The 72,089-nt window shown below is 37.1% G+C and overlaps 4 protein-coding genes, 6 non-coding genes and 1 pseudogene across 10 annotated transcripts; 8 read left to right on the plus strand and 3 right to left on the minus strand.

Moving 5' to 3' along the window:
- The first annotated feature begins 15,171 nt into the window (after window positions 1-15,171).
- On the plus strand, window positions 15,172-18,291 carry LOC113296751 (B-cell receptor-associated protein 31-like). The gene is made up of 2 exons (XM_026545078.1): window positions 15,172-15,686; window positions 17,673-18,291. Exons 1-2 carry the CDS (start codon window positions 15,398-15,400, stop codon window positions 18,029-18,031), a joined length of 648 nt encoding a protein of 215 aa, XP_026400863.1. The 5' UTR covers window positions 15,172-15,397; the 3' UTR covers window positions 18,032-18,291.
- Window positions 18,292-20,362: 2,071 nt separating this feature from the next.
- Window positions 20,363-22,692, plus strand: LOC113300611 (mitochondrial inner membrane protease subunit 1-like). Its single transcript, XM_026549818.1, has 5 exons — window positions 20,363-20,647; window positions 21,034-21,201; window positions 21,285-21,509; window positions 21,759-21,869; window positions 22,333-22,692. Exons 2-5 carry the CDS (start codon window positions 21,067-21,069, stop codon window positions 22,375-22,377), a joined length of 516 nt encoding a protein of 171 aa, XP_026405603.1. The 5' UTR covers window positions 20,363-20,647; window positions 21,034-21,066; the 3' UTR covers window positions 22,378-22,692.
- An 835-nt stretch (window positions 22,693-23,527) lies between these two features.
- Window positions 23,528-23,652, plus strand: LOC113300676. Its single transcript, XR_003335883.1, has one exon. It is a non-coding gene; the product is annotated as a U5 spliceosomal RNA (small nuclear RNA).
- Window positions 23,653-24,209: 557 nt separating this feature from the next.
- LOC113300665 lies at window positions 24,210-24,352 on the plus strand (annotated as a pseudogene).
- A 472-nt stretch (window positions 24,353-24,824) lies between these two features.
- Window positions 24,825-25,019, plus strand: LOC113300941. The gene has a single exon (XR_003336026.1). It is a non-coding gene; the product is annotated as a U2 spliceosomal RNA (small nuclear RNA).
- Window positions 25,020-26,490: 1,471 nt separating this feature from the next.
- LOC113294402 lies at window positions 26,491-27,677 on the minus strand. The gene is made up of 4 exons (XM_026542799.1): window positions 27,568-27,677; window positions 27,121-27,379; window positions 26,856-26,999; window positions 26,491-26,730 (listed from the first exon to the last, which is right to left on the minus strand). Exons 1-4 carry the CDS (start codon window positions 27,675-27,677, stop codon window positions 26,491-26,493), a joined length of 753 nt encoding a protein of 250 aa, XP_026398584.1.
- Window positions 27,678-31,016: 3,339 nt separating this feature from the next.
- On the plus strand, window positions 31,017-31,215 carry LOC113300889. The gene has a single exon (XR_003335994.1). It is a non-coding gene; the product is annotated as a U2 spliceosomal RNA (small nuclear RNA).
- Window positions 31,216-32,368: 1,153 nt separating this feature from the next.
- Window positions 32,369-32,439, minus strand: TRNAG-GCC. Its single transcript has one exon. It is a non-coding gene; the product is annotated as a tRNA-Gly (tRNA).
- A 796-nt stretch (window positions 32,440-33,235) lies between these two features.
- LOC113300657 lies at window positions 33,236-33,392 on the plus strand. Its single transcript, XR_003335870.1, has one exon. It is a non-coding gene; the product is annotated as a U4 spliceosomal RNA (small nuclear RNA).
- Window positions 33,393-34,886: 1,494 nt separating this feature from the next.
- LOC113294403 (serine/threonine-protein kinase EDR1-like) lies at window positions 34,887-37,332 on the minus strand. The gene is made up of 12 exons (XM_026542800.1): window positions 37,328-37,332; window positions 36,914-37,254; window positions 36,770-36,810; window positions 36,417-36,491; window positions 36,127-36,227; window positions 35,941-36,025; window positions 35,740-35,838; window positions 35,590-35,658; window positions 35,473-35,522; window positions 35,306-35,387; window positions 35,128-35,222; window positions 34,887-34,962 (listed from the first exon to the last, which is right to left on the minus strand). Exons 1-12 carry the CDS (start codon window positions 37,330-37,332, stop codon window positions 34,887-34,889), a joined length of 1,119 nt encoding a protein of 372 aa, XP_026398585.1.
- Window positions 37,333-37,963: 631 nt separating this feature from the next.
- On the plus strand, window positions 37,964-38,119 carry LOC113300663. Its single transcript, XR_003335872.1, has one exon. It is a non-coding gene; the product is annotated as a U4 spliceosomal RNA (small nuclear RNA).
- Window positions 38,120-72,089: the final 33,970 nt, after the last annotated feature.

Consider the following 72,089-nt stretch of genomic DNA (forward strand, 5'->3'; position numbering starts at 1 on the left):
CCCACTCTTTCGCGTCTTCAAAGGGTACAAGTTGATCCACGAAGACGTGGTAACCACAATTCCCATCACCATGAACATCATCCGTGACCTTGATATAATCACGAATAAAGTCGGGGAAGAAAAGAAGGTAATATTTATAGAGAATGTAATAGTTACGGATATATCGACCATTCTCATCTCTAGGTGGTGGTTTAGGCACTCCTTTTACACGAATTGTCTCTTTCTCCTTCTCACCACTTGACGGGATTTTTTCAACCATCAGACTCTTTGCATTGTTCCTTGTGAAAATGCGGGGGTATAACAACCACACCCAACAATTCATTTGGCAATGAGAGGACTTACTCCAATATACTTTCTAGAGAAGTAACTATACGGTCAGACTCAATCTAGAGAAAAGTATATACAAGAGTTTAATATCTCTATCTCTCAATTCAATATGTAATTATCAAATACAATTTTGCGCGCCCTATTGAATATAAGAGTAGTAACTTGGACGGTACCGAAGACCAATTTTCAAGGATCAATCAATTTCAATCAACAACCAAAGGTTGGATTTCCTAATTGATCGATACAACGCACAACCTGTGATATTTCAATTATATAACAAAACATAATGCGAAAAAGAAATAACACAGACACCGGAATTTTGTTAACGAGGAAAACCGCAAATGCAGAAAAACCTCGGGACCTAGTCTAACTTTGAACACCACACTGTATTAAGCCGTTACAGACACTAGCTTACTATCAATGAACTTCAGATTGGACTGTAGTTGAACCCTAATAAATCTCACACTGATTCAAGGTACATTTTCGTTCCTTACGTCTCTGATCCCAGAAGGATACTACGCACTTGATTTCCTTAGTTGATCTCACCCACAACCAAGAGTTGTTACGACCCAAAGTCGAAGACTTGATAAACAAATCTGTTTCACACAGAAAAGTCTATTGGAATAGATAAATCTGTCTCCCACAAAAATACCTATGAGTTTTTTGTTCCGTCTATTGATAAATCAAGGTTAACATGAACCAATTGATAAACCGGTCTTATATTCCCGAAGAACAGCCTAGTATTGTCAATCACCTGACAATAATCTTAATCGACTAGCAAAACAAGATATTGTGGAATCACAAACGATGAGACGAAGGTGTTTGTGATTACTTTTTATCTTGCCTATCGGAGATATTAATCTCGAGTCAATTATTTCAATTGTACTCAACACGATAGAAACAACAAGATCAGATTACACAACTACAGAGAAAATAGTTGGGTCTGGCTTCACAATCCCAATGAAGTCTTCAAGTCGTTAACCTACAGGGTCTCCAGAGAAACCTAAGGTTAAAGGAGAATCGACTCTAGTTATGCAACTAGTAACACACAGAAATGTGGGGATTAAGTTTCCCAGTTGCTAGAGTTCTCCTTTATATAGTTTTCAAATCAGGATTTACAATCCAAGTTACCTTGGTAACAAAGCATTCAATATTCACCGTCAGATGAAAAACCTGATTCAACCAAGCTAATATCTTTCATCTGTTAGATCGAACTTAGCTTGTTACACACAAATGAAATGTACCCTCATTTAGGTTTATGTAACTGTACCTAAACGTGTACACCATGTCGGTTCAATAATAGTTAACGAAGTTATCCATATGATTACTCTCATATCAACCTTGTTCATCTTAACCATAACTAGTTCAAATGACTCAAATGAAACTAGTTAAAGAGTTGTTCAATTGCTATATTCTCATAGATGTATACAAAAACAAAATCGAAGCAAAATCGGTTTGATTCACTCGAATCAATTCATGAACATTATAGACACGGTTTGCAAAGATTGCATTCCTTATTATATAAATGTTTAAGTTCATGAACATAACCGATGTTAGAACTTTAACCTTCAAGTATGCAAACGGGTAGCATACTTGAAATACCCGGACCAAAATTGGGTTTCGCCATTACGCAAACGGGCACGTGAACTTCCAATTCCAGCAGAAATATTCGGACATGAACCTTACGCCAATACGCGAACGGGTACGCATACTTAGGTTCCCGGATTTCTCAAGCCAACAGGTACGCGTACAGGTACGCATACTATGGTTCCCGGACATGGGTTACATATGTGCAACATTACACAACATGACATATCCAATAATGGTTAAGTAGTCTAAACTCTTATTACAATCATTGAAACTTTCTTAGAGGATGACAATTTCCATTTTCACACACTATTAGCATCAAAGCAATTTTCAAGTTATTGAAATAATCATAACGAAACATTCCAAGTTTACATCAAATGATTGTATCACACAAACCATGTAAGATGTTGCTCGGAAATTTTCACATGATTATCTTTTGACTTGCGTCAAGAATATACGATGAACTTGGTCGAAGCGAAAGCTTGCCAACATATATTCCGAGAAATATGTAAGCGAGTTAAACTCAGCTCGAAATCTCAAATGTGTATAATAAAAATCTATATCGTAACACGACTTATGTCTCAATATAGGAGATAAAGTAGAAATAGACTTTCCAAGTGATAGATGAGTTTCAGTCTCCACATAACTTTTGTTGATGAAGTTCCACAAGCTCTCCTTAGTAGTTCTTCGTCTTCAAATGATGAATGCCGTGAAGTCTAAGGCTCAACTACACAATCTATGTCCTAGTCCGAGACATCTATAATTAGGCTAGAAATCAAGACTTATAGTTTTGATCACTAACATTGACAACACATGCTTGAGATAGCAACGCATGCGAGTTCGACCGAGCAGTACTTTAACAATCTCCCCCTTTGTCAATTTTAATGACAAAACTATCAATACATATGGATTACAAAATAAATAAAACTTTGTAGCTTCTCATCCAAATGCTTGATCTCCTTGGCATCTTCAACACGACTCGAAATCTTCGTCACTTCCAAGTACTCCATGATTCTAAACGTGTTCAACTCATCATCATAATTGTTGAAGATCCGTAGCGATAACAACGAGAAAACAAATGCTCTCAATCATTGTTATACAGTGTCACAGTATCATTACACAACATCAAATTTCAATTGTATCACAACTTTGACAACAATACCATGGTGATATGTATCACTCCCCCTTAGTCAATGCTTCATCTCGACATGAAAACCACTCCCCTTACATAATGACCTGTAAACCATATGTAATTGTAGTGTGAAATTACACATTAGTTCTCCCCTTTTTGTCAATATAAATTGGCAAAGGTACGAAAACTAGTGGGATCCTCATGAAATTTTCACAGAGATACTTCATGACCAAAAGAGAATAATATACCAACTTATTTAGATGCAATCATATAGTCGAAGCTAAATGCATTCATCAAGGAGTTTATAAAGATACAAGAGAGCCCCTACAATATTCCACAGCCGCACTCCCCATAAAGATTTGGCAATTAAGTACAACTTCAAAAAGAACTCTCCCCCATAAAATATCATTCCCGAAAGAACAACACGAGCGACCTTACTTTTACGAGAAAAAAAGGATTTTTTTGGACATAATCAAATCACATGAGAACATGAATTTATATCCAAAAATCACAATTGAATTAGTCACAAAAATGATCAATTCAATTGGCCATGCTCAACATAAGAGAACTTATGGAGCAACACAGTATATGCACAAAATTGTGGATCAGGGAAAGACAAATACTGCGGAATAAACAAAGATTCATTCTATTTTTCATCACTAATTGCACAATGACATATAATAGATTTAATCTTTGTAAACAAAAGTTTATCCTTTCTTCCATCAAAGTAATGACATAAAAGGCTTTAACTTTTGTATTCAAAAATTCATTTTATCCTTTATCAATACTTTCATACTGACATAATAGAGATAACCTTTGAACAAGTATGGGATAGTCAAGGTTCACGGACGTAAACAACATATCCCATAACAATTCCCAATATATGAAACCATAAATATTAATACTGCAAAAATCATCTTCCAAATAACTTAGAATTTAAATAAATAAATCTAAAAACATTGAAGATGAAAACGTTGGACATAGATATGTGTACTCACAATAATGGATATTCTAAATCCTTGTTATCCTTCTTAAAAACACAAGAATAAAATTCTCATAAGAAGTTTCCTAGACATTGAGACCTCTGAAGAATTCTTTATCGTCCCCGAACTCCTTGTCGTCAACAACCATGGGAACATACGGTTCGTGAAGAAAGGAGTCAATTCCAACAAACCTTCCAGGCTGATGATGTCGAACTAGGGCCTTCTGAATTTCAAGAGTTCTCATAACAAAAGCCTTTATTTGTTGAATCTCCTTCCTTGTTTCCTTCAACTCTTCAAGAGCACCAGAAAACTTATGAGAGTTTGAAGGAATAACTCTTGGCTTCCTCACATTCCTTCTTTTTCTTTTCAAAGTTGGAGGTAATAGAGATATTTCTTTTTCCTTCATGATTGGTGGCTTAACAATCATATTAACATCTTTTCCATCAGAAGACATGATGCTTGGAGTATCCATACACGTACGGGTTTGTGAGAGGAATTCACAATTTAAACTCAAAAAGCAGTCTTAAGATAAAAAGAGTATCAGAGAAGGAAAAAAGGAATGTAGGGTTACGAAACTTTTAAACACAGGTTCGTGCATACACAACTCACAACCCTAAGAAGAGTAGAATTGTCGATAATAATCCTCTTTTATTGATTGACCAGGGAAGTCCTTTCCAATATCAATTAGATATGGAAGAATTTCAAAAATTGCAAAACACGGCAAAGCTAAGAAAAAAAACACAAAAAAAAATCTCTTTTCCTAAAGCCTGAGGTGTGCACAATCTTGTCTCTTTTGATCAGGCACATGAGACAAGATGCACCAAACAACACAATCAAGTTGTGCTGCGGTGAACAACAATCTGTCCACCATAACCTTTTTGAAAGGAATTCATTGAACCCTGTCTCTCAAAATGTTTAGACCATACTTTCTTCTCTAGTGGTCTTGTATTATTCTTGGAAACTAACTTCTTCGAAGAAGATAAAATCTTACATGCCTACGTGGTTTCTTGAACAAGTTTGAGCTTGTTTGCTAATCGATTCGCTCTTCGTTAAAGTTTGTTGACATACCTCATTTCGTGTTTTTACTTGAAACACTTTGAAAGTTCATGACCTTTGAGTGAACAATACGATCATGTCAACCTGAAATATAATTCAGACGCCCGAGATGTGCAAGCTGCTAGACACATAGTGGAACCTGAAAAATTAGACAAAGAGTTTCCAATGGAAAGGTCAATTATTTCTTCTAGATTGGTTGAGTTTTCTTCTGAAAGAATATCAAGATTGATGTATGTATTGCTACAATTATCAATATCAATATTTTCACTAAAAAGCGCAACACTTGATTTTTCGTCTTCATTAGAATCATAGTGATCAGACATTTCATCAAGAGTTGCAGCAAGACCTTTGTTCCCAGTGTATTTTCTGCGGTTCAGACACTCATTTTCAAAATGACCAAAACCTTTACACTTAAAGCACTGAGGCATATCCTCGTCATCAGTCTCGTCAATATCCTTGTTTTTAGGAGGAACACGATTGTGAGGTATACTTGATGACCTAGGTTTATCTTTGGAGAACTGTTTACTTCTCTTCAATAGAAGATCTCTAAACTGTCTTGTGATCAAAGAGACTGACTTGTCAAGATCTTCATCTGATGAATCAGCCTCAGAAAGATCATCATCAGAGATGCAACACTTTTATTTTTGTCAAGTAATTTAGTGTTCTTTTGTGCTTTGAAAGCAACATCCTTTCCAGATTTGGATGTATGCTCATGATCAAAGATATTTAACTTCCCAACCAGTGTATTTCTGGAGAGAGCGTCAAGGTTATTTCCCTCAACGATGGCATGCTTCTTAGAATCGTATCTAGATGGCAGCGATCTGGGAATTTTCATCACAGTGTCCTTTTCAGGAATAGTCTTACCCAATGCAAAAGATGCATTAATAATTTCAGACACTTTGTGATTAAACTCATCAAATGAATCTTCATCTGCCATACGAAGGTTTTCCCAATCAGAATTAAGGTTTTGAAGCCTGGCTTCCTTTTCACTGGTATTCCCTTCAAATACAGTTTCTAAGATATCCCAAGCATCTTTAGACCGAGTGCACGTAGTCACATGGTGCTGAATATCTGGGGTAATGGCATGAATGATGGCATTAAAATCGTCGGAATTTTGCTTTGCAGCAAGAATCTCAGCAGGGTCATATGCACCAATATCCTTTGGAACGGTCACATCTCCTACTGCAACAACGGAAGCATCATAGCCATTAACTACATAAACCCATGATTGAAAATCACGCGCTTGAAGAAAGGCATGCATAGCAATTTTTCACCATAAGTAATTTGAGCCATCGAAGACTGGTGGTACATTTATAGAGATAACACTTCTGTCCATATCAGATCGCTACAAACACAGACTTATAAGGTCTTTAATGTGTTTGCCTGCTCCGATACCGATTGAAAATGCGGGGGTATAACAACCACACCCAACAATTCATTTGGAAATCTGAGAGGACTTACTCCAATATACTTTCTAGAGAATCAACTAGACAGTCAGACTCAATCTAGATAAAAGTATATACAAGAGTTTAATATCTCTATCTCTCAACTCAATATGCAATCAGCAAATAGAAATTTGCGAGCCCGATTGAATATAAGAGTAGTAACTTGAACGGTACCAAAGACCAATGTTCAAGGATCAATCAATTTCAATCAACGACCAAAGGTTTTATTTCCTGGTTGATCGATACAACGCACAACCTATGATATTTCAATTATATAACAAAACATAATGCGGAAAAGAAATAACACAGACACCAGAATTTTGTTAACGAGGAAAACCGCAAATGCAGAAAAACCACGGGACCTAGTCCAACTTTGAACACCACATTGTACTAAGCCACTATAGACACTAGCTTACTATCAATGAACTTCAGATTGGACTGTAGTTGAACCCTAATAAATCTCACATTGATTCAAGGTACATTTGCGTTCCTTACGTCTCTGATCCCAGAAGGATACTACGCACTTGATTCCCTTAGCGGATATCACCCACAACCAAGAGTTGCTACGGACCAAAGTCGAAGACTTGATAAACAAATCTGTCTCATACAGAAAAGTCTATTGGAATAGATAAATTTGTCCCCCACAGAAATATCTATGAATTTTTTGTTTCGTCTTTTGATAAATCAAAGTGAATAGGAACCAATTGATAAACCAGTCTTATATTCCCGAAGAACAACCTAGTATTATCAATCACCTAACAATAATCTTAATCGACTAGCGAAACAAGATATTGTGGAATCACAAACGATGAGACGAAGGTGTTTGTGATTACTTTTTATCTTGCCTATCGGAGATTTAATCTCGAGTCAATTATTTCATTTGTCCTCAACACGATAGAAACATCAAGATCAGATCACACAACTACAGAGAAAATAGTTGGGTCTGACTTCACAATCCCAATGAAGTCTTCAAGTCATTAACCCTATAAGGTCTCGAGAGAAACCTAAGGTTAAAGGAGAATCGACTCTAATTATGCAACTAGTAACACAAATAAGTGTGGGGATTAGGTTTCCCAGTTACTAGAGTTCTCCTTTATATAGTTTTCAAATCAGGGTTTGCAATCCAAGTTACCTTGGTAACAAAGCATTTAATATTCACCGTTAGATGAAAAACCTGATTCAACCAAGATAATATCTTTCAACCGTTAGATCGAACTTAGCTTGTTACACACAAATGAAATGTACCCTCATTTAGATTTATGTAACTGTACCTAAACGTGTACACCATGTCGGTTCAATAATAGTTAACGAAGTTAACCATATGATTACTCTCATATCAACCTTGTTCATCTTAACCATAACTAGTTCAAATGACTCAAATGAAACTAGTTAAAGAGTTGTTCAATTGCTATATTCTCATAGAAGTATACAAGAACACAATTGAAGCAAAATCGTTTTGATTCACTCGAATCAATTCATTAACATTATAGCCACGGTTTGCAAAGATTGCATTCCTTATTATATAAATATTTTAAGTTCATGAACATAACCGATGTTAGAACTTTAACCTTCAAGTATGCAAACGGGTATGCATACTTGAAATACCCTGACCAAAATTGGGTTTCACCACTACGCAAACGGGTACGCGAACTTCCAATTCCAGAAGAAATATTCGAACATGAACCTTACGCCAGTACGCGAACGTGTACGCATACTTAGGTTCCCGGATTTCTCAAGCCAACGGGCATGCGTACGGGTACGCATACTATGGTTCCCTGACATGGATTACATATGTGCAAGAGTACACAACATGACATATCCAATAATGGTTAACTGTTCTAAACTATTATTACAATCATTGAAACTTTCTTAGAGGATGAAAATAACCATTTTCACACACCATTAGCATCAAAGAAATTTTCAAGTTATTGAAATAATCATAACGAAACATTAATTTCAAGTTTACATCAAATAATTGTATCACACAAACCATGTAAGATGTTGCTCGAAAATTTCACATGATAATCTTTTGACTTGCGCCAAAAATATAAGATGAACTTGGTCGAAGCGAAAGATTGCCAATACATATTCTGAGAAATATGTAAGCGAGTTAAACTCAAATCGAAATCTCAAATGTGTATAATAGAAAACTATATCGTAACATGACTTATGTCTCAATATAGGAGATGGAGTAGAAATAGACTTTCCAAGTGATAGATGAGTTTCAGTCTCCACATACCTTTTGTTGATGAAGTTCCACAAGCTCTCCTTAGTGGTTCTTCGTCTTCAAATGATGAACGCCCGTGAAGTGTAAGGCTCAACTACACAATCTATGTCCTAGTCTGAGACATCTATAATTATGCTAGAAATCAAGACTTATAGTTTTGATCACTAACATTGACAAACATGCTTGAGATAGCAACGCATGCGAGTTCGACCGAGCAGTCCTCTAACACTTTGATAATCGTTTAACACAAACTTTACCAACAAGTCTTTTTATTGAACTATCTTGGGAGGAAACCTCGAAACCGACATAGTAACCTTTACCTTTAACATCAAGTCCTTTAACAACAACTTTGATTATTTGTGGTTGTTTGGAGCGAAATACCGGACCTTTTCCTTTAACATCAATATTGCTTGTTGCACTTTCTTGAGTAGGAAGCTCGATAAATTTTTCTTGTATATTTCGACGGTTGGTTCTCTTTTATCCGCTTGACCTATTTTTGGTTTGTTCTACCTTGAACATCCTCTTCCATCTCATCCCCCGCTTCATATTCCTTTCTCAACCATTCATAACTCGAAGGATTTCTTTTCTTTGATCTTCCGCCAATTCCATTATTTCTTGTGTACCTCTTTTTTTTCGTAGGAGGCCTCCCAGTGGTTCCTTGATATCATACCTAGTTTGTGGATATACGAAATTACTCAAGTTACTCAACCATATTTGCCTTTGGCCCCGGCTTAGTGTAGCATATTTCTCGGCTAGCGCTTTTCCAATCTCGGTATCGGCAAACGTTCCTCCAAAATCTTGATTAACTATTGTTTCATGGAATGATATTTGTTTCCAAAAGGGATCAACATCTTGAATCGGGATCACTTTGTCTTGTTATGTGGCTATAACATGCCGACATGGGAGTCCTAAACTTGTCATGTTTGGACAAACACACTCTTTTTCATAATCCCCCAATTCAAAATGTTGTACTTCATACATTATCTTATCAATTGTGCGGTGCGAAACTTTAAATGTAATTCCCCTTAGCCATGAAATTTCTAACCATTTGTCGTGTTTTTTACTTCGATTTTTTTCAAAAGACTCTGTAAATCTATCGTGATCACGATGGAAGTACGCATCCATGGCTTCGAATACCGTAACTAACCCACCATTAGAACTATGAAGTTTCTTCTTCAACCGATTGTGAGATGATTCCGCCGTACTTGTAGCTTGGTTGTCAAAGTGCCTATATTGGTTAGTGAACGCCGCTAGAAACTTCTCTTTGTGCGGATCCAACTAATTATCCAACAAATACTTCACAACACTTGGATAACTTCTTTTCCAATGAGCCACTAACATATGAGCTATATCCTCATATTCATCCACGGTGATAGAATCTGTCAAGGCCCGTTTTAGTTCCGCCAACTTGTCATCCTTCTTAAATTTCTATTTGGCTTCCTTTTGTTGATCAATTGGTAGTCTCTTTATTCTCTCCATTTCGCTTTTTTTTGGTTGGACGGACAATGTGCAATTGTGCATGCACTTAGTTTCAATACTTTTTCACAAGTGAAACGTGCAAAAAAGGTGATGAGCTTCCGGGAAAACCCTCTTTATTGCATTCAACAAAGCTTGTTCCTTGTCGGTGATAATCACCTTTGGAGTATATCCCTCTACATATAATAACTTCACTTGTTTTAGTGCCCACACATAGCTCTCTTCGATCTCATTTTTCAAGAAGCAAAAACCAACACTAAAAGAAACATTGGTAGAAGTTTGCCCGATAATGTTCAACAACGACATCTCAAACTTGTTGGTTTTGTATGTGCAATCCATTAGAAGCACTTGATGAGAGCATCGTGCCAACTTTACAAACTCAGGATGAGCCAATAAAAGATGTTTTATTTGTCCTTTTTCATCTTCATCATGAAAAATCGAGTAATTATGCTTCTCCCCCAAATGCCTTAATTGTTGCATTTCGTTCATTTGTTCCCATTTCTTATTCTTCAATTTTGTTCTTGTGTTGTAGATGTTATCCAAAGTAGAAGCATTTTGTGGGTTTTTTTGCTTTAAGTGAGCGAGGATATCAATTGGCTTCATACGATTTTGGGTCATTGACTCTACGATCATCTCTTCTTCAGTAAGGCATCCAACATAAGGGAATGTTAGCAAACTCTTCGGTATAAGGTGGTTATGACTACCGCATACAACTTTCTCCAAAAACCACTTTTTTACCGCGTTCCTTCTAAATTGAAGCTTGAAGGGGCATCGGGTATTCTTAGTGAAAGTAGTATTCTTCCTCTTTGTCTTTGCTTCATGCACGATACCTTTTTTTGCATGACTTTTATGTTCTCCACTACACTCGCAAACCATTTGAAAGTTGTTGTCATTAGTGGAACCATTACAAACTATGATACACATAATCAACTTGCCTTGTTCTCTAGACCACTGCTTTCATCATCTTTCTCCTCCCACGTCTCCTCGGTTAAATCGTGAAAGCGATAATCTTCAGTGAGAACTTCATTTGCTAAAGGTTGTTCATCCATTAGGGGAGGTACATCCACGACCTGGACAAAAATATACCCACATTAGTGTAAATGAGGCAAAAAAATAACAAAATATATAGAATTACGATTTGTAATAAAAGCGGCGGGACCATAATTATGTTACGGTCAAAGATTATAACCATATAAGAACTGTAAAGAACCTATGGTTGGTCTCTATTTTCAACATACCAGCAGTAAATATATGAAACAACTTGTAATTACACATTTCCAATCGTAGCAATCATTTGGAAACATACAAAGTCATTTACGGTTCAAAACTAAAATCATAAATGAACAGTAAATAAAGTTACGGTTTTTATCAATTTTCAGCTTACCAACCGTAAATAGTGCAGTAAATACCACCATGCACATGATGAGTTACGGTTGGTAACAACTGAACGACATAAACAACCGTAACTAAGTTACGGTTCGTCTCGAGTATTTCGTTACCAACCGTAACTGGTTTTATGATTGGATTTCCCCCAAATTTAACCAGTTACGGTTGGTAGTTCATCTTTTACGAACCGTAACTGGTATTTACGGTTGGTTACGTGCAAAATTCCAACCGTAATTAGCTCTGAAAATGTAAAAATTTTGAACTTTTTACGTACTTTAGATAATTTTGGGCAACAAAAAGCTAATGGGAACTGATTTAAAAGTATACCTGGTCATTTTCAGGTTCTGGTTCTTCACTTTCTTGGTTAATTTCTTAAATTGATTGAGATTGACCTTCACTTTGGGTTAAAATATCTCTACCAACTAACAAATACTCCATATCAGGATCTCCATCAAGAGGTATGTAGTATTTGTTTTCTCTATCATATAGAGATTCACCCATCTCAAATTTGTCACTGGAATCACTCATTTTGGTTGAGTGAATCAAAATCTAGGGTTTCACAAATATCACAAAAGTTTTTCTTTTCTTCTCCTCTAAACTTTTTTTTTTAAACTCTAAAATATGATTTTGTTTTGATTTAGAGTAAATATAAGTGAAACTTAATCATGAACACTAAACTAGATTATCAACACTAAACTAGATTATCAATACTAAACTATGTAAGGGTTAATTAGTCATTATCAATTTTTTTTTGATAAGGGGCACTTGAAATCACCATGTAATGACCCTTTTTTGTCCTATTAGGTTCAACCCCTCTAATAATTCCTTCAGTCCCTATAACAAATTATTATTTTTTGCCTCATAAATAAAGAGGAAGGTACCCTATAACATTACATTTTAAAGTTTCTAAACAGGATAGGAACATGATTCGACCATGATGCATTTTCATTAGAGTACTGAAAAAATGACAAATATTATTGAAACATGGTTGATTCAAACAAAAAATGAAAACGTAAAATAACTGAAAATATATATTCACTCTTACGAAGCTTGTACCTGTTATGAAGATTATATGGTTCATGAGTAGGAGGAGTGACCTTAACTTCGTACTATGTATACTTCACTTAAGGTAGTAAATTTGAGCCAGCAGTTGTTTTTGTAATGACTTTCTCTAATGAGTGTATCCATAATTCAAGTTACCTATGAATGGGTTACCACCCACCATCTGTAATCTCTTTCTCCTGTCCCCGATGTTACAATTTTCTTCCTATAATTTAATATAGCCAGTTTACTGTGCATCCAAATTAGGCTGTTACACTAAATCTTCTGCATGCATGAGCCAAACCAACATCTGTTTGACTTAGAATCTGATAGATCTTGAAACTGTATTACGTGAGAGTGGTAAAATTTAAGTAGCATCAGTTTTTGATACGCTTGACCTTGGATTAGGTTACGATTTATTTTTGATTGGTCGGTAGGAATTAGGATGCTGACGGATTTTGAATTCAAGTTGTAGATATCAACATCTAATGATTTTACTACTCTACTAGAAAAACATCCGCATTGGTTTACGAACTTGAAATAGCCGATTAGCTAAACTTGACCGTTGATAATGTGTTCAAAACTGTTGCAAATATTTCTCTAATAGAGTGGTAAATTTGTTGGGTGTTGATATTCATGATATGAGTTCAAAGTTGAATGAGAAAAAAAATAATACATGTTCTTCAACCTCTTCGTGATTTTCTTCTTCGTATGTATTACTGGCGACTAGAGAGCGTTGCAATATATGAATTAGATGAGTTGTAATGTGTTTTTGTACAAGAAATTAATGTATATTAATAAGGGGTACTGGGTTGTTAATTAATTGAGAGGGTTTAGATTGGTACATACTAGGTTGATCTTGATACAATCAGGGACAAGGATCTTATTTTAGAGATCTATATGTATTGATTGTACAATGAATTTATATACAAGTTCGCAAACAAGAAAGTTGGTTGTGTACTAAGTATTATCTCCCTTTCAACGAATGTTGTTTTTTTATTCTTCTTTGCATGACTTGATAGGTGAAAGGCTCTAGTATTTTTCCGACAACAAAAGATCCAGTGGGATTTATTCCATTGCTCCCATAACTTATGACTTGTATCTTCCAGGTTGTCAAATTCAGTCTTTAATTGTTTTTCTACGTCACTTATATCTTGCAAGTGCACCACTTCTAAATCTCTAATAGTTTTATTCGGGAGACTTCCATAACTTTATAATGTTTAGACTCTTTCTTACCCCATTTCATAAAGTTATTTCATCATATCTTTAAGCCTAGTGATCAGTAGTAGCCCATCTCTCCTCAGCCATCTTCATGAATATAGAATGCTCAAGCCATACCAGTTCAAGAATTAAGGTGTCATCATGCTTGTACGACGACTTTAATAGCGTCCGCCTTATTAATTTGAACACAAGATATGATATGAAGTGCGAAAATAACTTATCTATTTCTAAACTAGGTAGTAGATGGTGAAGTAGTTTTTCCAGACTATACTACAGATTGAATGTCATTTGACAACGAAAATTACCAAAACGACATATTATCTATTGTTTGAGTTTCTGGTCGAGATGTCATTTCAGTAAATAGAAAACTATGTATCGTACAAAAACATACAACATACAACTTGTCACACAATGTTCTCTTCCAAGCACTATTTCAACTGAAATAACATTCAAAGGAGAATAAAAAAAGTAGAATTGTCTCTACTCCGACAACAATAATAAGGAGCCACTCTTTTTCATATGTCTTGCTTTTAGTATACCCACCGATGTACCTCATAGTCATATTCGAGAGTGTACATTTATTTGTGTCCAAAATGGTTGATTTTACAACATCCAGTTCAAGTAAATTAGTTATTGATGGTTAACAACGATCTGATCTAGCATTGCCATTGCTTGGAATCAAGGTTAGCCTAATAAGTTGCTTTTTTTTTAAATCAATTGACTCACTGAATCATCGTATCTGAATTTTATTAGTTATATCTAGCTCAAATGATTAGATACAGGTTGACTTGTATACATGATATGCACAACATATCATGTATACAACTGTATATACGACTCTTTATTTTAATAGGGAAGTACAATGATCTCTAGATCACCTCTAACTCTTTTAAATTGGAGTTGGTTTGGTAATTATGGGATTCAAACCCCTATCTCCACTCCACAGTGGGAGGGAACATGAAAAGCGTCAGACCACTTGATGGTTCTCGACTACCTATAAGATTCAAATAACCTCAAATCAGATGCATGAATGTAGAAAACAAACGATCCGACATCCTATCCGAACCGAGTCAGACGCCGAATCATATTCAAATCTAGAGTCAAATCCAAACAAATAAGACATTTTCATTTTGGTTTCCACCCGCCAAACAAACCCTGGGATTTAGCTCTTCAAAGCACTCTATACTGCTATACCCTACAAAATGTTTGCTTTGAGGGTGTGTTAACAAACATTACTTTACCAAATAACCCCATAATTATCTCACTTAATAATAATTTCTTCACACATTCTTCTCCTTCACTGACACCACTTTATTAATCCCTATACACACACATTTTCATTTTCTTAGCTTTTGGGGTTTTGAGTTCCAGAACCCATTTTTCCTTTCTCGATCATCTCTCTGTAGCTCCATGAAAGGCAGAAGCTTTGAGCTTCAAATCAGGAGGAAAATCTCTCTTTAGATAGAAATTTTAGAAAGAGAGACAAGGATAAAGGGATAGAAATAGAGATAGAGAGATGTATCAGTTATTAATCATGGTTTTGATTGTTGAAGGAATCATGGCATTTCTTCTAGTAGTAAAGATCGGACCATTCAGAGATTTAGTAATGAAAGTGATAGACCAGTTAAAGACTGGTAAAGGACCAGAAATCACTGTTAAGACTATTGTAGGAGTTATGTCTTTGATACTTGCTTCTAGTGTTTACAACTTTCTTTGGATCCAAAACAAAAATGTCAAGCATGGTACTCTCACACCAATGGATCAAGTTCTTGTTAGAACCCACCTTCTTGACTCCTCATTGATTGGTACTGTACCCTCTATCTCAATCTCTCTTTTTGAAATTTCTGTATTTGATGTTTGTTTGTATGTTAACACTAGTGTAGATTCAACTATAAAGGTTTGATATTTATCAATTTGATGTACGATCTAGGGTTGTAGATTTGTTTCTGGATGTGTTCTTCTTAAAAATGGGAAATTTTGGAATTTTATAAAAGCTTTATTTCATGTTGATTTAGAAATTAGGGTTTTGGGAGAAAAATGATGAGTAATTAGGAAATGTACAGGACATTTAGACTACAGCATAAGTCTGAAAGATATGCGCTTTCTATCATCTAGAGGTAGAATGCGGGTCAGACAATTAGTTTGGACTCTTTGGACTAGGTAAGTTAATGGGAGATGATCGACGTATCAAAGTATGGATTTCGAAAGTGTTGTTTCTAATGTCCGTGGTATATGGTAATCCAGATGAGATTAATCTTTAGAAGGTAACAAATTTGTATGCTTTTGATGTAGAAACTGTGTGAAGGTTCGGTAACTTCAGTTAAGTGATTTCTAATTTGGAATTGGAATGTTGTGGCTTTAGTGTAACCTAGCTCAGGAAAACAAATTAGATGACGGATTTACTCAAAACCCGAATAAATAAATAGCGTACGATGGCGGTGTTCCATAGACCCAATTAGTCTCTGATTGAGTTCTATGGGCCAGGTCAATTTAGATGCTACTCTATGGATGAATTGATGCTTAATGGCAGTTTAGCTGGTTGAATTGTTTATTCATTATCATACAGTTAGCCCCTTCAGCAAATCCTCTTATTACAAAGTTGAAGCAATGGGCAAGAAAGATTTACAATCTAATAATCATATATAATTAGAAATCAGAATACTGCAACAGCACAACTTAAACCAATCACAGGGATTTGGGTGTCTTTCTCTTGGTTAGTGTTAGTGAACTGAAACTTGCGACAATGTTACACCTAAGGTGTGAAAGTCATCGCTAGACACTTAATGCTGGTTTTCATGTTACAACATTGATACTAAATGGCAGTCTAGGATATGGGCATTCTTTATTTGTCCAAAGTTATTGTTAAGCAGGAAACAAAGCCAAATGATTGTCTTTATCCTCGATAACTCACTTAGTTCTTTCACAACCGATCCTTAACATCTAAAATGATCTTTCTACCACAAGGGAAATTAAAGTCAGCAGTACGGTGACAATCAAAAAGGTTACTGGTTCGTGAGTGATATCACGACTAAATGAATATATTTATATTACGTGAGAGTGGTTAAGTAGCATCAGTTTTCGGTAGGTTTGATCTTGGATTAGGTTACCATTTATTTTTGATTGGTCGGTAGGAATTAGGATGCCTACGAATTTTGAATTCAAGTTGTAGATATCAACATCTAATGATTTTACTGCTCTACTAGAAAAGCATCCGCATTGGTTTACAAACTTGAAGAAGCCAATTAGCTAAACTCGTTCATTGATAATGTGTTCAAAACTGTTGCAGATGTTTCTCTAATAGAGTGGTAAAGTTGTTGGGTTTTGATATTCATGATCTGAGTTCAAAGTTCGTCAGCACTCTAGTTCCTACAGACCGATCAAAAAGTAATTGGCCTGTCAAGTTTAAATGAGTTTGAAGTGTTCCCTTTCAGCTGGTAGTCTTGTTTTCACCAGCTTGCAGCATTACACTTTAGGCTAATTCAGCTGTATACTTTAATCTCAAAGTTTCATATCAAAGCTGCTAATTGGCATAGAGATTGAATTGCTTCTTCTATGTCAGTTTAGTTTCTTTGGTAGACATAATTAGAATCTGTTTACAGCTCATGTATGTATGAAACGTGAAACTTCTAAACCAGTTTACAAGGTAGCGGCATGAAATAGATATGTTTCAGTGATTTCCATGCATGTCGTCAGTTGCATAAGGTTTCTTTTCGCAGTATTTCTTATGTATTATGCAAAACAGTCATTGATTCATCTCTTTATGGGTTTTCATTTTCTTCACTACGCTGCAGCATTCTCCCTTTTCCTCTGGTTCATTATTTACCGGTTGCACCACTATCTTACGAAAATGTGTGGTCTAAAGACTAAAGCCCAGTTTTGCAAAGAGGAAGTGGAAAAGCTTCAACTGAAAATCAAAGAGAAGGAAGAAAAAGCTTCAAAGGAAAGAAGACTGTTAAATGAAGAAGTCTCCAAACTGAAAGAGAATTTGAAAAAGATGAAATTAGAATCTGAAGAAAAGGATAAACGGGTACTTGCAGCAGAATCTGATGTTGCCGCCCTTCAGAAGCAATCCAACGACCTGCTGCTCGAATATGACCGCCTTCTAGAGGACAATCAAATTCTTCAAAGCCAGAATCTTGGATACAGGTAGAAGTCATATCTGTGTGGGCAGGAATTACTTTTTGCTGTTGTTAAGCAAGCAAATCTCGTTGATATCATCCAAAACTGATCATAGGTTCCACCAATCTTCAGCGGCATTTTAAGCATATCAAAGAAGATTACATTTAACTGAATTCCTGTTAAATTTTTTGTAACCTATCTCTTAACTTAGAAAGCTTTGTCAATGATGTTCTTTTTTTGAAAATCATCTGCTTCTTGTTGTTGTTGTTGTAGTATAAAATTTTATTGAAAGAAAAAGGGAAAGAAACAACTTGGACCCAAAAGTAGAATAAAAGTTAAAGAGTAACAATCAAGATCAATATGAGAAAAGACTTCATTTTGAACACACCTCAGTACTTTCTGAAGGTTAAGTCGTCCTGGACGGAGATTGGCTTCAGCAGCCAAAGCTTTTGGTGCTGTATCTGTATCTGGAAGAATCGACGTTACGCCATGAAATATGTGCCTGGATTTACCACCAAATATCAGTACATCCCCTGATTCCAAGACTACTTTATTTGCTGTTTCAACATCCCCATGCTTTCCATACAGGAACTCTGCTAAATCACCAATTGAGATAGACAACAGGCAAACCTATATCAAGGCTTTCTTTAGTTTCATCTTTGTTCTATTTCAGGTGGGAAAAAAGAAGAATAAGAAGCAAAGAGAGACTCATGAGACATTTGAATAGCTAGTTATAAAGACAAAAAACAATGTAGTGAAGAACCAAAATAGTCATCTGGCAACAAGAGGAAAGTATAATGCAGTGCTAGATTGCAAACACACAATAGAAAAATGCTCACCAAAAGAGGTAGTTAGGCAAAAGAAAAACTTAAGGGGTCTTGCTAAGCAAATCAGTAAAAGAAATGGCACACTAGGCCAAAGCTGTTTCCATTTTCTCTTCTTTATTTTAACAAAACGACCACTTCTCCATCTACATTATCATAAAAGCCTCCAATTGTTGGTGAAGCTAGATACAAAATGGTCCCAAATCTGAATTCAGAAACTGCAAGAGAGCAGCATATGATCAACACTTGCGGCAAAAAATAAAAGTGATGTTGCATCCTCTCCTGTTCAGGTTATCCACTGCAGAAATTGCATTTTGAACTGCCAACCAAGCAAAAAATATGTACCTTGGGGGTATATGTTTTACCCATATGCTTTTGTTAGGTAAGTTACACACATAATGCTGTTGGTTTATTATCCATATCCACAAGTAGATCTCCCTTACCAGAGATTTTGATCCCAGTTTTCAAAGTAGTGTGTCCTCTGGTTGTTGCTTAAGTTGTATCTTCCATCTTCCGTTGTCAATTGGCTTCCCCACTCTTGCCATTTTCCTTGCAGCAGCATCGAAGGCTAGCTAGCTGCTGAAAAATATAGAATGGAGTCTCACCAAACCAACTGCCAAACCAGAACCTGACAGACTTTCCATTATGCATGCACCTTAGCTGAGCAATTCCCTTCAACGACCCATCTATATTTTTCAAATCGTACCTAGTTTCGGGGAAACTCTGATAGTCTTAACGTTCATTGCATCATTTTCTTCTTATTCGAAGTCTGGGAAACGGGACTTTTGGGTGTCTTTGTCATAGCTAGTGCTAGTGAACTGAAACTTGCCTCAATATTACACCTAAGGTGTTAGACACCAAATGATACTAAATGGCAGTCTAGGATATGGGCATTCTTTAGATGCGCTAATCCACAATGTTACTCCTCAGCTCCTGAAATGCAAGATCAGCCAATCCAACCATATTAACTACAAGCTGAAACACAGCCAAGGAATATCGAATAAGCGAATCCAACGACATTGGCGTTGTTGATTTAAAAGAGTTTTAGGTAGTTCAATTTCGGTAAGCAGAAAGCTCAAAGTTGAACAAAGAATTTGAGATTTAGTCACAAACACAGGTTCTTCAATTTCTATTTTCATTATTTTGATTACTGTTGGATGATCTTTATACCGACAACATTTTGATGTAAACCAAGAATTGACTGTAGGTGTTGAATCACAATACTAACAGAAGAGTCATGTAGAAACAAAATCTCCCTTCTCCTTCTTCTTTCAAATCCATGTAAGAAAAATCAGAAGAAGCCCATGCTAATTTAAGAATTACTATTAGGATTCCATAATTCCTAAAACAGACAGAGAAAGGTTTGAAAGTTTAGTGTGTTTTTATTTAGCTCACAAACTTTAGTCCCACATCATGTAGGTTTCTAATTTGGCTCTGGTTTATATGCCGCAAGACCGCACTTGTCACTGACGTGCTGAGCATACAGGATCTGTAATTTAACCACGTAGTTCGCTCCTTGCAGGAATGCCGAGCGACCGGCCAGGCGGAATACGGCCCCCTGCCCAACATTTTTGCCTTGCCGCCGTGTGCCCAAATTTTTTTTTCTTTTTTTTTTTGCCTTCCTTCTCTTCTCTGAAGCTTAATGCCTCAATTTTTCGGGTGCGATTTGTTTATTCCACATCGAGATTACCGCAGGGTGGCCGGGAACTCAATGCCTTGAAGCTCAAGTGATTTTGTTTTCTTATATTTCTTTTTTTGTTTTGGCCAAAAGCATAAGTGAAGCTGGTCTGTGATCTGAAGCTGGTCTGTGGTCAGTAAAACAGGTAATCAATGTTTTTTTTTTAATTTTTTACGGTTATATAATCAATTTTATCCTTGATCTGTTTACATTCAATGTCAAAATTAGTGGCTTGTTTATGGCTGGCACTTTCATTATTGGAGTCTGTTCTCTGAAGGGTTATTCTGTTAAAACTACTTGTCCGTATTAGTTTACTTTAGGTATTTGAGTCTAATGTTTATGCTGGTAACCAAAGATTTGTGTTGTATGTGATTATTTGGATGCATAGATTATGCTATGGAAGTGTTCGACGAAATGTCGATGTGAATTTCTTAATTTTGTACATATAGAGAGAATGCACTGGTTGAGTCAGTTGCAAATTTGCTGTTCGAAATTTTTTGTTTAAGTGTGTTTAAATTCTAAACTGAATAGGCTGGAGAAGCGCAGAAAAAGCAATTTAAAGAGATGAATGGATTGAAGAATCTGTTGAAAGGAAAGGGCGTTGAAATTGCAAAAGAAGCATTTGATCGAACAATTTTAGTTGGGAAATTTCTTTGCTTTCTTCATGTTACTAACAACTACATCTGCAGTCCTACTCTTGTAAGCAATTGATCCCAGTGTTCTACTTCCTGGATTTGTAAATTGAGGGACAATTGTGTTTGAATGTTTGTTCTCTTTTCTAGGTGTTTGGTCCTAGTATGCTCCCGACTTTAAGTATAACAGGTGATTTGGTTTTGACGGAGAAGATATCGACTCGTTTAGGGAAGGTGAATAATGGTGATATAGTTCTTGTACGCTCACCTGAGAATCCTAAAAAGATTCTTACCAAGCGTATTTTGGGCATGGAAGGAGACAAAGTAACTTACTTGGTCGACCCACATAATTCTGAGAAATGTCGAACTATTACGGTAAGGAAAATATAATCTCACTTGGCTGTCTGTTTTATTTCATAGTTAATATTACGTGGGGTTTTGATTGATATTTTTAAAGAATCTATAAAATAAGTTTATAACTTTGTGCTGCTTATCTTTCAATTTTCAAGTTTCTCCAAGTATGTTTCAGTCTCGATATGATTTAAGATTGTCTCATGAATGTTTTTAGCATATTAATCTCTTTAACTCATCGTTCAAGTTTTCTATTTTACTGGTGTGCAACAGGTGCCTAAGGGACATATTTGGATCCAAGGAGACAACATATATGCCTCAACAGACTCACGCCAATTCGGTCCTGTTCCATATGGTCTTGTTCAAGGCAAGGTGTTTTGGAGGGTGAGTTTTATCTTGTTTGTAGTATATTTTTATGTTTACTGCCGAGATTTGAATGTTGAATGTGTTGTTGAACAGACGTAAGATACCCTGGACAATAGTTATAAGTAAACATACAACATTGTGAACATACAACATCGTTTCAGACTTAGATTTCCTCCCCGACTGATCCCCATTTCGCTAACCTTATCCTCACGACATCCACCATTGTCTCAACTTCTGAACTCTTTCAGTCTTGTTGCCAAATTCTCTCTAAACACTGTAACAGGTTCATCACATCTTCTATTACCATCCTGCCCACCAACAACCCAACCTTGGCTTATGTTTGACATATAAATCAACGTTTCTGGCCTTGCTACAACTGGAAGTGATTTTGGTATTTTGTGGTTCCCAAACGTTTTAGTCACTACTTTTGGATTGGGAATTTGGGAGTCGAAGCTTACCTTTGTTAGCTGCTGTTTTGTAGATTTGGCCAATCAGTGGCTTTGGATCGCTAGGAGAAGAAGTCTAGTATTGGTTTGATAGTAAAGGTGATTTTTTTTTTTACTGTAAAACAATCTTACATTCACATTTTGAATCTTTCTGTTTTCTTTCCTTTTGTAATGCACTCTTTTTTTCACATTCTTTTATTACATGGAACCCTTGGGGGGAGATTTTATGTATGCAAATTTTGTGGATCTCTTATTGTTTCAAACTGAGAAATAGCAGTGGAGATGTAAGCATTGTAAGGTAAGCTATTGTGCACAAGAGTGGACAAAACATTTGTTTGCCAGTATTTGAAACACAACTTATTGTTCTTGCTATCTATAATAATAAAACTCCTAATTCTGCGAAGCAGTAGAATTTATTGGACTCTTAAGGTTATTCCACTGGTGGTATCATGTCCTTCCAGGAATGTATGGCAGATTGGTAAGTTGGTGATATTTTTGGTTTTAAGCGATCCATGATTTTACTCAGAAAAGTGGTTATGGAGTAGAATGGTTTACCAACTGGTTTGTTAAAATGATGGATAGATATAATATACATTGTACCACTAGACCACTGGTGCTGAGCGTTATGGAAAATGTTAAAAAATAGAGCATAAGATATGGAGTCCATGTCCTGGGTTAGCGACTTCCGGTGCACGCTAAGAAGGTTGATGCAGAGTCCACACATTATTTGTTGTAGCCCTGCCCAATTTCAATAAACCAAATCTTGCACCCTGCCCAATTTAATAAGCCAAATCTTGTATTCTTGACGGGAATGTGCCAAAAACTTATCTAGCCACTGCAATATAAAGATCCAACTACTACTTCTGGAATACCTCTATAGTTGCAGTTTCCTTGACAGACTTGCACACAACGTTCATGACACGAAAAAAGCTATTGCAATATAAACAAGGAGGAAGCACTGATGGAATCAAAGTGATTTCCATCACGTATTCATGTGACATCTATCTCAAAGTCTTTGCCATGCTACCCCATCTCCTTAGAAACCAAATGAGTAAAAAATCATAAGGTTTTGAATCCCAGTATTCCTCCTTGGTAGGCAAGCATAGAATGAAACTTCAAATCTCAGTTGAACTGAAGAATAATTAGTCCCTCATAGACTGACTAGGAAGCATAACTCTACTCAAATTGCTCTTTATAAAATTAGCACTTCACTCTCACAAATCAATCACGCAGCCGTGCGGTAAGCACAGAGCGAACTATTCTTTCGCCTTTTACTAAAGAATACCGTGTGCTTGCCGTTTTATAAGCGGCATACGCCTATTTTTAGAGGGTGTTTCTCTTCTTTCTGAGGAGGGAACCCAACAATTTTTAAAAGCAAAGCTTACTCCTTGCGGCATTATGCCCTATGACATTTCCCATCCAAGGAGAATGTTCATTTAGATGGCAGGCAGGCATACTTTAGTTTTCCATCTTGTTTAGTGGTAAAATCTCACATCTAGCCTATTTTAATCAGTTTGTTTGTGTGCCCATATTCGCTCCTACTTGCTCATTCACAATTTATATCACCAAGCTCCATAACATTGGTTGTTTCTTTTCTTCCCTAGCAACAGAAACGGCAAACTGGAGTAACTTTTATGTAAAGTGCTTTCTGCCACAAATATCTTCTTTCATGTAAACTGCTTCCTGACATCGTCTCTTGGGTTGCTCAAGGGAATGCTAGGGCATTTCCTTATTCCTTGGAAACAATTCTTAGTAACTCATTCCAGACCAACTGCAGTTTCTTAGATTTGTTAGGGGGCCTAGTGGTAAGCTAAGAGAGTAGCTTAGTATGTTTCTATCAGTATAAGTAACAAATTTTCTCTTAGTCCCATGATTCATATAATTATAATTAGTTAAGGCATTACTCCGGAACATCTTTGCGCTTGGGCAGTGACGCTGCTAATGACGTACTACGTGTCAGTTGCTGGTTAAAAGCTATTTCCAAATCCCTGCCTCGACCTTTAATCTCCCAAGGCAGTTGGAAATTTCTGGAATGACCCTTTCTAATCGAGGGTTAAATCCCTACAATACTTCAAACTCATCTTTCTGCAAGAATGTAAACACACTTAGGACTAATCGTTCTGCAAGGATAGGCCAACGAAAAAATGAGCTCTTTTTTATTGACCTGCACCTGAAGCTAAAACATCAGACTAACTTCAACATGAGCAAGCTTAGCTAAAACATCACCTGATCATACCATAAAGCCAACTATTAAATGCTAAAACATCTGTCACTCCACGGTAAATAATTGCCGCCCTATTAAGCTTTGATCTCATGATCTGTACTTACCTACATCAAGCCAATTATTGTGCTCCAAATAAATTGGACCCAACCATGCCCATGGATTCATCTCAGTTCCCAATTAAACTTAACTTGTCCAAGGGATACTAAAGCATCGAAATCAAGATTTAGTCCCACATGGACTAGTTCAGATCAGCAGCACTGAAACAAGACAGTATAAAATAGGAAGCCAAGAACGAGAGTATGCACACCTTTCTCGGCATTTTAGCTAATATCAAGTGAAGTATCTGTTCTTATCAGTTTAATATCTGGTATGTGAGTCATCGGCTCACACGATATTAAATTTATTTTTTTCATGGGGGAGTTCCCGGTACATCAGCTTGCTGCTGGGTTCTGGGTTCTCCCTTGCGTTGCACTACGCCAATGGCCTGGCGCACTCCCACCAAAACCAATCAAAACATTGAGATCATGCTTTGCCTTTGCGCTGCACTACTTCAAAGGCCATGGCCTGGATCACCCATGCTTCAAAGGCCATGGCCTGGATCACCCATGCTTAGAGCATCCACAGTGGGCGAGTATAACCAAAAATTTGGGATGAGATCGTGACGCAATCCCAGCCAAAGATCAAATTCCAGACCATATTTGGTCGCGACCAAATACCAAATCCTAATATAGTCGGGCGTAAATTTAAAGTACGCTTGTTGCTGGGCGTAAATTTAAAGTACGCTTGTTAACGGGCGGAGATTTAAATTATGCCCGATGAAAATTCAAATTAAAAAAAAAAATAAAAAAAAATGAGGCGTAAACTTAAAGTACGCCTGTTGACAGGCGTAAACTTAAAGTCCGCCTGGTGATTGATTGGGCGGACATTTGAGATACGCCCGATGAAATTTTTTTGGGGCGGATCTTTAAATTACGCGCGACCAAATTTTAATCGCCACCGTTACGTGACAACACGGACTAAACCCAAAATTTGATCTTTTTTTTGATCTTTGATCTTTGGTTTTGATCGCATCACTGCAGTTGCTCTTAGGAACCCAAAATGCAAATATCTCAACTTAGAACAACTCCAACTCCATCTTAGCATAATACCTTGTTGCCAACTTCTTATTCTATCTGGAGAATCGAAATGCAACCACAAATTGTGGAACTAAAGAAATAGCAGGTGAGCGTTCAACACCAGCGACTCCTCCATAAGTTTTTGCAAGCCCACTTAAGATATTACCTGTAGCTGCATAACCAAATGTGCACCAAAAGGTCGAAGAAACTGGTGTCCCCGGCCGTCAGAATCAGATCCAACAGTCGCAAGATCTGACAGACCGAGTTGTTGGGGTACTTATGTACATGCTACATGCATGGTAAGTCTTGCTATTGCGCAAACTCAGTTTCACGACCCTGCTAGGAATCTAAGGCTATGTTTGGTTGATCTCTATCTATCCAGTCATGCTGTTTAATCAAGCTATCCTTTGATTGGAAGTGTATTCTTACTGCATAGTCCTTTTCAGGGCTAATTGCATTAACTAGCTTGTAGAGATTTGTGTGGTTGGGTTCAGTGGAAATGATCGATTTGTCAAGTAATCAACCAATCAAATGAACATGTCAAATATAACACTCTCCAGAGTATGCACAAAATTGGACTCCTTTCATATATGTGTATATGTGATCAAAATGTTTTACACTGGAAGGTATTAATGCTGAGTGTTCAAACTTGTGGCATTCAAAAAAACATGCTTCTGCTAGAGAGACTCACTTTTTTCACTTCTGTTGGAGAAACATAATTTATACAGAGGAAACTACAACAGATATCCTAAGGAATAATCACATCACATCAAGAAAATTAAAATTAAAATTGCATTCTTTACACGTATCAGCTGAGTATACCCTGTTTCAGAAAAAAAAAAAAATCATCATGTTCACTCATGGCCCTCCACTTCTTCTCCAAGCAAGTCATCATAAGTTACAGGTACCCGAATCCTATTCATAACAGATACACGTTCTCTTTTTATATTAGAAGCTGCGGCTCTACAGTTTAGAGGAGGTGCAAGGGCAGATCCAGATGATGTGTGGTTAATCATTGGACCAGCAATTGAGGATTGCGCAGTCTTTTGCAAAGATGGGTTTAATTCCTTTGGCGCTTGTTGTTTGAATTGCCTCTGCATTAGAGAAAGATATGATATCCAAAAAAAATTAGAATGAAGTTATGAACACGCATTAAAATCTCAAAATAGGTAAGAGCCTGGAGAAAGAAATATGTAACGCAAAAATATTTTAGTCAAACCTCAATTTCCTTTCCCTTGGCCATGATCTCTTTGTAAGCATTAGGGTCAAGTTTCTTCAGAATGCCCCATAATATGCCACCACCATAGCGATGACGCTTTCCATCAGCAGTCATCTGTCCTCCACAAGCCTGAATTGCATCCACCTGCAAGTTTAAAGTTTCAATTTACAAATCGCAAGAAGATTCTGAAAGAATAGTGACAAGTAAGTTCGTTTTCAGGATATTAAAGGTGAAAAAAGATTGTCCAACAGAAGGTAGCACATACAGGTGAGTTGATATGCAAGATTCTTCCTTCTTTACTTTCATTCTTGGGAACAACTCTAGGATTTTGCATAACTAGTAAGGTCTTATCTTTACATTTGGATTTCTTTGTGTTCCTTCTTGTTCCATGGTTTCTTTTCAACATAATGTTCAACTTGCATGTCGAAAATGTGGTGAAACTCCAGTTTACCATTTTACCTACAGCATTCCAAACCAGATAAGTTTTTCTCTCCTTCAAGCGTTTACAAGTATCAATAACGAACCTACAGACACAGAAAAATCAAACCTAATCAGAACTAAGTCAGTATTGTACAAAATTAAATAATCCCACACCTTACATAGAAAAGGTAAAATTAGAAATCAATTTAGTCAAATCTATTTCCTTTTCGTTATGTATTCAATTTATCTTACTAAGAAAAAGAAAAATGGTAAGAATTGATGGTAAGCTTACTTATTCATGTTTTTGATAGCTGGGGCAGGACCAGTCTTCTTGTTTTTATTCTTCTTCTTCTTGTTCGTATTAGATGCTTGGTTTACTGTAATGTCACCCCTGCTTCCCATTTCTGCCAATTCTAAGTCTCCAATCTTCCTCAAACTTACTAGTTTCAGTCAACTGCAAACTTCCAATTTGTATCCTACACTCCCCTTCTTCTAAAGTCTCTGAATCAAGCATGCCAGCATCTTGATAATCTTCTAGACTATATAGCTTTTAATAAACTCTCACTCCCCTCCATGAAACGTAAATAACTAATAACCTAAACAAGAAAGCCAAAAAGGTCATCAAATTGCACAAATGTACACAAAAAAAACTCAGGATTTAAGAACTATGTGCTGTACAAAAAATCTGTAAAGCATAATTAACGAGCACTGATGATGAGAAAAAAATTAAGACATTGAACTTCTATTTTAACTCTAATACTAAGCTGTGATAGTAGCATAACTTGAACTACAATTGTTAACTATTTTATAGACAGCTAAGGAGGGGTGCTCGCCTAAGATCTCCCCAATGAGGGAGAGTCTACGTCATAATTTGTTCCTGAGGGGGAACGCGGCCCCTGCCAATTCTAAACCAAATATTGCCTATGAGATGCACTGGGAAGCCCACAGCTTGGTGCAGAAAGATACTTGTGTTCTTTCTACCATTAGCATAATCTAATACATGGTTACAATACTATGCAATTGAACATCTTAAGTACACGACTGAACTAATGACACTCAGCAGAAGCAATATCAAAGGAGTAATTTTGGCGAGACTTGATCTTGAAAAGAACTTATAAATAATCAAAACTTGACCAAGAAAACACAAGGAGAAGTAAGAAATTGTTTGGAAACAAAACTGAAGTGCCTGGTAGTTTGCTACAGAGTACTTAGCTAAGGCTGTTTTTGCAGTGAAATTAGCAAACCTTTACTAGGAAGGCAAATTTGAAAATACAGTCCTAATAACTATAACCTGCACTTAATGATAGACGCAAATTATTTTGCTCTGTATAAGATGCACTCATGCCCATGAACTCGTCTCTGCCCAAATTTGTTCCTAGGGAACACTATTTTCTAAGACAGACATGTACCAGATGTCAACAAAATCATGATGCAAAACTTAACTACTGTAGCTTCATATTTTCAAACGATTACTCTTTTGATAGCGATAATGGTAATTAGAACTGATAGACCACTCTTTTCAAATAACTAATAGAAAATCAAACAAACAGTAATCACTGCAGAGGTACATCAAAAAGAGTGTTGTTCAGTACCTTACATGATGCTCGGGAACCGTCTAACTGCATTCACAAACAAATAAGAAAATAACGGAGATACATAACGGCTCAAGACACTGAAAACAGTTCAAGCAATTAATAAAACTATGTAACATCCAGCTTTGCACAAGCTATGGCAGTAGATGAATATGTCTGGTGCAGAAGTGGTTCAAGAGAGGTAGGTCTAATGCAACATTCCTTGAGGCCCTAGACCAAATTCACAAAGTACAAGTTCTCCTTATTCAGAAAACTTGTTTCAAGTGGTACAATCTAGAATTTTTTCTTTTTTCTTTTTCTGTTCATGGGTTATTGAGAAAAGCAATGTCTGCCTTCAGTTCAGTCGCACTAATACATTGATTCTTCAATCTCAAACATACAATACAACAATCTAATTTGTATAACCATGTTCACTACTACTTTTCATTCATAATTTTTATCACCAAACAATGGCCGTCTCTCTTCTTACCGAGCAAACCAAAACCGCAAACTAGAGTAATTTTGATACGGCACAGCGGAAACGATTTGAAAACAATCGACACGCGGAGAATCCACTCCGGTAAATAAGACCCAAAAGAGATAAACAACTCCAATTCAGGAGCAAAGATACGATAAACACGATCAATGATGATCAATCTCTCAAAGAGAAATAAACATGGTTTTAACCAAACAATAGTTTTTATGCGAGATTTGATGGCGTGTGAAGAATTTTCAATTCAAGATTTGTCAGATTCTTGAATTTAGTTCTCGGTTCTTTGTTTCTTATTGTTGTTCTGGATCAACGAAAAATCTGCAGTGGATCTGGTTCCTCTGGTGAGAGTAGGGTGAGTCATTTTCTTCAGATTTGGTTGGTTATGAGACAAGCAAGAAGTGTTTCTGGTGATAATGGGTTGGTTCATGTGTTTGCTATTTGCACGTCTACAAGCTGTGGTTCTAGGCCTGAAGCATAGTTCTATTGGATGCAGTTAGTGAGTATTTCTCATTTGTCAAACTCTGCCTCCTGTATCTGATTGCCATGAGTGATTACTGCAGCTTGTTATGTTTTGTATATAAATAAAGATTGGGCAGTGGATGCTGCTGCATTGTTATTTCTTTCTTTTTCTGCATAATAATGGTACTTCAATAAGATTTTACAATAAGAGATCACCTTCATGAGTACTTCATGTGCCCTGTAATGAGAGTTGAGTTGGTTCACTTCTCAAGCTTCCTGCGAGTGCTGCTTGTTATTCTTCATCAACTACTACTGCAATATTTTCAACATCATTGTTTTTACAGTATACTTCTGGTTCACAAGCTCTAGTGCAGAATTCTTGGTGGTACATTGTTATTCTCTATGGTTTCTTCAATGTTGGTGGTTTATTCTACTTCTGCAACTGTTTTAAGGCTACACCAGCTGCAAGTTTTGGATCTGCAAGTGTTTTCAGGTTGTTCATTATCTACTTCTCAACGTTCAGCAGCTTCAACCTTTTCACTTGTGCCTTCTCAGGTATGGACTGCTTTATTGTCACCACAACCACTATTGCTGCATCAATTTTTCATATCTCTGCAATTTGGTTCCACTATGAAGATTACTTCTTATGCATAAGACCTGCTACTGCAACAACTACTGGATTGTGTTTCTTCTACTGCACCATCCATTGCCATTCTGTTATGACCCTACAGCCTATATTTTTTTTTCTATTTTACTTCCTCTCTTTCTTTACTGTAATGTGTCTGAGTGTGTGTCATGTTAAGAGTAGTAGCTAATATAGCATAGACCAACAGTTTCAGTTGATCCAAGGTCTGTCATGAGATTATCTAACCGTGTGAGTCGCACGTGAATGACAGAGAGGTATGAGCTGTAAGTGTCCGTACAAGTTTGAGTCTGAGTATAAATTCTCCTGTAAGAACTCAGATGATGGTTGTTGAGAATAGTGAATCAATTCAGTTTGTCAAGATGTAGATATCAAATGTTATCACAAGCCAATTGTTATGCTCCAAAAATAAACTGGATTCATACGATTCCCATGGACTCATCTCAGTACCCCTACCCCAATTAAACTCAACTTGTCTGTGGCAGCGAGATTAAGAGTTAGTCCCACATCCACTAGTCAAAGAAGGTGAGTGGAAACCAGACAGTATAAAGACGAAGCCAAACGCAAGAATAAGCATACTTTTCTCGGCCTTTTGGCTAAGATCAAGTGTAGTATCAGTTCTTATCAGTTTAATATCTGATATGTGAGTCATCGGCTCACACGATATTAAATTTATTTTTTTTCATGGGGGAGTTCCCATCACAGCAGCTTGCTGTTGGGGTTCTCATGTGTCGCCCTTGCGTTGCACTACTGCAAAGGCCTGGCGCACCCCCACCAAAACTAATAATGAAAAACATTGAGTTCATGCTACGCCTTTGCGTTGCAATACTGCTAAGGCCGCGGCCTGCCTCATCCCCACCTAAACTAATGAAAACATTGAGTAGAACAACTGTCAACTTCCCTAACTCCATCTTAGCAGTAATACCATGTATGTATACTGTTGCCAACTTCTTCTTCTATCTGGATGGAATCTTCAAGGGTCATCACCACCATATCTAATAATCTTGTTTCAGAAAGAAATTTGCTTGTTTGGTACTGTTGACTATTGAGTTTAACTCCCTCTCATCTACATCTTGGAATCAAAGACTAGAACTTCTCTTCTGCTTGGGAAGCCGTGCAACCTAAATTACTGTACCATTCTTATTTTCTAGTAATTTTTTTATATGGATTTGTTTTGGTTCAGTTGGGATCTACCTTGAAACTTGAAAATCTGAATAGCTTCTCTGTCAGGTGGTGAGTTGAGTTTCCGGCTCTTTCCTATCTGTGTATTTTTTTTTTCAAAGTGTCATGATCATTTTCATTCCTTGGTTTAATGACAAGGTTTACACAGTTGGCCGCTTTTTCTCCCAATTTTTGGGTTTCTTGCTCTTAGTTTTTCTTAACACAAATGAACTCTTTATCCTTAATCTTCTTTTTCTTTGATGGTTAATGTTTCGCCATTTTTTTTTCGTCCAGTCCAGGTGAGTTGGCCCGGTGATAATCTGCACCAACCAAATAATGATGAAAGTCGAAGGCTTTGAGCCTCAAATCCCACGCAATTGACACCATCACTAACGCTCGCCATATCCAACCACACACTGTTGGGAAAGATGAAAAGCTACACCTGGTGGCTCATTCAGTTTAAGTAAATGCATTGTAGATTGAACAACGCTACTTAGAATGCTAATTAACCAGGGCTGCATAATGGATCAGTGTATCTTGTAAATTTATCTCAAATGGGATGGAAAAATGTGATAGTCAAAGAGGTGGGAATCAGCACTTGTTACCCGCACGAACATCGCGCTGCACACAATTCTCTACCGCGCAGGTTACATTTCTATCTTTTTACAAATTGCAAGCGCAATATTTTCCAATTTCCCGTGCTAGATGTAGCTCTGTTGTTGGAGCTGATTACACAGCTTTGCAGAGCAAAAAAGCAACAAAACAATGCACCAGCCGGGAATCGAACCCGGGTCTGTACCGTGGCAGGGTACTATTCTACCACTAGACCACTGGTGCTGAATGTTGTAACATCTTGGTGTTCATTTTCGTCCCCGCATAAACCAGTAGATGTTTCTCCCCAGCAAAACGGTTAGTCCATGGTGAAATGCATTAGAAGAAGCTACTCTTGTTGAGCCGGGCTGCAATATTGCTCCAACCACTATGTCTGGAATATGTCTCCAACTGCAGTTCCATTTACAGACTTGCATTCAACATTCATGGTGCAGAGAACTACTTGTTGTCTTTTGCCATTTGCACAATACATGAGAATGCTTGGAGGGGCAGACAAACAAGGAGGAAACAGCAACGGAATCAAAATATGATCATGGAATATTCAACTGAATCCCTTTATGAGGTTCTGATCCATGCCTCATGAATTAGAAGAAACTTCATAGTGCTAAAGTCTAAAGACGTTCAAAGAAACTTCATAGGTCTGCGTCTTCTCCATGTTGAATGAGAGGTAATCTTAGCCTCCCTAGAAACAATATCAAAGGAGTAATTTTGGTGAGACTCAGATCTTGCAAACATCAGTTTAAGTATTTTAAAGTTGATTATTGAAGTTTTTTGTACTGATTCGCAGGATCTGTTTGTTGGCGGAAGCTGTACCTCTGCAACTTCCATGGAACGGCCTACGCAAGAACTTATCAAGAATCATAAGGTGGCGAAGAAAGCACAAGGAGAAATAAGAAGAGCACTTATCTAAGCCTGTTTTGGCAGTGAAATTAGCATACATTTAGTCCCACATCCTTCAAATCCGAGCTAGGGATGTGAATGAAGGTGTTATAAAAACCAGTCGATGCAGTCAATCCAAGGTATCTTTGCGCTTGGGGCAATGACGCAGCTAATGAGGTAATAACCGAGGCGCGTCAATTGCTGGTTGAAAACTATTTCCAAACCCCCTCCTCGGCCTTGGGTTCTCCTAGGACCGTCGAGAATTTCTGGAAGGGCTCCCTCTAATCAAGGGTAAAGCCCTACAATCCTTTAAACTAAAATTTTTTGGAAGCCACAAAAGAACTCATCTCGTGCCCATGGACTCGTCTCTGTACAAACTTGTAAAGCAGAGCAATGGAAAACAGGGCAAGTCTGCACAAACTTGTAAAGCAGAGCAATGGAAAACAGGGCAAGTCTCATTTGAGTCTAGGGCGTATCAGTTACTCTCCATTAGGGCTGTTCATGGTCGGTTTTGGTTTGGAACCAAACCGAAACCAATACTATTGGTTTCTAAAAATCCATTAATCATTGGTTCGGTTTCTAAATGGTTCCATCCGGTTTCGGTTTGTCCCAGTGGTTTTTGGTTAACCAATAGTTATGTCAAGCGACTCAAACAAAAAAAAAGATACACAAATTTACATATAAAAAAATCGTAGTTGCCGATAGTATTGGTTTACACAAATTTACAGACAAAAAAAAATAAATAAAAAAATATCAAGAATAGTTAAAGCTTACTCTAAATCTAGAGATAAAAAGAAGATATATAATATATCTTAATTTAGTTAGTGATAAACAAAAAAGAATGAAGAAGGGAAGAAAAAAGTCGAGTAGCAGCAGTGACTGCTGTAGTTAGGGGTGGAGAAGGGAGGAGACTGAGAGAAGGAGAAAGAGGGAGAATATCATACTGAAATATTAGATTTAGGGTTTCTATTTATCCTCTAAATCAATGGGTAGAATCTAATACTTGTTAATCAAGGTAGAAACTAAGTATAAACATTGATCGGTTTTTCAATGGTTTTTGGTTCGGTTTTAGAGGTCAAACCAATCCAAAACCAACACTATCGGTTTTCCACTTTCTACACCATAACCAATCCATTAGTAAATGGTTCGGTTTGGTTTTTTCCTAATTGGTCTAGTTCGGTCCGGTTCCAGCGAAAAACCGAAACCATGTTTAACCCTACTCTCCATCACGAAGTTATCCGGTTGAGGGCAAGACATTTTTCTTTATGCTCTGGTTATTGAACTGCACTGCAGTACCTTGTTAGAACTTCAGTCAGTTATTGCAAATGCTCCTGTAACCCCAGCCTACTTTGGAAGTGATTAGAGTTCACTAACTAAAAAGAACAAAAATAGTCTGGGATGGATTTAATAGCAGAATTAAGTCATTTCACCTTTTATTGGCTCTATTTTCATTCTAGCTCCTGAAATTTTAATTTACACCACATGCCGGATCAAATTAGAGTTAGAATAGATTTCAGGTGAGTTCCTTGCCAGATTGTTAATTTTATAAGGATTGCACTTTTTGAGCATGACTTGATGCAAACAAGTACCAAGCAGGAAGAAATACACACACTATTCACTAACAATTATTACAAAAACGTAGTTGATATATTACAACAAGTATCTCTTACATTCACCATTGCCAACTCATCTCTTCACTCTGGCACATACAAGTAATACGTCGCATGACAAAAAAAAAAAGAACTACATATTTCTAGACAGAAAGGCGGCAAGGTCGTATAATATGTTGGCTTTTAAACAAAATTATGTCTCAGCATAGCTTTCAACTTTTCAAGCACTTCCTCGAATGTTGGGCGGCATTTTGGGTCACTACAAAATCAAATTGCAGTTACAAGTTAGAAAAAAAGATTTTTCGCTGACAATTTTAGATACTGCTGTGTGTACTCGAACTGTTTTGTGGAAATGCTTAACTGAACATAGAGCTGATTGTTGGACCTGTATAAAACAAAAGCACGTTCCAAGATAAGCACAAACCTGTGCCAGCAACTCTCGATTAGAGATGCCCAGTGTGGGTCAGTATCTTTTGGTATCTCATTTCGTTGGTTCATGAATCCTACAGCGGCGATAACCTGCGTAGTTCATCTCCATAGTACATACCTTGAGTAAGAATGTTACTTGATTATCACAGAATCATATCATGTGATGAACGTACCTGCATTGGGTTCAGATCATTCCAAGGGATTTTTAGTGCGGCAAGCTCCCATAGAACAACTCCAAAACTATATACATCCGACCTAATAAGTTTCCAATGTATCAGTTAGAATTTGCGGATCGAGCAAGAGAATAAAAGAGTGAAATCTCAAGAATTTGCTCGCCTACTTCTCATCTGCTGGCTCATTACGGATAACCTCTGGAGCCATCCACTGTAGCTGCAAAAAACAGCAAACATAAAGGAAGCAAAAGAACTAACGCAATGCTTATTATGACGTGTGTTACCGTTCCATTTCCAGTGCTTGTTGTTAGGAATGTTGCATGTTTCAGCCGTGAGAGACCAAAATCACCAACCTAACATGAAAACAATATCAAGGAGGTTAATGAATTATTTTTCTTCTCCGTATTAGCATCCCAGAAGATAGATATAAGTACCTTCACACTCCAGTTCTTATCAACCAAAAGATTTGATGACTTCAAATCACGGTGAATGATTGGTGGGTTGTGATGATGAAGGTAATTCATTCCTCGTGCCTGCAAAAGAGGTAGACCCAGAAACGATATTCATATCTGAAATCTGGTTCCTGATGAACTTTCCTTAATAGAAGTTGTTGAAAGGAATTGAACGACACTCACAATGTCCAAAGCCATGAGAATACGCCGTCTCCAATTTAATGTAGTAGCAGTACTGTGACGTCGAAGTAATTGAAACAAACTCCCACTGCAAATTGGAAGGTTATACGTATGCCAAATAGAAATAATATGAAAGGTAAATTATCTAGTATGCAAACAATGAATAACGGCTAAATGTAGAGAATGAACCGTGGAAGGAACTCAGTGACAATACACAGATGTGGAGGTGAAGTTACCGCCCCCATAAAGAGTACCACGTTTGGATGCCTCAGCCTCTTCATCAGTAATACCTTCATTTTTAATACAGTACATACTTTTAGGCATAGAAATTTAATCCAATTCTACAGATGACAGAAATCTGAAACCTAAGCAATAGATTCACAGCAAAATCCAGTAAATATATAGACCTGTCTCCAAAACTCTTCTTTAAGCAATATAACTATTTGATGATAAAACTTAGCTTGTGTTCATAAACAAACCTCTTGTCTGAAGGAATGTTGCATTAGCAAGTCTTCTGAGTAATCAAAGTTCAAAAATACTTTGATTGCAACATCCTGCGAGAAATGGAAATGAGTTCCTTTTAACAGCTTGTTGGAATACAATTCCTCTGCGCCATTACTGGGGCCAGGTTGGGTCACAAATGCTAGATCCTACAGTATATTGTTTGAGGTTTGACCCTAACCTATGCAGGGTTGGTAGGTCATGGGTAAAAAGGATAATCATTTTCAAATTGACAATGTAGTCTGACAGAGATGCTCCAATAATGTGAATTCTATAAGATGTGGTACTTGTATCAAGAAATGTAGATTTCAAGATGGAAAGAGAAATATACCGTGCCGCACCAAAGACCATGGTACACAGTTGCACATGAACCTGAGACCCAACAACAAGATATTATAGATAAGACAAAAGAACTTTATAGTTGATAAAGTAACACATAAGTAAATGCTTTAGCAATAATGTAAATATTTACTACCTCGCCCAATCTGTTCACCGAATGTCAAATTGTTCAACGAGATATCATAATTCAAATAATCTGTTTCCATATAAAATTTGCGACGTGGACTGCTTCTACTACTGCTTGTGCTTCTACTGCCTATGCTGCTTGTTCCATCACTGTTTGTAGAATAGGACAGGGATCTAGAGACTTCATTGCCACCCGCAACCTGCAGGACTTGTTGGCTCTCCCAGGACCATGATATTCCCTTCACTCTAGAAGTTATCATCTTGTAGACACCAGTCTTACTTGCATCCTTGCCATCAGAAGAATTTCTAAAAGGATTCCTTGGGCATATGTTCTCAAGGGAAGGGTGCACCCTGTGGTCAGAGAGAGCAGCTGTGCCCAAGTTGTTTGTTTTTCATTGCCTCTGAAGCTTAATGTTGTGCTTACCTCATTGTTGTGTACATCATTTTCTTAGTTCTTCACGTTCATGCTTGAGAGTTTCCAAAATGTACTCACTCTGCTTCTTAGGTGATGGTGAAGGAAAGTTTGTCAAGTTTTTTGTTTTCATCGTCTCTGAAGCTTAATGTCAAGTTCAATTTGTGCTTCTAAAATATACTCATTCTACGTCTAAGGTGACGGTGAAGTAAAGTTTTCTTTCGTAATGGTTCAGCTTTTGAACATTTCAATGCGACATTCACTTCGATCCATCACTATTTCCAAATGGTAAAAGAAAACAAGTATTTTTTCATGTACCAGAAATCTTGATGTAATTCCAGACATAGAAGTTGGATCTTATATTGCAGACGCTCAGTAGCTTCTAATGCATTACATTATATGTTACTCTCTTATAAGCAGAAAGGTAGACTGGACAAGGTATATAATCTTAGGTAGCACTGGTCTAAGCCTATTGGCTCATAAAAGGATTCGAGATTATCATATTCACCTTTCCGAAAAATAAAACAACTAAAGTCTAAGGAAGAATTTTCGGGTGTACCTTACATCATAAGGCTGATCACTGATCTTCTTTATGCATCAGATAACTGACTCACTTTCCTAACTAGTTGATGCATTCCGTCTGGAAAAATCTTTGCGCTTGGGGTAATGACGCAGCTAATGGGGTAATAACCGAGGCGCGTCAATTGCTGATGGAGAACTATTTCCAAACCCCCTCCTAGGTCTTAGGTCTCCTAGGGCAGTCGAGAATTTCTAGAAGGGCTCCCTCTAATTAAGGGTAAAGCCCTAAATGCTTGAAATCAATATTTTTCAAAGGAAGGCAAATTCAGTCTTGGGCCTCGAAAATACAGTCCTGATAAGTATGATGTGCACCTAATGATAGACGCAAAACATGTTGCTCTGTATAAGATGCACCAATCCCATGCCCATGGACTCGCCTCAGACCAAATTTGTTCCTCGGACACCCATATTTTCTAAGGCAGACATGTACCACATAGACTAGTGTAAAGCAGACGGGTGGAAATGAGGCGTTATGAAAGCAAGAGTAAAATGTCAACAAAATGGTGATGCAAAACTTAACTACCGGCATATTTTCAAAATTAGTAACATCGATTTATCTTTTTATAGAGGAAATGGTAATTAGAACTGATAAAATCAATCTGAAATCAAATAAACAGTAATCACTACAGAGGTTCATCAAATAGAGTGTTGTTCAGTACCTTACATGATGCTCGGGAACCCTGTCTAACTGCACTCGCAAACAAAAAAGAAAAATCTGAAATTCTCAAAAGGATCAGGATAGATAATATAAGCTACATAAGGGTTATAAGGATCAGGATAGATAATACTCGCAAACAACTGAAATGTGAAGTTCCCAAACTTAGATACACTACATAAGGGTTCAAGACTTTGTTAGATTCACTGCCAAAGATTAAGAAGTCTCACACATAGATCACATACGGTATAAACACCACCATGACAGACCAAATTAAGAGATTAAATTAGATTGTTCTATGCAAGCATTTCTTTCTTGTGCTTCTAATTAGGCATCGGCAAAGGCTGAAGGAGATGATGATAGAGCAGCAGGTTCCGAAGAGTTATTCTGTTGTTTGCGTGCTTCAATCTGTTTTCTTCTAGCATCCTTGTATCTTTCCCTTAACATGGTTCTCACATTCGACCTTGGGTCATAGAGCAGATAAGATCCATCATTTAACCTAATCAATCACGAAAACAAAAACAAACAGACAACGCTATCATATTAAGGAAATAACAATTTTTTCCCTCAAATCATAAACCCTAATTTATGATTTAAGTAAATGGATCAGTCTTCCTAAGCGTCAGCTATCAGTTCAGTTCAGTTCAGTCTTCCTCAAGACTAGCTACCAAGTCTAGTTGAATGCATGTAACTCGTTTCACTCTTTGTTAGCTATTTTATCGGTTGTTAAACTCTATCTTTGTAACATCTCAAAGTATAAATAATGAATGAGTCTCCACAGTTCAGGTGTGGAAGATATTAAACCAAAAACCTTGTTCTAACTTGGTATCAGAGCAGGCTATTTGCGACGAGTCTTTAGACCGCGCCTTTACTCCGCGTCACCCGATTTATTGTCCACGTGTAAGACCCAACGAGGTTACACGTGAGGGGGCGTGTTGAGATTATTAGTCCCACATTATTTGGGCAATCTAAGATCCTGCGGTTTATAATCTCTTAGGGCCTCTCCACTCATTGCCAATTGGTTTTGAGTTGGATGCCCGTATTCTAACATGGTATCAGCTTTTGATCCGAGCCACCTTCCGCTTATCAAACAAAAAACATAACCAAAAAAAAAAAAACAGTTCTGCACCATCAACAATGGCAGATACTACAACCTCTCTTAGACAAGTACAAATTTACCATCTAGTTACCTTGAAACATACCGAAACAAATCATCTGCTGTGGAAGGCTCAATTTAAACCTATTCTTAAGGGTCATGATCTCACAGGTTTCATTAATGGAACTAAACCAAAACCAGCAAAAACACTTCCAGATGATGAAACCATAAATCCTAGTTTTGTTGCATATGAATCTCAAGACTCACTGATAGTCGGATGGCTGAATTCAACCTTGACTCCTGAAGTCTTGAGCACGGTAGCAAGACTAGACACTGCTAAAGAAATATGGGACAAGCTAGAATCAGAATATGCACCCAAAACCTTTGTTCATCAAATGAATCTCAAGAAGCAGCTTCACAACCTCTCAAAAGGTAATAAGACTCTGAAATCTTATTTATCTGAAGCTAAAACTCTGTTTGCTCAGTTAACAGAATCAGGTTATACAGTATCTTGTGATGAAAAGAAGCAAGCCATCTGCAATGGCTTAAACCAAAGCTATGATCCGATTGTCACTTCTCTCACTACAATAGAGGGTATGGACATTGATCTCTTTTACTCCCATCTTTTAACTTATGATATGAGGTTAGAATCACAGCTAGCCTTGCTGCAGTCACCAATAACCAATGTTGCAGTGTCTACCTCAGCCACATCTGGCAATAGGCAGGACCAAAGGAGATATGCAGGTCCAACATCTCAGTATCAGCACAATCCAAATTTGTCATACAGGAGGAGCAACAACAACAACAATGCACAGCGCAATAACCAACAACAGCCACAAAATGATGCCGGCACAAGACCAAAGTGCCAAATATGCAAGAAAAGAAATCATCTTGCAGACAGATGTTGGTTTCGTTATGAGAAACCTAATACCAATCAGCAGCGTCAACCAGCTGCTTACATAGCTTTACCTGGTGGCCACCATGACACACAATGGGTTACAGACACAGGAGTTACAAATCATCTGACAACAGACATGAGAAATCTGACTATTCCTCATGAGTATGATGGCACTGAACAAGTGCAAGTGGGTAATGGTAATTCATTGGCTATTTCTCACGTTGGTAACAGTTCTTTTACAAAAAATTCAAGATATTTTTATTTGAATAATGTTTTTCATGTGCCTGAAATCAAGTGTAATTTACTGTCAGTATCTAAATTCTGTAAAGACAATGCAGTCTTCTTTGAATTTCACACTTCTTTTTTTGTTGTGAAGGACAAGCACACGGGGCTTCCACTGCTGAGAGGACTTGAAAGAATGGTCTGTATGTTCTAGATGGAGTCAGTTCGCTGAATTTTTCAATAAAACCGCAGGCACATGTTGCTTCTAGTTTACCATTATGGCACCAGAGACTAGGTCATCCCATGTTGCGCACAGTCTCCAGAATATGCCAACAATTTTCTTTTCCTATTGCTAATAAAAACTTTGATTTTTGTCACTCTTGCCATATCAGTAAGAGCAAGAAATTGTCTTTCGCTCTTAGTTCAACTATTTATAACAAGCCCTTGAGCTTGGTTGTTTCTGATATTTGGGTCTCTCCTCACTTGTCAAGATCTGGTTTTAGATATTTCCTATTGATAATGGATGTCTATTCTCATTTTACCTGGGTTTTCCCACTTGTGCAAAGGTCTGATGCTCTTAAAACTTTCATGTTTTTCACAAACAGGTTGAAAATCTAACTGACCACAAAATCAAAATTTTCAGTCAGATAATGCCTTAGAGTTTAAGAAGTTCACTTCTTATCTCAATGAATCAGGCATTCAACATAGATTTTCTTGTCCTCACACGTCACCTCAAAATGGCCTGGCAGAACGTAGAATTCGTCATGTGACTGAATCTGGTTTGGCACTTTTGTTTCATGCACACATGCCTCGTTCCTTCTGGGATGATGCCTTTACCACAGCCTGTTTTTTGATCAACAGGCTCCCAAAGTCCAACTCAGAGTCTATAACTCCTTTGGAACTTCTTTTTCAAAAGTCTTCAGACTACTCTTTCTTACGAGTTTTTGGTTGTCTAGCTTACCCCTGCCTTAGGCCTTATAATGCAAATAAACTTGAACCAAGGTCACTTCCATGTGTCTTCATAGGATATAGCAGTGCACACAAAGGTTATTTGTGTTTGCATCAGAAAACAAACAGGCTTTACATATCTCGTCATGTTAGGTTTGAAGAAACGGCATTTCCATTCAAGTCTTCTCGGCAGCGCCACACTCCATTTTCTTGTTCAGGTAATGAGACATCAAGCACTAGTGTTTTACTTTCTCCTCCTTTTAATCAATGTAACTCACTAGTACATCAGGAGGATGCTACATTTTCTCCAATGGTCCTTGCTCCATCACCAACTGCATCATATGCTCCAGATTCACCTGCACTGGAGAATTCTCCTGCACAATCACAGGCCGCATCTGAACAGATTTCAGCTTCTGATTCAGAGTTATCTAACACTAGTGCAGCTTCATCAAGGGATATTTCTGCGGAACCGACAGTTGTGGCCCACCCTATGACGACTCGAGCTAAATATGGTATTACGAAACCCATTCAGAAGCTATGTTTGACCGCCACGAAACATCCGCTATTGGAAGAGGACTTCATGGAGCCGACTTGCTACTCTATGGCCTGCAAACATCCTAAGTGGAGAAAAGCTATGGACGTCCAGATTAATGCCCTGATTAAAAATGGTACATTCTCATTGGTGCCTTTAAGAGATGGTATGAATGTTGTAGGTTCGAAGTGGGTCTTTCATGTAAAACAAAATCCTGATGGCAGTATCAGTCAGCATAAAGCCCGTCTTGTTGCCAAAGGGTTCAATCAACAAGCCGTGATTGATTATGGTGAAACTTTCAGTCCCGTGATAAAACCATGTACTATACGTCTTGTCTTATCTATTACTGTGATGCACGGTTGGCCACTAAAGCAATTGGATGTCGAAAATGCATTCCTACATGGGAATTTGGAGGAGGAGGTTTACATGAAGCAGCCTGCTGGGTATGTTGATCCAAACTATCCAAATCATGTCTGTAAGCTGCATAAATCTTTATATGGTCTCAAACAAGCCCCCCCCGTGCTTGGTTTTCAAGGCTAAGCAACTATCTGGTTAAGCTTGGTTTCACAGGTTCTATTTCTGATAGCTCATTGTTCATATTAAAAACTCCTGAGCATGTAACCTATGTTCTCATTTATGTGGATGGCATCATTGTCACGGGTTCTAATGCCTTAAAGATACAACAGCTGATTGAGTCCCTTGGTTCTGAGTTTGCTCTGAAGGATATGGGGGATTTATCATTCTTCTTGGGTGTTGAGGTCATCAGGAGTTCCAATTCACTGATACTTACTCAGAGAAAGTATGTAACTGATCTTTTGAGACGTACGAAAATGGATGGTGTGAAGCCTGTGTCCACTCCTCTAGATGCAAATGAAAAGATTCAGAAAGGAGGTAGTGAGAGATTCAAGGATCCTACTCTCTACCGTAGTGTAGTAGGTGCGCTGCAATATCTACATCTTACCAGACCTGACATTTCTGTTGCTGTAAACAAGGTGTGTCAGTATATGCATGACCCGTATATTGAGCATTGGGATATTGTCAAACGGATTCTCAGATATTTGAAAACCACCATAGACTATGGCCTTCATCTTGGTGGTTCTCGTGATTACTCTCTCCATGAGTATTCTGATGCAGACTGGGCTGGCAGTCTAGATGATCGACGTTCGACGAGTGGTTATTGTATTTTTTTTTGGTGGAAATATTATCTCATGGAGTGCAAGGAAGCAGAAAACAGTCTCTAAGTCTAGTACAGAGGCAGAATATCGAGGCATGGCTATTGCCACTTCAGAAGTTATCTGGATCCAATCTTTGCTTCAGGAACTTGGCTTCAACATTGTACCACCATTGCTCTGGTGTGACAACCTAGGGGCAACATATCTTGCAGCAAATCCAGTTTTCCATGCCCGTACCAAACACATTGAGATTGATTACCATTTTGTCCGTGAAAGAGTTGCTAGCAAGCAGTTGCTAGTTAGATTCATCAGCTCAAAGGATCAGTTGGCAAATATTTTCACCAAGGGCCTTTCTGCGCCAAGGTTTAATCTTTTGCGAGCCAAGTTGCACACTCGTCAACTCACGTACAACTTGAGGAGAGGTGTTAAGCAAATGGCTCAGTCTTCCTAAGCGTCAGCTATCAGTTCAGTTCAGTTCAGTCTTCCTCAAGACTAGCTACCAAGTCTCGTTGAATGCATGTAACTCGTTCCACTCTTTGTTAGCTATTTTATCGGTTGTTAAACTCTATCTCTGTAACATCTTCAAGTATAAATAATGAATGAGTCTCCACAGTTCAGGTGTGGAAGATATTAAACCAAAAACCTTGTTCTAACTAGAAATTAAAGTAACAATTAAAAACCTGATTATTTCCGGATAATCCTTATCCTTTCTACTCTTTTTTACTCGTTTTGTAGTTGACTTCCCCTGATCTACATGTTTTGATTTATCAAGGTTCAGAGGTAACTCAGCACGAACAACATCCATCTTGAAGATATTGTCATCAATCGGAACATGAATAACTTCATTCAGACTCGCACCAGGATCTGCTTTTGAGATATCATCATATGGTGTTTCTTCATTTACGTTCTTACAATTTCCTCCGTCCATGGGGAGGTGTGATAACAAACCCTCGTAGCATCTCCAACAGAGGGGGAAAGTTTTATTTTCTTTTGACACATAGGATTTTAGACTCTCACTTAGATTAAGACTGGGTTTGATAATGCTTTTATTTTTCCAAAAGCACTTTTAAAACCTGTATATGTTAATAATTTCTGAAATTAGTGTTTGGTAAAAAAAAATCAAAGTGATTTTTACCCAAAGCACTTCCCAAATTCCTCATTTTAAAAGCTGGGGAGGAGGAGCTTTTAAAAGCTACAAAAGCATAAGCTTTGGTCCCACCAAAATTTAATGTTTGATTTATCCTTTTTGTCCCTATTTTATTCTTTTAATGACAAAAATTACCCTTAAATATATATACAATCAATTTTTATTTCTTATATTTTATTCTTTAAATATTATTGTATTTTATTTTCAAACTATTTTATGATACCATTTCATTTAGTTTGTCAAAAATAAAAATAAAAAACAAATATTAAATAATAAAATATTTGTTTAATAACACAGTTGATAATAATATTAAATAATTACTTAATTTTAGTTTGATTTCTGTTTGAAAATCATATATATATATATATATTAAAAGTGGTTAAGTAAATAATATTATATATGTTTATATTTAATCATCTGGTAATAAAAAATAGTAAAATACATCAAACGTTGCTTTTGGTTGGCAGCCTAGCAACAAGCTGGGCTCCAACTCCTCTTTGAATAACAACGCCTAATCTATGAAAAATAAAACTACCAAAACCACTACTAGCGTCATTACTAACTAAACAATTCTTAATTATTTTTAAACCCAATAAAATTGAAATAAAATTATTTTCAGATATATGTCTGTTTTTGTCATTTGTTACAACAACAATGGTTGAATATGATATTTTACCAAACACACTTTGATTGTTTTTGTTAATCAGCTTTAACTTTAATTAATATTTTACCAAACGTCTAACTGTTTTTTTCTCACAGCACAGCACAACAACGCACAGCAGAAAAGTGCTTTTGCAAAAGCCGCAGCAATACCAAACTAGGCCTAAATTCATCTCCAACGGTAGGTCCTTTAAAGTAGGAAGGGTGTCAAAATAAATATGAAGGTCTTAGAGAAAGTCTTATTTAGACCTTGGGAATGACCTCCATGTCATCTTTTTGACTATTTTTTTAAATTATTATTTTTAAATAAATTTTTCTAAACCAATAGGAAAAAGGGAATCACTTTTATCTTTATCCAAAAAAAACAAATCCTATAACTAACACCCCACAGTACTGGAGATGGTTCATGTGAAAAACATTATTCTTTGTGTTATATATATATATATATATATATATATATATATAACCCCACAAATAAGAATCTAAATAAAAATTTCACATAGGATTTGTAGCACACACTGTTGGAAATACTCTAAGAGAGATAAAGTGTGGAGCCAGTTTGAGGCCTATGGCTTTTCTTCAAGGCCGATGAATTTCTTCCCCCACCAATATTAGGTGGATAAGGCTTAGAGTGTGTTTGTTTTCTACCAACTCACCTGACTCATCTAAATCCGACTGAAATCACCTGACTCATCTGGATCTGATTCATTATGTTTGTCTTTTGTGTCAGATCTGACTCATCTGATTCAAAAATATGAGTCAGTGGTTTGTTCTCATGAGTCATGAGTATTTTCTTACCTGACTCAAACGGGTCCGAGTCAGGGGTTAGGTTTGACTCAGATCGCGAGTGAGATCTGACTCAAAATAAAAAACAAACGGTCTGACATCTGACTCGGGCCGAATCAGTGTCCGAGTCAGATCTAGATCCCGAGTTAGCAAAAAACAAACACACTCTTAGTCCTGTGGTGTGCTAATATAGCAGCTAGATTAGCAGTCCACGTCAGCTATGGCAATCTCTTAAGTCCTATGGGAGTGCTAATCTAGTATACTGGTTGCGCTGAATGATACAACGAAAAGAAGTTGCGCTGAATCATTCTGCGAAAAGCATATTTTCTCAGCGCTGAACCATTCAGCGTAACCAATCTCAGCCGTCATATAAAAAAAAAGTCAATATGCGATGAACCATTCCGCGAAAAGCATATTTTCTTAGCGCTAAACCATTCAGCGCAACTATCTCGCTACTAGTTCAAATGCGATAATATGCTAGGATATAGAACTAGTGTTAACAAATAGACAACACTTTTTGCCTAATCTAACAGCCAAATCTAGCCCATAAGACTTAGTCGAAGGGAGTCTAAATTGGGTAAAAGTACTAAATTATCCTCGCTATTAAAATTTAATCTTAAGTCTTATTCTTCTAGGTTTTAAACTTATTCAAATCCTTTTAAACTAAAATCTAGTTCAAATCATTTCCCTATTAAACTAGAATTAAAACCTGACCGAGCAAGCTCCATGACATTCACCTACGGGCCCTTTACTATTTCAGCCAATCAGGTCGTTTCTAGCTTACTTGTTTTGCTCTGAATTATTGCCCAAAGTAGGTTAGTCACGCGGCCTGAAAGGGTCTTAATTAGGTCAACGGTAGTCCATGGCAGTCTTAAAACGATCTTAGCCGTCCGACTTAGTCGGCCAAATTGACCGGTTTAAATCCAATTTTGGGAAACCTATGGGGTTCCATAATTGTTGTCAGCTGCTCTTCTTCTCCATGAACCAATCTTGTTGTCTTTATTCGACTTGCTTGACTGCCAAACGACCGACCAAAAAGGGCCGGTCATGCCCTTTTAAGACCGTGAAATCCACGACTAACTCGAGTGGCCTCTATACAACGATGTTTTACATGCATTGATTATTGTTGAGATGCTTGATAAAAACGATGCTTTACATGCATCGATTACAAACGATATTTCATGAATATCGATTTCATAAATAATTTAATTATTTATTTAACCTAAAAACACCTTATGATATTTCAGAGTACCAATTCACGACAAGTCTCATTCATACGACTTGACTTGTCACTTATGACTACCTGCCGACTAACTTGCGCGTGACTGGTCGAAATAATTAGGTCTTGCAAGCAAGACCCACTCAACAACTACCATGTAGGACTTGTTCCATTCCTCATGTGACTTGATCCATATTTTCTACAGAAATACTCAAGATATCAAATATGTCACAATGGTGGAGCATTCACCTAATGCACACAACGTGTTGTGTTCGAATCACACCATCCTCAACAATAATCATTAACGCAAGTATCCAGAGAATACAGAGAATTCGCAGCTTACCATCTTTTGCAACAAGTTCCATTTTCTGAGATAAGTCATAAACAACCACACCTTTTCAGAATCTATCTATGTGATATCAACACCTTCTCTGCTTCCCTCCTTAAGATCAACCATTCTCCTTCATTTTGTGACCGAAGCAAGACTGGAACGACCATTTCTTGGTTTAGGCCAAAATTGTACAAATTGATCTCTCGAATCTAAAGTATTCCTGTGCAGTACATTTGTTTATGTTGTAGACTAATTTCTCATCGACACACCCAATTTACCATTTTCTCCAGAATCAGTTTTTACCCTATTACACCTTCGTACAAATTTTTCATCGTAATCTTCAATTCGTCTTCATGGCCACCTCCTTGCAAAAGTATGAAATATATGCATATTTACATATACTTTCTTTCAAGCAGTTCATCGAGCAGTATACAAACAAGTTAGTTAGACAGATACAAACATGTGAACACCTTGATCAAATTTGCATAAACACACGACATCATAGCATTAGTTGATTTAATATTTCCATAGTAATTAATTACATAAACTAGTCGCACTTCACTGCGACACTTTCGAATAACAATGGAGATATGTTCATGTCGATAATAAGATTGAACATTTGATCCATATTTTAACATGGATATAGTTATAATTCGATCCATAATAATGGGTTTTGATTTAATTTAAAAAAAAATGTTAGAATATCTTTTCTGAAGATCTTATCATTAATCATTATCTCACTCTTTCGCGATTGATTATTTAGCTTTGAAAAGTTTTTAGATTCTGAAGTATGACGTGTAAACGACAAGTTTTGTATTTAACGGTTTTGAAATGGCGAGGGTACCAAATACACCATAATCTTTTTGATATCGACCTATAAGTCTGATACCTCGCGTGATCTAATATAGACAGAGACTGTCAACAAGATAGCAACCACAAGGTATACACTTTTTATATATATAGTTTCAAGTTCGAACCGAACATAAACTATATGGATCAACTCAAGTGTTTTGAATTAACGTACAAGTGCAATTACTATAATTATAGCTTAAACAAAAGTAAAATCACACAAACAAGACTTTGTTAACGAGGAAACCGCAAATGCAGAAAAATCCCGGTTGCTAGTTCAGTTTTGAATAATATCAAAATTAAGCCACTACACAAAGACACTATAAACTTTGTATAGTTAAGACCAAGTAAACTACCCCTAGTTACCTAGTTTTCTCAGCATTCCTGCGCCTACAACTAATCTGGTCGACGCACGTGAATCCTAAGATAGAGCCCATTATCTGAAGTTGCTTCAGCCTCTGTAAAGACTTTAAGCACTCAATCCATTCTATCATCTTCCAAATAGTAAGGACTAATCTTTTTGGTAACCACTCTCCTATCTAGGAAATTAATCAGAGATAATTATATTGATTGTGACAAAGGTTTTTCTGTTTAAATCAATAAACTCCTTTGTCGTGTTTAGATCTTCCAAGATCTGGATTAACAAGTTAACCAGATCAAGTCAAACGGAACTATCAGATTCGGATACTGAAGAGTACCACCAAATGATAGCTTGTGGATCTAAATACGACTAGCAATAACAAGTTTATCAAAAGATAAACTATATGTAGTCAGATCCCAGCCGATCACGTTTGTGCACGAAGTAATTCACAAAGATACGAAAAAAATAAGAAAAATCTTCTTGTCTTCAAATATTCAATAGTCTTTTGTACTTGCACAATAACAAACTTGATTCCGGCTTATGATTGATCATGCACATAACATAATCTGTTAACAATGATGATCACAAGTCAAACGTCAGATCTGAATACAAATCTGAACTACCCTTAATCTCTTGATCTAGTTTGAGTGACCTTTTGTCAGAAAAGAAGTCTCTCAAGAATAATCAAACTAGGTGCAATCAAGATTTAATAAACCGTTAGTCAATCAAATTAATAATTGCAAACTAAAATAACAATGCAATTCTAGTTCATCACCAATGGTACTAGTAGACACTTCTTGATCCCAAGGAAGTCTTTAAACTAGCAGACGTAATAGATTTCACCTAATTAGGTTACTCTCCCCTTCAAGATAGTATTACGTGAATATTATTAGTCGCTACAGTAGTGAATGCGAAATGAAGTGCCTGCCTCAAGATAAGTTTGTAAGAAAAACAAACTTCACTATTTATAGACCAAGGTAGTTTGGACATCAAGGAATTTCCATAACCGAAAATCTTCTTAAGATATGCAATAAAGCACCTAAATTTGGTCTTGTATAATTCCAATATCCAACCGTATAACCGAAATCTCTTAGAAAATTCAGTACTAGCTAGCACATAACTAATATATATTTCCAGAGATATGTTTTGCTTTCTGGTAAAACAAAATCTATAACTTGGAAAATCTCAAAAATAATCTCTACTATTTCGTTTTGGGATCTCACCTTGAGTATCAAGGAATATCTTAATAAATAAGATTCCAGCACATGTTCAAATTACTCATTATGTCGATATTTGACTTTCCTATTTTGAAACCCAATTTCCAAATAAACCCTAAAGTGTACGTGACTTATGGAAATCGCTTTTTCCTATTGGTACCGATTCTACCATGACTCCTAAAATAAGTTAGGATCGGTTCTACCTTGACTCCCAATATAGGTAAGGATTGGTTCTACTTGAGTCGCAACATAAGCTAGGATAGGTTCTACCTTGATTCCATATATAGGTTAGGATTGGTTCTACCTTAAGATCTTCAATGAAAACCGGACCTTTAATCCTCTTGATGTTCTTTCAAATACAAAACAAGTTCATACGTCTACTTCCTTAAACTCGTGTTTTCTATGTGTGATATCAAACCTATGTTCACTACACAATCTAGTAATGAGTTATAAAGATTATGCTGATGTCTCAATTACTAAGTTCAAAAGATAAGCATTATACTTCGTAATTCAATATACCAATATAAAGTACTTATCACTATTGGTATATTGTTCCTTGACACTTTGATCACAATATGATGATCAAGTCTCTTATACTAGAGTTTCATGTATATAACTTCACATGTTATGTTTTCAATTAGAAACGACTTGAAAGCTTACTATATATAAACGGAAACAAGTTAAGTCATGTATTACTAACCTCAAGTGGAAGGATGATGGAATCGTTGATGTCGATACATCTTCGAAATATTTAAGTCTTCAGAGTAATACATGTATGTCCCAAATTTTTTTAGAATTTCTAGTCTAACCTAACGAAGTTGACTCTAGTAATGTAATCAACGACTTATGAGTTTTGATACTAAAATATGACAACCAACCTTGACATAACAACGTTATAACAGGTTCTGAGATGGATTGTGGGGACAGAAGAACAATGTCTGAAATCCCCTTTATTTATTTACACTTGTTTCTTTTAGTGGTGGGGGTATTCATCGTATTTTAATAAAGTTATCATTGTAAATTTATTTGATCAAGAATTTTATAATTCCAACCAAAATGGCTAATAACAATGCAAATAGTATAATATTTAATTCATGTTAACTTGTATCTCGGGAATCAAGTTAACAAAACTCTTTTTTATTCATCAATGCATTTAGCGAGGTTATCCATTTAGCCCATTTGCCCAAGTAGGGACGGGAAAAAAATTATTCATTTGGCGAGGTTATTCATTCATCGAGTTTAGACTGTAGTGACAAATGTTGTCTTAATCATCCTAAAAGTCCACTCTATATGCCACTTTATTATAATGATAAACGTTGTAAGTATCCAATTAAAACCATCACTTAAGGCCTATTTCTATGCACATGTGAAACACCAGAATTTGTCACTTTTGCACCCACTATGGATATGGCAAAGTGGCAAACGTATGTTCCACAGTGCAAATATACCACTTAGGGCACGATGGAGTTTCCAGCGAGCGATAAAATGTCCATTTTTCTATATAGTCTTAATATCGTTCGCAGGTCATTATAGGGCCGACAATATTCATGCCGTCGCTCGCTGATTAGATCATCGCTCAGTTGTTTCTCATCCAACGGTCAGGAGTTCACCCCTATTAATACCCAAGTAAAAGTTCATTTCAACTTACACCATCTCAATTGCAAATTCATTTCAACATGCCTAGTGTTCGCATAAATAAAGTGGCTAGTGCTCGCTTCACTCAAGAAGAAGATGTTTCTCTAATTCGATGTTGAGTTTCAGTTGCAAGCGATAGAGATTTCAATCTAACGACTTTTAATTTATGGGACACTGTGTTTCAAAGGTTTATGATGCTAAGTCATTTAAATTCATGAAGAACAAAAGAGTGTCTTCAAACTCGTAATTGTTTCATCAATAACGAAGTGAGAAAGTATGCGCAAATTATGCGGATGATAAAAGTGGATCATCCTGGGTTATCAATCGAAGGACTAAAAATTAGAGCTCATACCAAATTTGCTGAAAACAACAGAAGATGGTTTAATCGTGACGAATTCTATGAACTCTACAAGATTCACGTGCAGGGATTTAATTTCCATTAAGTATTATATAATTTAATTGGTTAATGTTTAATTAAATGTTGGAATTTAATGAAATATAAGACTAGTTTCGATTTGAACATTAACTAAAACAAAAAAATAACATTAGAAATATGCATCCATGAACTACTCATTTCCCTGACCATTTCCTCCTTGATCGAAGATCCAATTGCACGTGTTTTACGGATCAAGAGTGTTGTTCAACATATCAGTGATTGTGCCGATTTAATTCCGACTTGGTGGTGTCTCTCCTGAATCGTCATAACCTTGTGTTGATGGTGGTTTTTAGTTTAGGGCGAAAACTGTAAAAGTTTGTCTATGTGACCTGGCATCAGAATTAGTAGACATTGATATGTCTATATTCCGCAAGGAATTTGAAGAATATATCAAAATTTGATGAGTGCCTATGTCACTCTTCTTATTGTATTGAATACTCAAGCTCCTAGATGAATTGTTCACTAGTATAGAGCCTAACGAGTATTTAAGCTCCTAGCTGCATTATTCACTAATGCTGGAGCATGTTGCATAATAAGCTTCTAACTGCATTATTCACTAATGTCGGAGCCTGCTGCATAATAACCTCCTAGCTGCATTATTCACTAATATCGGAGCCTACTGAGTATCTATTATATGATATGTTCTTAGCTGAAATCTCAATTTTGGCATGATATGACGATTAATGTTTATTCTTAGCTGAGTGACATTAATTTCCAGAAGTGCCTAAATTGAGACATGCATGGAGGTACCTGATCAAAGTGCAAGTTGTCAGTTGCGCTGCTCGTAGGAGTAAAAAGTTAATAATTTTGTGTTAGTACACAAAATATCTAAATTGATTGATTTTGCATCAGTTTGCAAAATTTCAATTTTTAACCTAATTTTGAGTCAACCTGCAAAAATTAGGTCTTTGCCCTAAAACGGAGCCTACACGATATCTCGCTCCCTATTGGTCGAGACCAAACCTAGGAAAGCTAGGAAACTAGACTATCATATAGCTAGTAGGAGTAGAAACCTACCAAAAGTTGGAAAATAAGGAAGAAAGGGAAACCGCGGACAAGTTGGAAAGTATCAAAGGATGCGTGACCATGCAACTTGGTCGGTCGGTTTGCCCTAGCTGGCACCTCCCTTTACCGACCGGCCATGGCCCCATGTTGTTGTCCGTCGGTCCCTCTTTCCCATTGACCAATCAAATCGCTCTAAAGCTGTAACCAGTACTTTTAATTAAAGATGGTTGTCAGTCGACCCCTCTTTCCCATCGGCCAATCAAATCGCTTCTAAGCTGCAAGCTCCATGATATCTACCTGTTATAGCCTACATGCTCCGCCCTCACCAATCAGATTGATTTAACTAGGTTGAACGATATCCAAAAGGTCACCCAAGGTTATCCGAAAATATGGGAGCAACTCCTAAAGAATATGGACATGATCTATATTCCAATAGTTTGTATGGATGTCTAGTACAACATACTTAAAAATCACATCAATCGGATTAACGAGCTAAAATATACATCTTAAAAGGCGAGCTAGGTCATGGCTGAAAACTGACAAAATTCCTCCTGAATTCTTCCGAAATTTTACTGTCGGGATGTTTTCACCTCTTAAACGAGCTCAAAAACTAAATATTTCCGCGAGGGAAGATAGGAAATTCTTTTATGGTAAGAATGGAGGGGCGGATCATCAAAATACGAGTTCGTATGAGAATTCTACATCAGTTTTAGTGAGGATCTCATGTCTGAATTTTCTGATTACGAAATTTCATGAATTAACATAAACTTCCGCAAATCATCTCAACCATACAACTTGGATAGATGATTTAATCGGCTTAAATCTAATTTGGTTCAACCAATGAGATGCCATGTTGACTATCGGTCATCCCCTCCTATGAGGACTGACTACCTGCCGCCTAGCTTGTGCGTTATTGGTCGAAATAATTAGGTCTTGCAAGTAAGACCCACTCAAAAATTAACGTGTGAGACTTATTACATTCTTTGTGTAACTTGCTCCATATTTTCTACAAAAAATACTCGATACATCAAACATGTCACAAACTGGGGGATGTTCATCATGGTATTGGTCTGGCGGTTTACAGCGTGCGGCGTGCAACATGCCCATTACGAGAAAGTGTCAGGAAAGGCGGACAATTAGTGGCAGTAGAGAAGTAGTGGGAGTAAAACCAACCAGTCTTCCCCTCATAGTAGGGACGTGGTTTTTACCATTCTACACGATATCCACTTCTCCATTACTCAATTACTTCCACTTCCTACGAGATCAGTGTGTGTTCGACTATGACTTGTATAAATAGATTTTCAATCTATTTCAACCGACGAGAGTTCATTAATACAAGTATCCAGAAAAAACCAAGAACTTATATCTTACATTCTGCAAGCGGGTTCTACATTCTGATACAAGTCATTAAACAATCATATTTTCATAGTTCATCACTTTGATCTCAACACCTTCTCTTCTTCCCTCCCTAAGATCATCCCTTCTCCTTCCTTTGTGACCGAATTGAATTTGGAACGACCATCTTGGTTTAGGCCAGAGTCTTACAGATTGATCTCTCGAATCTAAAGTACTCATGTGCAGTACATTTGTTTAGGGTTTGAATTCGTTTCTCGTCGACACACCCAATTTACCATTTTCAGCAGAATCAGGTTTTACCCTACTACAAATTCGCGACCATAGTGGGAGATTAATCTCTCGGTTGCAAAAAATCGTTTCCCAACTTCATTTTTGATTTCCTCAATTTCTCAAAATGGTTGATCTTAGGATGGTTCAGAAATTCTCAATCCCGATTTTACTTCTCCCAACACCAACAATACCTCACATATTATTCCAGAATCCGTTTTTTCATTCAAAACCCTTGTTGAGGCTATGGATTCTCAATACTTAACAACTATTCACGATTTGATGAAAATCCTGAATGATATTGTTAGGAATCAAGCTATTATTGTCAAGACGCAAGACGAAGTATTCACGCTTTTGAAAATCCTCACGGATCAACAATCAAAGGAACCAACACGTATTCATTCTGAGAGAAACGCTATCAATAATTTATTTTGGATAAATACTGATGGTAGTAGTCCTTCTTCCAAGATTCATATTCCTGGCAAAGAAAATGAAGTCTTTGCTCATGCTGAACAGAAAGGTAACCATCAACCTAACTTGTCTGCTCATGAAGGTCAAGAGATGTTTCCTCAAACTCAGAAAGAAGACTCATGGGATTTATCACGTCCTCATCAGAGTCCTTGCGATGAAAAGGTGATTCCATTATATGCATCCTTCTTAGAAATGTCTATTCCCATATTGCATCAGAAACAGCTAAGAGACCCGTTGCTGCTTTTCTCAGTCGATCGGAACCGTCCCAGAATGAAGAAGCTCGTAAAGATGTTCAGGAAAGCAGTACATTCTTCCAATAAAAGATCCAACCTCCAAGCAATCACTAGTGAGGATGGAAAGAGAAAGCATCTGAGGAACAACTATCAATAATCTAAGCGTCTGACTCCCATTTCACACAAGTCAAATGACACCTCATCATTCCCAGAGTTTCCCTTTCCAGTGGAGGAGGTGATTGATCTCTTGGACGTATGGATACAAGATGAAGTCATCGAGCTGCCTCGTATCATACATCCTCCAACCGAACAAGAAATGGAAGATCCCAAGTATTGTCGCCTCCATAAGTTTGTCGGCCATCCTACAAGTGACTGCAGCAGATTGAAGGGAATCTTCCAGGAGAAGATCGACTTTGGGGAACTTCAACTGGGCATTGAAAGAGTATACAAAGACCATCTTCCTATTAGAAACTGTTGCATGCTTTATCGGGACTCCGTCTACAAAAATGTACAATCAAACATAGAGCATGTATGTGAATTTCTCTATTTCTTCAAGGCACAACGTCAAGATATCTTTTCCACTCAAATTTTGTTATATCGAGCAAGCGACTACCTCCAATCGATGAAACTGCCACCAAGCCTAAATCTCTTTTGGAAGATATGATTGGCATATATGAATGGGGACTCTTAACCACTGCTTATCTTGGAGATGTCGAGTTTGGAAAGGCACTAATTGACGCAGGAACTGATCTCAATGTTGTCACTATCCAGACTCTAAAGTCTGCAGGGATTCCAAAGCGAGGAGCTACTCACTGTCCAACCATAGTCAGGGACTACGAAGGGAAGTCCAGAAGTGTCTACGGCTGCACCACTCTTGAAAATACAAAATAGAGGCTCCACGCACAAGTAAGTCTTATTGAACAACCTCTTTTACGGTCGGATAATCCTAATCTCATCAAGAACTGGGGACTTGATACGATCATCAACCCAATTGCGACTAGGCGATGTGATGAGGAAGCTGGTCCCTGTCAATATTTTACCAAATGTTTAGAATAAGTCTCGATCGAGGATAAGAAGTCTGGAGGTCAAGTAGCAGGAGCCTTACCTAGTTGCAGAAGTCATACAAGGTGATTATTGCAAGCTCCTTGGTACTGACAAGCTGGAAGGAGTAGCAATACACGCTAGGTGGCTCATGTCAGTGCCTAAAAACTTTATATTATCATTTCCCTAGAATTTCCCTTGTTTTGATGCAATGTTTACAATTCCTCCAAAATGTTTGCACTAATTTGCATTCATAATTAGTATTTCAATCTGTTAGCCAAGTAAAGCATCATTTCGTTCATAAAACAACAACCTCTATTCTTTCAAAAGAAATCATCAACCTTTTCAAAACCAAATCAAACCACAAAGAAACATCTCGTCTTTCCAAAACACCTAAAGGGAAAAGTTTTGGGAAGAAAATAGAGGCATTCAAGGGAAATTGTTCAGCAACAGTTCATCTTTCTTAGAGAAAGCACCTTTCATATCTCGAAGAGCATCCTACTTCAACTTCAACTCTTGAGACAACTTCTCAACTTCCGATTCTTTATGATTAATGAGACTCATGGAAGGAGGTTCATTCATTTAAGTTTACGAATTTTGGATTTTGGAAATCCCCTCACAGAACCAAGAAACATTAAACCCGAAGTATACACACATGTCTCGATGATACTCCCGATTTGCGATCACTATTCAGAAGCATCATGCCTGGTCATACCACACATCTCATCCACTGAAGATAGAGCTTCCTCCACGCGCTCTGATAATGCAACACCGTTACTGAATTTCTTGGTCATGGCAATGTATCCATACTTCTTCCATATTCGGGCGTACAACTCGACATACTTAGATGACACGCTGAACCCTCCAATTAACACATGATCTACAAGAGGGGCATCAAATTGAAGGTCGAAGATAACACCTGCAACAGAATGAACAACTATTGCCTTTTCAGTTCCAAGGGGACGACCGTTGGGGGTATTCACGTCCACGGTCATAATACTGATACCTTCATCTTCCCTGGAAGGTGCAGTCACATCCTCAATATCATTGGTCACCTTCATCCCTGGGTTATATCTCAGTCCTTCCTGCAACATCATCCCAAATAATGGAGAGCTAGGTCGGTTACTATTATAATCAGAAGTGCTGCCTTCGTTGTCATTGGGTTCTGAATCTGTTCGATTTTCATCGTCGTCAAACGACTCTGTATCACCAGATTTATCATTTTCTTCTGGAGGTGTCTTGAACGCATTGTCATCCCAGCTACCTGCAACTAGCACAAGTTCTAACAAAGGCATTCATCTTCCCAGAAACTAAAATTACGGAAGAAGTTGAGCAAGATTAGTTCAAAGTTACCTGGATAATTCAGCCAGTCAAACGGAACAAAACATGTACATACCCGTACATCCGAAGAATTGAAGATCACTGAAGCTGCTCGGGTGCCACCTGTAATCCTTTCTGAACGAACCTATCTCTTACTGGGACTGACTTCACCTTGTCTCGTCCCGGTTTTGGTACCAGAGGATACCACTCAGATGCCCACCAAACAACTTAAAGTCAAGATCTCCTGCAATCAGAAGGGTCAACAACGCAGCTACATTCTCCAAGAGTAATCCTGACATGATTATTGCCAACATATATCTCATCATCCATCCCATGAACGCATTGGAGTTTGGAAAATTTCGAATCCACTGGAGAGGCTGAATACTCATTCCTCCGGAGACGAAACCTTATTACATGTTCCAAGGAGATCGACGGTACAACTTCTACACCCTCTGGGCCAGGAAGAAGAGTCGTCACGTGATTAGGATGAGTCCTAACATGGAAATTTCGAAGAATTCATCATTTATATTTGTCATGTCTTTGGAATCATTAATGACTCCATGCTTAACAACGGAAATATCTCCAGGTGACATCTAATTCAAACAAAATTTTTACGCTCCTAGTTACTGTTGGGTGGCTACATATGCAAAACAGAAAAGAACACATACCTTGAGTTATCCTTGCTGCTGATCATAACTATTGGAGATATCTTTGTTGTCGTTGATGCTCGCTTTACCGCTGCTAACAAAGAAAGTCATTCACACCGAGCTAAATGTTCAAGTTTGATCAACTACTCGTGGATATTACACTCACGACAAGATAGAGTTAGGGTTTATACCTTGAAAAACACACACACACACACACACACACACACACACACACACACACACACACACACACACACACACAAAGAAGAAGAATAGTACCTACCTCGAGCTCTTTCTGCTATGTTCGTCTCTCTGCTGGCCCTTGCTGTCGATACTTGTCCTGCTGCCACTGTCAGAACTTAAGTAATTGCTGTTACCAACAATATTAATGGAAGGGATGCATATAGATGCTAATGGAGTTGATAGGTTAATACGACTTGCAGCAAAAACATCAACAAAAAAAAAGAATAAAACGAGATGAACTTACCTTGCGGCTGGTTTGTGTAGACAATGACGGGGTTGGTCCTGTTGTTCGCGCAAAACAGGAATGAGCAAAAAATCCCTTTATACCCGACGAATTTCTAAGTCCGGAAATGGGTTCTTCCTCTCGCTCACATGTACGGGATTAGGGAAACCCGTTTGAGATTCAAGGCTTTGATCGGACATGCTCGCTTTCTTTTTTCCTACCATTGATGTTCGATGAGAAAGAGCGGTAATTTGTTAGTAGCCCCTGATTGGTAGCTGCTTCATCAGTACAATTGCCAAGGAAGTTCAAACAATTGATATCTCTCCGGTAACATCTATCTAATTCACCTTGTTAAATTTATTTTTCGTATGTCACCATCTAGTGCTTACCGCAAAACAATGTCACTGTTACGTGTTAAGCAGAGGACTTAATGTTGATAGTGGTTTTTAGTTTAGGGCGAAAACTGTAAAAGCCTGTCTACCGGACCTGGCATCAGAAGTAGTAGACCTTGATATGTCATATTCCGCAAGGAATTTGAAGAATATATCAAAATATGTTGAGTGTCTATGCCACTCTTCTTATTGTATTGAAAACTAAAGCTCCTAGATAAATTGTTCACTAGTATAGAGACTAATGAGTATTTAAGCTCCTAGTTCCATTATTCACTAATGCCGGAGCCTACTGCATTATTCACTAATGTCGGAGCCTGTTGCATAATAAGCTCCTAGTTGCATTATTCACTAATATCGGAGCCTGCTGAGTATCTATTGTATGATATGTTCTTAGCTGAAATCTCAATTTTGGCATGATATGACGATTAATGTTCATTCTTAGTTGAGTGACATTAATTTCCCGAAGTGCCTAAATTGAGATATGCATGGAGGAACCTGATCAAATTGCAAGTTGTGAGCCGCGCTGCTCGTAAGAGTAAAAAGTTAATAATTTTATGTTAGTATACAAAATATCTAAATTGATTGATTTTGCATCAGTTTGAAAAATTTCAATTTTTAGCCTAATTTTGTTTCAATCTGCAAAAATTAGGTTTTTCCCTAAAACAGAGCCTACACGATATCTCGATCCCTATTGGTCGAGACCAAACCTAGGAAAGCTAGGAAACTAGGCTATCATTTAGCTATTAGGAGTAGAATCCTACCAAAAGTTGAAAAATAAGGAAGAAAGGGAAACCGCGGCCAAGTTGGAAAGTAGCAAAGTAGCAAAGAAGGCGTGACCGTGCAACTTGGCCGGTCGGTTTGGCCTAGCTGGCACCTCCCTTTACCGACCGGCCATGCCCCCATGTTGTTGTCCACCGGTCCCTCTTTCCTATTGACCAATCAAATTGATCTAAACCTATAACCAGTACTTCTAATTAAAGATGATTATCCGTCGGCCAATCAAATCGCTTCTAAAGATGCAATCTCCATGATATCTACCTGCTTATAGACTACATGCTCCGCTCTCACCAATCGGATCGATTTAACTAGGTTGAACAGTATCCAAAAGGTCACCCAAGGTTGTTCGAAAAGCTGGGAGTAACTCCTAAATAATATGGACATGAGATATATGCCAAACGTTTTGAATGGATATCTAGTATAACATAATAAAAAATCACATCAATCGGATTAATGAGCTAAAAAATACATCTTAAAAGGTGAGCTAGGTCATGGCTGAAAACTGAAAGAATTCCTCCTGAATTCTTCCTGAGTTTTACGGTACGGCTGTTTTCACCTCTTAAACAAGCTCAAAAACTAAATATTTTCGTGCGGGAAGATAGGAAATTCTTTTATGATAAGAATGGAGGGGAGGATCATCAAAATACAAGTTCGTATGAGAATTCTACAACGGTTTTAGTGAAGGTCTCACATCTGAATTTTCTGATTACGAAATTTCATGAATTAACATAAACTTCCGCAAATCATCTCAACCATCCAACTTGGATAGATGATTTAATCGGCTTAAATCTAATTTGGTTCAACCAATGAGATTCCATGATGACTATCGGTCATCCCCTCCTATGAGGACTGACTACCTGCCGCCTAGCTTGTGCGTTATTGGTCGAAATAATTAGGTCTTGCAAGTAAGACCCACTCAAAAATTAACGTGTGAGACTTGTTACATTCTTTGTATAACTTTCTCCATATTTTCTACAAAAAATACTCGATACATCAAACATGTCACAAACTGGGGGATGTTCATCATGGTATTGGTCTGGCGGTTTACAGCGTGCGGCGTGCAACACGCTCATTACGAGAAAGTGTCAGTAAAGGGGGACAGTTAGTGGCAGTAGAGAAGTAGTGGGAGTAAAACCAACCAGCCTTCCCCTCATAGTAGGGACGTGGTTTTTACCATTCTACAGGATCTCCACTTCTCTATCACTCAACTACTTTCACTTCCTACGAGATCAGTGTGTGTTCGACTATGACTTGTATAAATAGATTTTCAATCTAGTTCAACCGACGAGAGTTCATTAACACAAGTATCCAGAAAACACCAAGAACTTACAACTTACATTCTGCAAGCGGTAACTACATTCTGATACAAGTCATAAAACAACCATACTTTCATAGTTCATCACTCTGATCTCAACACCTTCTCTTCTTCCCTCCCTAAGATCAACCATTCTCCTTACTTTGTGACCGAATTGAATTTGGAACGACCATTTCTTGGATTAGGCCAGAGTCTTACAGATTGATCTCTCGAATCTAAAGTACTCATGTGCAGTACATTTGTGTAGGTTTTTGAATTCGTTTCTCGTCGACACACTCAATTTAGCATTTTTAGTTGAATCAGTTTTTACCCTACTACATGATAAGTGCATAATTCATATGATTTTAGTATCCATTCCATACTTGTTTAAGCTATTATTCTTGCATATTTTCGTATTATTACTCTTGTTTTCTCTTATTTGTCTCTATTACGTGAATCATCCAAAAAGGAGCTATAAAGTGTTGAAAACAGCTAAGAAGAGAAGTATTCCAAGTATTCAAGTGCCCAAGTCCAAGAGAAGTGGAAGAAGTGCGACGAAAAGGAGCAAAACGCTCAAAATCAATATACGAGCCAAAGATCAATCTTAACTCATTCAAATTAAGGATTTATAATCACCATCTTGATGGGAATTGAAAGATAAAAAGAATTCAAAAAGAATGAGGTCATTACGAGTTTGGACGAAGAAGTTGTGGCCAAAACGAGCTTTTATCGAATACCGAAGACAGTAAAGTATGCAAACGGGTACGCATACTTTTATTCCGAAAATTTATGTTGTAATTTGAGGTACGCATAATGGTACACATGCTTAACAAGTATAAAAACGGGTATGCATACCATGGAAGGCCAAAACTCACGGATAGGGTCCCTATTTTGTATTTTCGGGTCGGGTTCTTAAACCGAACTAGATACCTGATGGCCAAATAATATAAACCTATAAAAATAGGTATTAGGCCTTTCACATATAATAGAATATCATCTCATATCACAAGTTCTACATCAAAAACGTAGGGTTTACCCCTTTAGGGGGAAACCACTATTATTCTTCTTCTTTGTAATATGAGTAGCTAAATCCTTTGTTGATTAAGGATGAATTCAATGTTTTAAGCGTGAAGCTTTATTAATAATACAAATCTATTTGACGTTTTAATCATTATCGTTTGTTTTCATTATATCTAGGGTTTATGATTGATTCTTAGAATAGTTTGGGTGCGCAACTAGATTAGTCTATTGATCATTCTATTGCTAGTAGAGAGTTGACCGATCCGTAATTTTCGTGCATCTCCTACACAAGTAGAAAACACGAGACCTTGCGAAGGGATTCTGTAAAGTAATAATGTGTGGAAACAAACACCAGTAAGTGAACCGAGCGTACTAAGTTTAACTGCTGGAATCAAACCTAAATTCACAAACCCTAAAGCGTTCGATCGAGTTACACCTTGTAAGCGTACCTCAAGGAGGCTCAGTTGGATAGAATCCGGTGACTAAGCGCACCTGTTATACGGTGATACAAGGAGTTTTGAGGATAGATAAGCATACCTGCTATTCTACGGTTGTGATGAATGGTTATAACGGAAGATAGATAAGTATTCTAATCTTGTTAACTCTTGGTAACGGCGAAGGATTCCTTAATCATCCCTTTCTTCTTATTGTCTTTTTATTTCTTAATACCAAACCCCCTTTGTTATTTACTTTATTTTGTTGATCAAATAACCTATCCATTACACAGCTCTCTGTGGGAACGATCGCTTACTACCGCTATATTACCAGTTAATTAGTGGGAAATATATTTATTAATTTGTTGCATTAACGACACGCATCACTATACCTTGAAAAGCAACGAGTTCGCGTAGGGGGACATGATACAAATCTTGAAATGTGTGAGGTTTAAATGCTTGTGCTAGATAATATGGTTGAAATTCTGATGTGGTTGAGGCAATTGGGTAAACAAAGTCGTTTGCCTAACTACTTCAATTTTCAGACCACCACCAGGAGTCATAGTGTTGGTTGACAATTGGTTAGACAAACGTCCAAGAGTTGTATCCATGTCCATGTCTTCACCACCGTCACGTACTACTGGAGTATCTAACACTTCATTTGGAGTAGAAGTTTCTGGTACATTCTGCATAGAACGAATTATGAAACTACTTTTTTCACTTCCACGATTTCCACAACTTTTCCGACTTGATCCACAAGGACTCATACCTCTACCACTAGGACTCGTACCGCCACCACTAGGACTCGTACCGCCACCACCACAACTTATACCTCTACTACCATGACTTGAGCGCACACTAGGACTCGCACCTCTACCATCATGACTTGGACTTGTACCACTATGATTTGGACCTATACCACCATGACTGGAATATCCTGGACTCATCTAAAACATCATGCTTTGCCTCATTTTTTGCATCTGAGTCAAGTGGAATTTCTGAAATCCTTGTGGTAGATCATGATAATCGTTCAACTGATTCTGATATTGCTCCGGTGTAGCATCTACCCACAGTATGGATGAGTTCCTTCCAGTGCACTAGTAACAATCGGATGAGTAACAATATCTCTAGATACAGATACAGTCTGTACGTTCCAAGAAAATGGTGGCATAGTAGACGATGAACCCGCTTGAGTAGGATTTGCAAATGCGTCGCATGTTTCTGGTGGAAGTTGGGAAGGAAGAAATTTATCACCAAGTGGCATCCTACCTAAAGCTAGGAAATTCATCCGACCCAAATTTTGCGGTTGGATAACAACATTGCGCTTGAAAATAATGTTAAACCAATAAAGTGGTCCGTTTTAGAGCTCGGCTCCTGGATTAAATTGTCAGCTACTTCCCAATCATGATTCATGACCATTTCTTATCGATTTCTCTCAATCATTTCGATAAATCTCTTCACATGGATAGGGGTTGATAGATATCACTATTCTTCTCTGCAAACTGAAGAACTAGTCTTTCACCATAATAGCAAACACCCTATTCAGAAATAAAACTATATAACACAATCCTCTTAAGGTTTAGCTCTAGCATTCTCTGGGATTCTCCTTCGTCGAACTTAGGGATTGTTTGATACGACATAGAAACAAGGTTAAGGCTTGTTTCCACATTTTTTGAATCCTCTGAACAGTGGTAGTATGTTGACCATCTTCAATCTGTATTTTTTCCCAATTTTTGGCATCGTACTTCAGTATGACCGAAAAAACATTGGTGTGATTGAGAAGAGAAGGTTCACAAAGGTGGAAATATGTATACCACCAATCCTGAAAATAATAACATTGTTGGTTAGTGCATTTACTATGTCAAAATAATACATAAATATTGTAAAAGTATTGATTCTTACCTCCAACTCCCCAAAAAGCATTAAAGATATTTTGGCACACGTCGAGAAATTAACGAGGGCTATGTAAAATTCTGATAAAATTGGAGACCCCCGGTCATATCTTGGTGCTTTCTCTAAATCTTCTAATACTTTGATAAAACCAATTAACGCCACTGAGCTAGCATTTGGAAATAGATATTGGCATATTGTCCAAAACACAAACATACATTCGAGCTCCTCATAATGCTAGGGGGACAAATATGGTTTATTTTCTAACTTGTTCTCATTCATTTTCCTAGCATCACGTTATAAAAAACTTTTCAAACCAACCACTTTTAATCCATATGCTTTTATTTTTCTACATGCATTATTTCCTTTTACATCATTTGAGTATAAATGAGGTCTTTCTTTCCATCTATCTTCTGATAACCAATTTAGACTGTTAAATGGAAGTAACTTTCCTTCACATGGAATTCCTATTAACATGTATAAATCTAACGGTGTAACTCCTATTTAGCAACATATTCATAATTAGAGTTTGTTGAATTTTATAAAACAAAAAACATAATCTAAAAATTTAATTACAAGAAAAACTAACTTACCGCATTCAAAATCTTTGAAAAGGAACGTATTTGTAGTCTTCCATAATTGTTCGAATATAACTTAAATTATTTGAGTCCCATGGTTTCTAGGTTGTATATGATATAAATGCCACCAAGGATATCTTCGGAATCTATCTTGAACAACATGGGGAGATAACAAGAACATCGTACGGAACTCAGATCACCCACCTCTTAGAATGACAGAATTAACTCGCTCCAGATGGCCAGATATGTTCATAGGGAGTACACCATCACAGGCTAGTTGTCTAACATATTGAAACTCATACTTTTTTATCCATAACATAACTTAATCCACTTGGCTGGGGTGCTAGTAGATCCTTTAAATTTTATGTTTCTTTTTCTTTTCTCACTCATATTTGTTTCGGAAGTAACTAAAAAAAATTATTTAAGATAAAGAAGGGAAGGCGAGGTGTGAAGGGGATTGAGAGGGGTGAAGCGGTATTTATAGGCGCTGCAAAGTTGACTGCTAGCGATATAATGAATGTCGAGCGATAGAGCTTTTGTCGTTACCGATATTATCAATATCGCTCACTAGAGATTATATCGCTCAGTTGTTTTCCAATAGTGGTGTAACTCATATGCCATGCCACCTAATATGTCATACAACATTTTTTAACCTTGTGCATAAGAATAGGCCTAAAGGGGTATTCACCCAGGCCATAAATCAATTAGTAACCGCCTTTGTCTATTGAACCAATTCAAGAAAAAGAAAGAAAAAAAAACAGTGGCCTCCGTCAAGTCTTTATCTCGCAACGTTAACATCCCACCTGAACTTCCCCGTCTTCCCATAAAATCATAGATGGTTGGAAAGTCCAACCAACCATAAGTTAATAACCACATATTAGAGCCATTCCCCAATCCATACCTGGTATCATTTTTGCTTGTTGCAATGATACGACTGGATTTGGAGTTCCAAGCAAGAATATTTCACGACCACGTTTCTCACGCCAACAACAATTGCAGTATATGACACAACTAGTGAAGTGATAATCAAGGGGGTCTGGTCAATTTATTGAATGAATAGTATCAGATAAATGCATTAATTTTACATTTGGGGATTAACCTTAGTACATGTGGTTGAAAATTACGATAAAAGAAGAAAAAAACACATGTGGTTGAAAATCATTTTGTGTTTAGAAATAACTTTAAAATTAGAAATTATTGAACAGTGTAGAAGAGTTAGAAAGAAATCATTTTGAGTTTATGAATCCATAAAAAAAAGATTAGGATTTGAGTTATGAGTTAAACTAGTGATGTTGTGTCTAGTGTAGAAGAGTTAGAATTAGAAATTATTGAATACATTATTTTTGAAGTTGAGATAGTGACTGAAGCAAGATCTATTAAGTATGTAAATGGATGTTTATTGTTTGGTCTGATATAGAGAAGAACTGAAGCTTAAGTTGTTGCAATTACAATAACAGAAGATATAATGGAATATATAAACCAGTGATAATAGATTATGTACGTACATGATGAGTGCCAAATATTGTATATATTTATCCCTTTTTGTTGGCATTTTAACTCATCTTTTGTGCAGTAATTCTACATTTTATCCCATATTCTGTATTTTCATTGTTTTCAAGAATAAATATTTTCTTACTTAATTTTGCATTTTTAGGTAATAAATAAAGTTTGGATGAATTGAGGAGCGGAATAGAGCAGAAAAGTAGTGAAAAGCCGGGAGGAATTACGCAAGGAAGCCGCAAAGAATGGTGCGCACAAGACCAAAAAGCTAGGAATGGGCTCAAGAAGGAAGAGTTGTTCTTAAAGAAGATATGGGCTTGGCATGCCCAAGGCCCAAAACCCTTACCCAAACCCATTTTCTATAACCAAAACCGCCTCCATTATCAGCCGTCAGATTGGATCCAAATCATCATCCTACGGTCGCTCCTTCATCGCTCATCAAAATCTGAAGCTCCTATCAAACACCATAGTGCCTAAATTCCAAGCCTTCAGATTAGATTGTAGTTGAATCCAACGATCGCTTCTTTGCCTGCGCATCAAACCCAGATACTTCCGCTTAACACTACAACACCTAACTCCATCTGGCGCCGTTAGTTTCGTTGTATATCTGCATCCAACGGTCGCTTCCAGAATCTTCACTTTTATCCGTTAGATCAATCTTCATCTCCACACCCCACGGCTAAGCATCGCAAGACATCGAAATCTGATGAACCCGCCTCACAACGAAACAACCCTAGGATATATAACCCAAAAAAATGAAGAAACCCTAATCATTTTCACTTCTCCTTCTCTTTCTTCCTCTCTGCCCGTACCACCTTCTCCACCGAACACCATGTCCGCCACCGTACACCACCATCTTCTCCACCATACGTCACCACTTCCACCAGCTCCAACAACCACCCTACTTCACCCTAGAAACGTACCCATCACCCTAGTTAGCCCATAGCACAAACCCTACCCACTGCTAGGGTTTTGATATGGGAAAACAAGGTAGATGGCTATGATTCATCACATGCACATGGAGAGAATGAAAGAAGAGCAGCAGAAGACACATGGGTTCGACAAGACCAAACGAGTTAGGTAAAATAGAAAACCTAATTTCATCTTTTTGATTTTTGGGGAATTTTGGATGAACCCTAATTTAGGGTATAAATACTGGGGTTTGTAGAACGTGTGAGGGGTGTGCTTGGGTTAGCCGAGTCTCCCCCAATTTGGGATAATTTTTAGTTTAATTTTAGTTTTCAATTTTAATTTCAATTTCAATTTATGCTTGTTACTGTTTTAATTTAATGTTAATTTCTTGTTTGCATGTTGTTTTAATCCCACTGATAATTCCATGTTAATGTCTAATGTCAATTTCTTTTGATTTTCAACTTCAATTTCTTTATCAATTTCACTGTCTTATATACACTGTCCATGTTTAGTCTAATTTCTAGTTTCATGTTTAATTTGATGTTAATGCACTATCCATGCTAGGTTGTTTTGTATCTGTTAATCCTCATTGTTTTGTCATTGTTAGTGTTAATATAATCCCCTGTTTTGTCACTGTTTTGAATCTCTTGTTTTGTCAACTGTTAGCTTCTCAAATGTTAGGATTAGTTTACTGTTGTGTGTCAATGTTAGGCTAGACACCTCAGTGCACTGATTTGATTGAGCAATGGGAGAAATTAGTGCTCATAGCAAGCTAATTCTCTTTCCATTCCATTTGTATGCTTAGGATGCATTGTTTTGATTGAGCAATGGGAGAAATTAGTGCTCATAGCAAGCTAATTCCCTTTCCATTCCATTTGTATGCCTAGAGCCACTGCCTTGGCCTTGCATTGTCATCACTGTTAGCTTCACCATCTTCCCTGCCCTTGGCTTAGGTCTTGGTTCCATTGTTCATTGCTTGTAGTTTCCCTTGCTTTTGTGCTGTCTGTCACCTTCCATTGTTTCCTGTTAACTGCCTTTGTGCCTCATTGCCACTGTTACCTTGGCTTAGTGCCACCATTACTTCACTGCCATCCCTTCCACTGCTGTTGCTTCCCCTGCTGTTGCTGCAGCTGGTTAAGGCCTAAGTCCTACTGCTGCTGCTGCTTCCTCTTCAAAGCTCAAGTTCAGTCCACTAAAGGCTCAGTTCTCAGTTCAAGACCAAGCCCAGGTTTGAACCAAAAGTTGAAGCCCACTGTCCATTGTTTGTACAAACTGAAGCCCAGTTCATTAAGGCTCACAACCCAGTTCATTAAGGCCCAGCCACAGTTTAGGTTAAGGCTCAAAGCCCAATTCAGTCAACTGTGGGCTTAATCCAAAATCCTGAACTCAATTAAAGGCCCAATCCAATTCAGGCTTAATCAAAAGCCTAATTCAAGAACTCAAAGGCCCAAAGCACAATCATAACCCATTGGTTACCAAAATCCATTGGTACCCAAAGCCCAACAATAGCAACTAGAACCCAAAATAGCTAAACACTCCAAAACACACCCAGTCTCTGTGGATCGACCCGTACTTGCACGAGCTACAACTGACGACCGTGCACTTGCGGTATTACTGTAGGCCCGCGTTTTATTACGCTTAATTTTATACACATCTCCGGGCCCACCAGTACATCATAGGGTTTAAAACCTATATAAAAAATAACTACAATCGCACGACGTCTACAATATAGAAGCGGCAAATATGGGTCGAACCCACAGGAGGGGGGGACAATACTGTAACCAATATAGTCAATTTTGACCGATATTATCGGTTTCGGCACTTGAACAAGACAAAATCCAATATATCAACGATACGAAATACGACCGATATTACTAGTTTAGAACTGAAATTGTATCGATATTCCCTATGTGTGAATAATATTTGTCATAAAAGTTATAAGTATAAAATTTGGAACCGAAATTTGCACCGATATTTCAACGATAATCTCCTCGATATAAAGTTATACCAGTTTATCGATTCCCACAGAGATGAACCAATACCCGATATTAACTACATTAACTGTAACTAATATTCGTAATCGATTAACCAATATGGATTTCTGATTTTTAAGAGAATGCAATTAAACTAAACTATTATAGTAAAAACAATGAGAGATAATCAGTAACCATGGTTTATAGTATCCACCACTTTTTCTATTTAATTGCTAAAATGAAACATAACTCTGACATATTTATTTATTCTCTGTTTTATCGACATCACCTATTATATGCATTAGAGTCACAAATATCACTAGTATACCCAAAGCATAACACATCAAAAGACTAAATCCAAGCATGTGCCATCAAATTGCATCAGCAAATTTTTTTATAGAGTTTTCAATATAGATTCATAAATAGTACTTGGTTATTCTAAGCATACTCCATCAAAGGAATTAACCCAAGCATGAATTATCAGACAATGAGACAAATACATTTGTAATCAAATAATTATGCATGATGGTTATTGTATCATATAAAACCAGTGAAGCAACTATTCATATTTCGATTAATCAATACAATATCAAGAATTAATCTATTCAAATCATAATGGTCTTTTTCGCAATTAATAAATTCAATGTAGCCTAATACTCTAAGTGGTTTCAACCAAGAAACCCTAGTTACAAAAATCTTGCAAGACATGGTGAAAAGACGAGGGTACCCAAATACACCACTATCTTTTTGTTTCAACCTATAAGTCTGATACCAAGTGTGATCATCTATGGACAAAGTCGAGACAATACAACAACTTGATATTAACTTGACAATAATTATGGTGCAAGATCGATTGACTATAAGATCAAAGTCAAGTGATTAGGATTAACGTACAAGTGTATTTAATTTTAATTATAATAAAAAATTATAATTGCAGAAAATAAAATTAAATAACGCACAAAATATTTCGTTAACGAGGAAACCAAAAATGCAGAAAACCCCCAGGACCTAGTCCAGTTTTGAATACTCTCAGAATTAAGCCGATATACAAAGTACAATGCCAATTTCGCATAGTTGAGACCAAGTAATCTATCCCTAGTTACTTAGTTCCTTAATTATCTATGCATCTACGACCTACCGTTCAGCACATGAATCCAAAGAAAAAATATTAATCTTAAGTTTCTTTACCGATGTAAAGTCTGAAGCACTCAACTTCTTTTGATCGTCTTCCAAACAGTAAAGGAAAAAAGTTGTTTGGTATCTACTCCAATAATATTTTAGAAAAAGAATCTTTGAGTTATGACAAAATCTCTTCCGCTTAAACAAGTAAACTCCTTTGTAGGGTAAGATCCATCCAAATCAATAACTTAGATTCGGATCCACAACTATCAGATTCAGTTGAAGAATACCACCAATTGATAGTTTTCGATCTAAGAGACTTTATGATCATATCTATCAAAAGATAAACCGGATCTAAGTCGGATCCCAATCGATCAAGATGTGTGCACAATCACGAGATATGAAAACCAAACCAATAAGAAAAATCTTCTTGTTTTTCAAATCATCAATTGCCTCTGTATGTACCTGCATGCCACAAACTTGAATCCACTTATGATCGATCACACACAAAATGGAGTCTGTTAACAATGGATGATCACAAGTTGTCTTTAAATCTAAAAACACTTCTAAAGATCACGTCAATACTTTGATCTAGTTTGAGTGAACCTTATTTCAGAAGAGAAGGATCCCAAGTATAATCATACTAGGTGCAATCAAAGCTGTTAGAGCACTGCTTAGTCGAACTCGCAAGCGTTGCTATCTCAAGCTTGTTTGTCAAGTTTAGGTGATCAAAACTATAAGTTTTGATTTCTAGTCTACTTATAGCTATGTCTCGAATTAGGATAAAATGTGTAGTTGAGCTTTATACTTCACGGCGTTCATCGATTGAAGACGAAGATCTACTGAGAAGAGCTTGGAGGAACTTCATCAACAAAAGGTATGTGGAGACTAAAACTTATCTATCACTAAAAAGTCTATTATATTTTATCTCCTATTGAGACTAAACTGTATAGCTATATAGACTTTTACGTTATACACATTTGATATTTCGAGCTGAATTTAACTCGCTTATATCTTTCTCAAAATATGTGGAATTGTTTTTGCTTTAGCTACGTTCATCATTATTCTTGACGAGTTTAGTTCGAAACAATTTATTTGTTGGAAACTAAATAATGAGTCAAAAAATGATCATGTGAAAATTGCTTGAAACATCTTACATGATTTGTGTGAGACAATCATTTGATTTCGACTCGGAATGTTTCGTATTGATCATTCGATCACTTGAAAATTGCTTATAAGCTAATGGTTTGTGTGAGACAACCATTGTCGTCTTCTAAGAATGTTTCAATGATTGAAATGGGAGTTTAAAACTAAAACCCATGTCTGGAATACATCA

This window comes from Papaver somniferum, chromosome 7 (genome assembly GCF_003573695.1).
Source record: "Papaver somniferum cultivar HN1 chromosome 7, ASM357369v1, whole genome shotgun sequence".
Lineage (NCBI taxonomy): Eukaryota > Viridiplantae > Streptophyta > Magnoliopsida > Ranunculales > Papaveraceae > Papaver > Papaver somniferum.

Excerpts from the sequence above, each read along its gene's own strand:
- LOC113294403 (XM_026542800.1), bottom strand. Across the intron at positions 36,026-36,126 it reads GTCACTGAGTTCCTTCCACG|TGGGAGTTTGTTTCAATTAC; the intron begins GTTCATTCTCTA and ends TCCAATTTGCAG. Across the intron at positions 35,659-35,739 it reads ATAAGAACTGGAGTGTGAAG|GTTGGTGATTTTGGTCTCTC; the intron begins GTACTTATATCT and ends TTTTCATGTTAG.
- LOC113296751 (XM_026545078.1), top strand. The coding sequence starts at position 15,398 with ATGTATCAGTTATTAATCATGGTTTTGATTGTTGAAGGAATCATGGCA. Across the intron at positions 15,687-17,672 it reads TCTTGACTCCTCATTGATTG|CATTCTCCCTTTTCCTCTGG; the intron begins GTACTGTACCCT and ends ACTACGCTGCAG.
- LOC113294402 (XM_026542799.1), bottom strand. The coding sequence starts at position 27,677 with ATGGGAAGCAGGGGTGACATTACAGTAAACCAAGCATCTAATACGAAC. Across the intron at positions 27,000-27,120 it reads TCTTGCATATCAACTCACCT|GTGGATGCAATTCAGGCTTG; the intron begins GTATGTGCTACC and ends TTAAACTTGCAG. Across the intron at positions 26,731-26,855 it reads CCAAGGGAAAGGAAATTGAG|AGGCAATTCAAACAACAAGC; the intron begins GTTTGACTAAAA and ends TCTCTAATGCAG.
- LOC113300611 (XM_026549818.1), top strand. The coding sequence starts at position 21,067 with ATGAATGGATTGAAGAATCTGTTGAAAGGAAAGGGCGTTGAAATTGCA. Across the intron at positions 21,510-21,758 it reads AGAAATGTCGAACTATTACG|GTGCCTAAGGGACATATTTG; the intron begins GTAAGGAAAATA and ends GGTGTGCAACAG. Across the intron at positions 21,870-22,332 it reads AAGGCAAGGTGTTTTGGAGG|ATTTGGCCAATCAGTGGCTT; the intron begins GTGAGTTTTATC and ends GCTGTTTTGTAG.